General features: G+C 32.8%; 4 protein-coding genes and 1 long non-coding RNA gene across 14 annotated transcripts; 2 read left to right on the top strand and 3 right to left on the bottom strand.

Annotated features, from left to right (window-relative positions):
• Window positions 1-782: 782 nt before the first annotated feature.
• Window positions 783-5,105, bottom strand: LOC110644689 (putative protein FAR1-RELATED SEQUENCE 10). 2 transcript variants are annotated; one of them, XM_058129180.1, is made up of 5 exons: window positions 4,880-5,105; window positions 4,643-4,729; window positions 2,595-3,671; window positions 2,077-2,520; window positions 783-1,986 (listed from the first exon to the last, which is right to left on the bottom strand). In XM_058129180.1, exons 3-5 carry the CDS (start codon window positions 3,615-3,617, stop codon window positions 1,381-1,383), a joined length of 2,073 nt encoding a protein of 690 aa, XP_057985163.1. In that variant the 5' UTR covers window positions 3,618-3,671; window positions 4,643-4,729; window positions 4,880-5,105; the 3' UTR covers window positions 783-1,380. The 2 variants fall into 2 exon arrangements, with proteins under 2 accessions (XP_057985163.1, XP_057985164.1); XM_058129181.1 differs by having other exon boundaries at window positions 818-1,986; window positions 4,950-5,103.
• Window positions 5,106-6,620: 1,515 nt separating this feature from the next.
• LOC110644682 (RNA-dependent RNA polymerase 6) lies at window positions 6,621-15,807 on the bottom strand. 6 transcript variants are annotated; one of them, XR_009140725.1, is made up of 5 exons: window positions 15,471-15,807; window positions 9,510-12,242; window positions 7,897-8,849; window positions 7,304-7,581; window positions 6,621-7,078 (listed from the first exon to the last, which is right to left on the bottom strand). XR_009140725.1 is itself a non-coding variant. In XM_021797585.2 (3 exons), exons 1-3 carry the CDS (start codon window positions 15,561-15,563, stop codon window positions 7,971-7,973), a joined length of 3,705 nt encoding a protein of 1,234 aa, XP_021653277.2. In that variant the 5' UTR covers window positions 15,564-15,807; the 3' UTR covers window positions 7,608-7,970. The 6 variants fall into 6 exon arrangements, 1 of the variants encoding a protein (XP_021653277.2); XR_002492871.2 differs by lacking the exon at window positions 7,304-7,581; XR_009140723.1 differs by lacking the exon at window positions 6,621-7,078 and having other exon boundaries at window positions 7,218-7,581.
• Window positions 15,808-20,240: 4,433 nt separating this feature from the next.
• Window positions 20,241-20,825, top strand: LOC110644690 (uncharacterized). Its single transcript, XM_058128536.1, has one exon. The coding sequence runs from the start codon at window positions 20,241-20,243 to the stop codon at window positions 20,823-20,825; it is 585 nt and encodes a 194-aa protein (XP_057984519.1).
• A 1,934-nt stretch (window positions 20,826-22,759) lies between these two features.
• Window positions 22,760-23,624, top strand: LOC110644688 (uncharacterized). The gene is made up of 3 exons (XR_009140721.1): window positions 22,760-22,960; window positions 23,077-23,146; window positions 23,243-23,624. It is a non-coding gene; the product is annotated as an uncharacterized LOC110644688 (long non-coding RNA).
• A 500-nt stretch (window positions 23,625-24,124) lies between these two features.
• LOC110644678 (SNF1-related protein kinase regulatory subunit beta-2) lies at window positions 24,125-29,442 on the bottom strand. Of its 4 annotated transcripts, XM_058129179.1 has the most exons (6): window positions 29,164-29,442; window positions 28,755-28,963; window positions 28,462-28,489; window positions 27,628-27,733; window positions 27,374-27,536; window positions 24,125-24,684 (listed from the first exon to the last, which is right to left on the bottom strand). In XM_058129179.1, exons 2-6 carry the CDS (start codon window positions 28,959-28,961, stop codon window positions 24,370-24,372), a joined length of 819 nt encoding a protein of 272 aa, XP_057985162.1. In that variant the 5' UTR covers window positions 28,962-28,963; window positions 29,164-29,442; the 3' UTR covers window positions 24,125-24,369. The 4 variants fall into 4 exon arrangements, with proteins under 4 accessions (XP_057985162.1, XP_021653272.2, XP_021653273.2 ...); XM_021797580.2 differs by lacking the exon at window positions 28,462-28,489 and having other exon boundaries at window positions 27,628-27,809; window positions 29,164-29,428; XM_021797581.2 differs by lacking the exons at window positions 28,462-28,489; window positions 29,164-29,442 and adding an exon at window positions 29,115-29,161 and having other exon boundaries at window positions 27,628-27,809.
• Window positions 29,443-60,948: the final 31,506 nt, after the last annotated feature.

The raw sequence follows: 60,948 nt of genomic DNA, 5'->3' as shown, positions 1-60,948 counted from the left end.
CAAGCAAGACACACTTCATTTCATATCTAAGTTGCAGGATCATATATAGCATCTTTTGCTCTAGCCATACACATGCATCTCTACAAAATATTGAAGTTTAAATAAATAAATATCTAGATGAGATTAATAACCAAACATTGGGTAAGCAAAATGACAATGAAACTGACTAAACACTATCTCAGGTCTCTTTGCAAGGTTACATCCAAGCACACGAAAATAATATCAAATTGAAACCTCAGGAAAAGGTGGCAGACATGAATTTAACCGTATTTGACCTGCCCCCAGCAAATGACCCCACAATTAGATTTGCGTACTCTGTTAAATCAAATAGAGACAGCATGAATTCAAATGTTAGTTACCCTGCTCCTCAGAGGGTTTACAGGAAAGAGTGCACTTTCAGAATAGAAATCTTAATACAATTTTGTGACAACAAAAGAATCTAGATTGTTTCATGGCTTAATATGACAAGACCTTGTCATTTTACTCTTAACGAATGATGTAGGTTACTTGCACTGATGAAACAAGAAGTTTAGGTGAAATTTCCCGCTGCATTGTAATCATAGTACATCTTCAAAGCTCGGTCCAAAAATTAAGATCGTTGTCATTTATTTGTAAGGTAATTGTAGTTTTTCACAAAATATCAAACAGCCTATTAATCCTCCATCGATTTCTTCCAGAAACATTTTTTTTCTTAACATAATTATTAACCAAAGTCTTTTTGAAGCTCGTTATCTACATATCATATGAATTATTTGAGTATGAACACAAAAATAAAAGGGAAGTTAATAGCAAACCTGATGATTTTCATACTGATTCAGAACATTGAACGACTGAGACTAAAATAACTCTTTCCAAGTCAAAGAGAAGAACCTATCTTTCCATTTCTATTCCTTTCCCCACCATTCTTGAAAGGTATGTATCCAAAAAATGCATCTTACATCTTACACCAGCAAGTAACAAGGATTTCCCAAATCTTTTTAAACATTGAGCAACTACATCAATTGAGTACAGCAGAAGATGAAAATAAATTTCCAGTTATGGATTATAGGATGGTCTGTGGAGAAAAACCCAAAATTTGTATTTCACCACCCCTATTTTGTCAGCCAATTTTCAAAAGTAATATGCCTTTTTTTTATGTACTTCAATACATGCGTATTTCTTCCTGGTATCCTAAACTTTTTGAATGAGCAGGGTTCCAACTGCATACTAGCTTCCACTTGGTACATCAGCAATGCTAAGATTCACTAATATTGTCATTGGTCATATTCAACGAGAATTCTTCTGTCATAGGCATAGTTCGAACATGATCAAGGAGCCTAAACTTTTTGAATGAGCAGGGTTCCAACTGCATACTAGCTTCCACTTGGCACATCAGCAATGCTAAGATTCACTAATATTGTTATTGGTCATATTCAACGAGAATTCTTCTGTCATAGGCATAGTTCGAACATGATCAAGAAGTCCTGTAAGTTCTCGATGAACATGAGTAAAACGTTCCTTGGATACCAATGACTCTGTCAATAGAGTTGAAGCAAGAGAATGAAAGGTTTGAGCACACTCATCACTGTTGCTTTGAGCATTTTGATCATCCATTGGCAACAAAGAATGCTTCCTTCGCCAACGAAGAGGTAAGTATTTTTCCGGGAGCTGAAAGTAGTTCTTGACTGAAAGTACTCTAAGAGAGTGCCTACATAATATTCCAGACTGGTCAAATTCCTTGCATGAACAATGAATTTGCTCCTCTTCTGGTATCCAAATTACAAGACATTCCCCATCCATTTTCTTGTAGTGCCTCAGAAGGTATGATCCATCTGCCATTTCTTGTGTTCCATACTGCAGGGACAAAATTATTTCATGCTGAAATACATTAAAGGCATAAGGTGTGAGAACACTTCTTGCATGTTCTTCAATAGGCATGCTCGTCTTGATATGCATATACTGCATCCCATCTCTGCTTTGATTTCCAAAGTTGGCAGCAAGAGCAACCTAACAGATTCACAAATGAATTTCAAAATGCAGCTTATCAAATGGTAGAAACTTAATTAGTAACATACAAAATCATGCAAACCAGTATACCTGCTCAAAGAATACTTGCAAACATGTTTGTCCTCTCAATATACTTTTTAAGAATACATCCAGACATTGAGAAAACTCAGCTGTCAAGGAACGAGCCAGAAAGTAACCTCTGATACAGGAAAATGACCAGTATCCTCTATATGAAAAGAGAAGACCCATATGCTTATCTGAAGCAAGTCCAAATCTAGCAACCAAAAGATTCCACTGGTGTTCAAAATCTTCTACACTTTCAAGGCGACACAGCATATCAAACTCAGCTTTAAAATCTTCATACTGTGATCCAAGAGAAAAAGAGAACCAGCTGAATAATTTGGACAGAATGTGCCATATGCATATAATATGTTTAGTGTTTGCCAACTCCCTTGCTATAGCATCCCTCAGACCTGAATCTATATCTGTTATAATTGTCTGTGGATGTCTTCCTCGCATAAAGCGAACAAAACTCTGTTCAAAAGAAGAAATTAATAAAAAGACATGAAGATAGGTAGAAATTGTTCACAAGAAATTTGTCCACAAACCTGTAAAGCCCATGCAAAGGAATCAGAACTTTCATCTTGCAACAAAACACATCCAAATAAAATTGCCTTCCCATTGTTATCCATGCCAAACCACATTCCTAGGAGCAACCCATATGTAATAGAACGATATGAGGTGTCAAATGTAACTACATCACCATAAATTGTACATGCACGGACAGAGTCTCCATATGACCATGCAATATTTTCAACCTTTTCATTTTCATCAGTTGTATAATCATAAGCAAAATCTGCATCCCTCTCTGTCATAGCCTTGCAGGCCTCAAGAAGTTCTAATGTATCATTCTCTCTCTTTTCAGTGAGCAGAGCATCATTTTCTTGGACAGTCTTCTTACAAGTTCGAACAAAATTTCTAACATCCTTCTCTATAAAGGGCAATTGTCCTGGTTGAACACCCTTTTCTAACTCCAACACCTTCACTATCCGATTAACAGGAAACCCTGCTTTGGATAGCAAAAGAATGCGTTCTTGATCAGCCTCCTGTATTTTCCGATATGCAGGTAGCAAGCGCACCTGGTCATCTTCCAATAATTCATGATTATGAACATTGCTAAACTGTGAGACATACCATTGAGTGTCACCATCAACAATTTCCTTAGTAAGATACAATTTTGCATCACATCCACATCGAACTGACTTCCTGTCCCGGGGATGCTCCACGTTGGCCTTTTTTCTTGGTTGATTAAATCCAGATCGATAACAAACAAAATCTCGTCTATAAATCCCTAAATTTTGGCTTTCAGTTGACCGTGCTTTCCTGATTGAAAATCCATTCTTCCGAGCAAAATTGCTGTAATACTCAAAAGCATCATCATCACTTTTGAAAATTTGGCCTACATAAGGTGTAAAGACAACTTCTGCTGATGATGATATTGATGGTGTCTCATTCTTTACAAGATGAGAGCTCATTGATGTCTGATCATCTCCTTCATACTTAATATAGCATTTCCAATCTCCACATGGGCATTGCTGGCGTCGAATCCATATGTTATTTGATGGCTTCATAACCCTTGGTAGCAAAAGTTATTCCAATATCCAGACTTGTGCACTGTATGCTTTCTGTCAAAATACACGACAAGGAAAAGAAATTGAAACTTAAAATCCCAAAGATGATAATATTTCTTTTTAATAAAAAAAAAAGTCCAATTGAGCTGGCAGAGGTAGAAAAAGGAATACAAAAACAAGAATAAAACAATCAACAAATCTTCATATTTAATATTTGACACTTTGGAAGGCATTCCTTACTTGAGCCTTCTCTCTCTCTCTCTCTCTCTCTCTCTCATTTGTTGTAAGCTTGGAAACCAAAAAAATGGAGACCATTTTGAAATTTGTTCCTCGGTTTTCCAAGAACCAAACACAAGTAAAATTCATTGAAAATGGTGTGAGAATGGGAAGAGGGAGAAATCTGCTAGCCATAAAAGTCAGCATATATTCAGTATATTCCACCAACACCACCCCTCCGAACACCGCAACCCCCCCACCCCCCCCCCCACCCCCCAAAACCCCAACCCAAAACACAAAAAAACAGGAGGATAGAGAGGGTAAAACCCATAAACTACATAACATATCAGTAATTCATTCAACAATGCTAATTAAGACATAGCAAAGTAAAAAGGGATTAAAAATGGTAATCGATAAAATATTAAACCTAAAATTGCAAATGGTATAAACTGACTGCAATTAGATAATTGTTAATAGTTAGCAGCCATAGCACAGCCAAATGTAATCAAAACAATAAAAAGACCCAATTAATATCAAAACTTGAAGCGCACACCATACCACACAAAAAGAAAAATGATAAAAATAATTTAGCTAAATTAATCATTTAAATTTGCATAATGAAAGCTAAATCAATAAAGAAAACTTAAATTAGCTAACTACTGACTACACACTGAAATTCCAAAGCAGAAAGCAAAATTCAATTAAAGTATAACAAAACCATTTTTATAACAAAGAGTGAAAACAATAGAATTATACCGCAGGAAAGGGAAACTTCTTTAAAAAAAAAAGCGCTAAACAATGGCACATACCAGCAGAAGAAAATGAAAATTGCTAAGAACCCTCAAAAATGATTCTGAAGTCCAACCCTTTATCAGCACGGTAATGCCAGATAGCGCCTGCAAAGAATGGATATTGGAATTAGACAATATTGAAAGAAGAAATTAGGGAAAACATGAATAATTACTACATAAAGAACCGAAATTAGGAGATAATAAGAAGAATTAACACTTGAAAAGAAGATTACAATGATAAACAAAAAGGCGTACCAGGAATTTAAAAAAAAAAAAGCGAGAAAAAGAGTAAAAGAGGTGAGCTTTTTTAGGAGAAGAAGATCACATCATTCCTGTGTGGTGTGTGACTGATTCTTGGTTTGTGCTTTTGGTTTGCCAGCAGCAGGAGCAGCGTCCTTGCGAGACAGTATCTCGCAGTCACAATCTCGCAGAGTCGAATTGGAGGCCCAATTCGGTAATGCCTAACGTACGTCTGACTTGTTATAGGTCCAGAAACCCTATTTGCCGCGACACCCATGTTGAAGCCTTTTAGATGTGATTCACGGATGACGTGGCATCCATTGGAATTTCGGGTTTCCCAATAAAAGGAGCCTAAGGGCTAAAATGATTCGAGCTGGGTCGTACAAGTTGATAAGAGTTGGGCTTTGTTCAGCTCTTATTCACTTTCTTTATTTCTTTTTCAACTTAAACATAATTTTCTAAATATTTAACTAGTTATAAAAAAAAAATAGTAGAGAAAAAAAATTACATCTTAATGAAAATTAATAAATGTTTAAATTAATTAATTAAAATTAAGGCAAATGCATAAAAATAATAAATTAATTACGTGTATTATGATTTTTATAAAATTTTAGATTTACATTTTGGAAGAGGAAATTAACAAATTTCATGTTTTTTTTTTCTAACTTGCAAGATTTATTTTTTAAAAATAAATAAATCTAAAATTATAATTTTTTGGATAAAAATCCAATTATTTTTATTTTTATTTTTATTTAAAATATTTTTAAATTAAAAACAATTAAAAATTTTTATTCCAAACATAAAAATTGATAAAAAAATTAATTAAATTAAATTATTGTAAAACTCTTTAAATTTAAAATTTTTAATTATTATCCTATTTATATTTAACTTCAATAATAATAATAATAATAATAATAATATGTGACCAAGTTGAAGATGAAGGAATAATATATATATATATATATATATATATATATATATATATATATATATATATATATATATATATATATATATATATATATATATATATAAACACTATGCGAATTTTGAAGTGAAAAATATATCAAATTTTGGCTAATATTTTCCCTAACAATTTTTAATGACAATTTATTTATTATTAAATTTATAAATAATTTCAATTGTTAAATTATTATAATTAATATAAAGTAAAATTTTAAAGTTATTTTAATAATAATTCTACTTATATCAAAAATCATATTATAATTATATTTTTTTAATTTTATAAGTATTATTAAATTATTTATTTTATTTTAATAAAACTAATCATCTTTAAACACCAAAATCACTTTCACTATTTTTTTTAATTATTTTAAATATTTGTAAACTTATAATATTAAATTATAAAATTACTACTAAAAAATTAACTACCTAATCAACATAATTATAAAATTATTACTTGATCATAAAATTAACTATTTAAATATGAACTGTTTCCACTTCTTTAACACTTTGATTGGATAAGTGTTAAAGGGAAGGGAAGGAAAATAATAAGAGAAAAATAAATTTGAAAAAAATATTTTTCCTTGTTTAGATAAAAGAAAGAAAATAAAGAAAGTTCAATTTTTCTCTAGTTAAAGAGAAATAAGAAATCAAAGATTACCATTTTTTATTTTTCATCCTTTATTTTATATTTATTTAAATATAAAAAAGAAAAATAAATAATAAAAAATAAAAAAAAATTCTTTTTTTTTTATTTTCTACCTCCCAATAATTTATCCAAACATAGCTAGCGTGAGTGGGAAACAGCAAGCTTTCAATTACTTGGATCTTCACAAGGAAAATTTGAAGGAGAATATATTAAAAATACATGTGATAAGCCGTACAAAACCCTAGGGAATCAGGGCTTGGACAATGCCTTGAGAATAGAGAACACCAAAAATACCCCAAAGGAGAGAGTATTTTTCTTCCGCCAGGGTAAATTGCTTGGGAAAAAACAAAAACAGGAACAAGAAAAAAGAGAAGGGAGCTGGGCAGCAAAGGTAAGGTAAACAACAAAAACAAGTGAAGCAAGAAAAACGCCTAGAACAGACACAAGCCTATTGATAAGTTAAAAAGAAGGGTATCCTATTGGTTTTCCAAATCTGATCTCAACAATAGTCTGCTCATGAAGGGCGACATAGCCGCAAGTAATCCCTTGGGGCACTCTTCCTCATGTGGAAGATGGCTACATCCGGATATGGCAGCCAATCTCTGCATGAGAAGAGAGAAAAAAAAAAAATAATAAAGAGCAATAATCAATTAAGTGATGTTTTTCCAATTAAAACTTTTCCTAGAATTAATTAAATTTTACCCGTGCCACATTAAAACTAGTTAGTGTCCCAGCAAGATATTTTCAAAGGAAATTGTTGATTTTGATTTCATGTGATTAGCACTAAGAAGCCATGAGATTTTAACTTCTGTGGTCTTAGGAAATACATGATGCTTTGATCCAACACAGACTCCAACAATGCATGAAGCTGTGAAATGGAGGAGAGACTTGCAGAATTTCAAGTTCTGAAGCCGTGATTTGAGAGGACTTGAGAGGGACAAGGGCATCTTCAGCACCCGCACTGACTAACACTGGCAATTCTTCTGCCGCCTTAAGCAATGATTCATGAATCTGTGGTGAAAGGACGGTCTCACATGAAAGTTTAGCAATCTCATGGAATGCTTGAATCGAGTTAATTCTTGAGTTGGGACTCGATGCTGTGCAACTCATGGTTGTAAAAAAAAAAACTAATTCAGGAAGCTATTAGATTATATATCCAGAAAAAACAGTTCTCTATATCACACATATACTGCAGAAACATTTAGGAAAAGCCAGTTCCACCTGTTCAGTTGTGCTTGGCTGAATACCACCATGTGGTCTATGCCAGAGTTTCGTCAAAATCTACGTGCCTAAATCCTTTGCCTAGAGAATGAGGAAACCAAAGTTCTAACCCGAGAGGAATAGCGAGGAAAGCACAAAAATGGCTATGAGCTATGATGCAACTCATAATCCAATGCAACTTTAATACATTTCAACTTACTGTTAACAATGGCAGTGTGGTCTTGCAGCCAAGAAGCATAATGTAGCTGCAATAGATAAGGGCTCAGATATTGGTCAGATCCGATCAGCCAGGTACTTCACCAGTGAGTTGACAGGCTTAGCAGTATCAACACCTTCAATTCCCCTGCACCTAATCTTAATCCGAGCAAGGTAATCAGCTGCGATCCAAGCAAAGCTCAACATTGCTGCATTGGCAGCAGCATCAGGCTCTTGCAACTCCATTGACTTTTTTATCCATTTGGGATGGTAAGCAACCTGGTACCATGCTGATGCCTTTCGCTCATACAGCAAGTTTTTCTCATCATCTTGTAGTTCTTCAAAATCCAAATCCAATTTCTCAAAAACTTGCCTAAATTCTTTCTTGAGCACACTGTAAGATTGCTTGAGCCTCTCTTTCAGTTCCCCTTGCTTCCTGCTGTTGTACTTTGGCATGGACCAAATGTGACCAGTTACCACCTCTTCTTCTCTTCTCACTTTATACTGGCCAAGAAGACCTTTCAGCTGCCCATCATATGAGCACTTTTGATCCCAGGCATCCAAAATGTAATCAGATGATCCAAAAACCTCGAGATCCCTATCATAAGGTATATCTCCAGGAACAACAATGAGCTCTGAAGATGCAGCCTCAACATTATCATCATAAGCATCTTTAATCTGGCGATAAAGTCTTCCCAAAATTTTGGTTGACTTATAGGACTGATAATCTTCCTTCCCCATAAAATCTGGATACATTTTTGGTTTCAAATGAGCTGGCATAGTTACAAGCTTCCCAGTCTTTGGAAAGTCAACGGCTGTGGCTGCTAACTCTGCCAGTTTTATGCAATTCTCATACAAAGCCCCAAATTCACTCAAGTCAGCATGAACAACATGAGCATTACAGATTGCCCCCAAATTCTCATTTACCATATGCCTTGCAAAAAAATCTATAATATCCTGCATATTAAACACACAAATAGTCAGATTTTGTCTTTGGCAAAATTATCTAAATGGTATATCCCTCGACCAAAGGCATAATAAACTGAACTAGGATCTGAATCTTCAGTAAGACTACACAAAATGCAAAATTTATCTTACATCATTTCCTAGGGACACTAAAAAATGATCTTATCCCATCAACTGCTTTGCTGTCATATTGCAGTTAACAACACGATAATATGGCTTAGTAAGGTGGGGACTTTTGAGAACTTCATGAAGTTATTTGTAGATTCCAAAACCATGCAACACATAATTTACTTGGTTCATGCAGTGGCAAATAATAAACAAATAAAATACACTAATATTATAGTGCCAACTAATGCGCAGCAAAGCTGATTCCTCAGAAGATCACATAATATTACACCAAAAGAATATAATAATGTCCTGGATATGATAAAAGATTCTGTTTGTTCAAGAAGCTTAGCACTGGCATCATCCTCCCCTACCAAGAGTTTTTCATCTGCCATTGTCTATTAGAGTCAGGCATCAGTTCACTTAATACTTTTATGGGGAAGAATAACAGGAAAAACAGAACTCAGCAGCACACATTATGTTGTTGCTAAAACAAAATTGTCCATTAAACTTCAAAGATAGCATCCAAATAGAGAAAATAACTACCTGATAACTGACAGCGCGATTTAGGACCTTGGCTTCGGTAGCATCATACTGCATTGGTGCCCAGCTCTTCTTACTTGGTGGAATAAGATTTTCATCCCATGTCACAAAGTACAGATCTCCATCAAGGTCACTTCCAGAAGCTTCATTTGTGTGGGGCCTGTCACCTTTCTGTGGGAAGATAAGGCAATCATGTAAATGGTGTAGTCCAGGAGCATCAACTGCTTCCAGGATCCTTATATCTCCAGGATGAAGACAAGGATTCTTAGCTATCACCACAGTCCCCTTGATTACTTGTAGATGTTTCTTCGTCTCACTAAACCTTGAGCCATGCTTGGAGAAACAGTTTTCCAAAGATGGGTTAGACACTTGGATAAAGCACTGACCTTGCTCAAGCACCCCTAGCTCGTCCAAGCAGCCCATCAACCATCTACCCGAGGGAACAAAGATTCTAGCCTTTTCCCTGAGGCCCCAAAGCTGTGCAGCTCTTATACAAGTTAGCATGCCTCGTAAGTGAGGTTCCTTTTGAGGCTTGAAACCTGCACTCAACATTATTGCTGCAGTATTACCTTGCTCAGTGCATGATGCAGTGATAACATCAAATGCTACATCGGCATCCTTGAGCATCTGATCTAGTTTGGAGACCATAGCAATCTGCATATTCCAAAATATTTCATCTTGAACTTTCAAAGTGGAAAGCAAGGTAATAATCTGCCTATTTAAAAAACCAGGCTGAAACCTGGTCCATGAGCAGATTTCCAAGGTGGTGTGGTTTGACAGGAACTTGTTCATACTGGGCCTCAAAGACAGGCGAATCCCATCACCCTGGGCTGGCCAGCAAGCCACAACCCCTTTACATCCTGCGTACCTAATCTGGTAAGCACATGGTGGATTAGCATCCAATTTCAACTTTTCTGCAACTTCCTTTGCAAGATCTGGCGTTATAATACCAATACCATCAGAAAATGTATAACCGTTCCTTTCAATATCAGGAACGGAAAGATCAGCCTCTGCTAGTGGAACATCAACAGTCGCATATGTAGAGGAGAAACACTGGCCCATCCTAGCAGCACATTTTGCAATGTTCTTATTGGTGAACCTACCCATCCAGTTTCTGATTTGATGAACGCTAATATTCTCATTTTCAGCAAAAAACCATGCAGAACGATCCCTCAATTGATTGGATGAGAAGGCCAAAAATGAGTACCTTCGACCACATAAATAAAATCCATCCGTCAGAATACCCTTCACCCTTTTGAAGACTCTTGTCTTCTGAGAGAAAGAGTTAGAAGTGATATCTTTTACTATAGGAGCAGCATAATAAGTGAGAGTGTTTGCGTTGATTGTCTGCAAGCCCTCATCCATAAAGGTAACTCTTAGAAATCGGTCGGCAATGTCTTTATATTTTCTCAAAACTCTATTGGAGAGTTCTACTTCAGGTGGAAGGCAATATGCTCTGGTAGGAGTAATAGCCAACCGCCTAATTTCTACAATATCATCCAGCTGTTTAGGGCTCTTGAAAAGTTTGGGGTTTTTCAGTAACCATTGTTGGACAGCTTTGAGACATTTATGAGCATCAAACACTGGGCGTTTATAAGAACAAATGTGCTTCAATGCTGCCAGATTAACGTCCAGAGGTCTGTTTCTCAGTAAATCAAAGAAACTGTCAGATAATTGATGTTGATTGAATATTCCTTTATGCATGACAGAATTCACCAAGAACATTACCTCAAAAGCTATCCCTTCCTTGTGATGAATACAAAAGAAAGGATCCGACACAGGCATCCCATACTCTGGTTCATTCAAGTTCTTAAGAGGTAATTTGAGGAATTCCACCTGCACTCTTTGTTCTCTTAGATAGCTCAACGCCCTATTCAACTTCGCACCATGGCGAGGGGGGACTGAAACTCGATATGAATTACACCGACCAATGGCCCCACTAGGTGTAAAATCAGTGGTCCGGATCCAAGGATCATCGTCATCCAACAAATCAAAGGGAACTGACACTTCAATGTCATCGTCAGCAGTTCTATACCAGACAGAAGGTGCAGAAGCCAGCTGCAAAAGGATCCCTAGGGTTGAAGTGCTCCGATCTGTGTATTGTTTCACCTCATTGATGTCTCTCACCAGGAACTCCAATTTAAAGTCACATCTAATCACTGCATACTCAGTTGTGTCTTTCAAGGAGAAGGCAGTATCCCTTGTGAAACAAAACTTGCATGTCCCATCAAAAGGATCCACAAGAAAATCAACCCCAGAAGGTCCTCTCCAACCAACCAAGAATTCATTATGATTAACAGTTCCAATCTCAATACCCACATCAGATAATTTAAAGGGAGTTGTCGTTCTCCTCCTCTGATTCATGTGAAATGGATTTTCAGGCCCCAGACTAACTTTCAAAGGTCTGTCATTCAAGAAAAGCTCACAGCGCCCTGCAGCATCTTTAGCCCAGGTAGTTGATTCAGGTGAGGCAAAATGCACAAATGCATGAGGCTCTATCCTACTATACCTCTCTGTTCTTTGGAAGTCTGCAGTGTTAGATGCCTCAAAATATGGATAGGACTCTGGGGGGGTCCAAGAGGTCTTCAGTCTACACCGCCAAACAAGTCCAATCTTATTTTCCAAATACGCCACAAGATCTTTTGCCTTGACATGAATGTCAAATCCACCAATACTAACTTGAGTTACCACTGTATCCTTCTCACTTTTCTCTGTCTCCATTCCTATGCTGGAGATCTGCCAATTTCAACAGCCAAAGATTACAGATCAAAATATATTTCCAAAACAAACTCTTCCGAAAGAAACCCGGTAAAGCACCAAGCTGGTAGATAGAAATAATTTATTTGAAAAGATTATAACTTCCTCTTTTTTTTAAAAGAAAGGCGGATAAAATTTTTTTTATTAAGTTATAAGAGTATTGGGTGAACAAAGCAGAGGAAAAGGTTAACTCCTAAGAATAAAACAAAATTTAAAAAAAAAAAATCGATACAGAAGAGCTCTCCAATATTGTTGGATACTATTACTTGCTAAAGATACTCCATTCTAAATGTATTTACAACAGGACACTAAGGTGCAACATAAAAGCATAACAACATGTATTTCAATTTGACCCCTTATTTAATAAGTAACAGACAATTAAACACATCCAACATATATTATTAATAATTATAAAATGCGTTTCAACTCTCTCTCTCTCTCTCTCTCTCTCTCTCTCTCTCAATATATTTTCGTTTGCTATGCTCTCGTGAAGATACGCATTACCAGCATGCCACATAGGCATTCCCTTCACACTACCCATAGGCATTCCCTTCACAACGGCTACCCAGATCCCTAGGCTCCCAACACTTCTTCTTCACTACTTGAGATAGGAAAAACACTTACTTTCCTTACATCTATCCCCAATTACTTACTCCTCTCTTATTCAACCTCTATGTTCACTCAACTTACCATCCTCATGTTCCACCAGGAGATTTTAATTACAACCCTATGCATTCGTCACCTACCAGGTGCAGACAAGTGCATTAGGATTGCCTGCTCTTTCCTCTCCATGACTCATCCCCTTCTTATTGTGTATTACTTGTACACAAAGCTAACTCTTCCCTTCCATGGACATTCCTTGTCTACGCATGCCAACAACCCAAAATCACACTAGGCAGACTAACTAATGTAAACTATCCCAATTGATACTATGATATCACAATCAAACCCCATCACTTTCTTTTGTCCCACACTGTGATGGTCGAGAAACGTTCTCCGAAACTGCCATGTCTAGAAAGCATATATAAACTATCTGAGCTTTATTGAAATGACAACGAAACTTTCAAAAATATTTGTGGAGAAAGCATGAATACCCATTAATCATTTATAATGCACAACATCCAATTTCATTTCCGCCAACACTTTTTTTCTAGACAAAACAAAACAATAAAATAACCAAGTGATGCAGGATGAAGTTCAAATAGAATCACACTCCATACACAAAGTGAAAATAGCGAGTTACTCTGCTCGATTTTTATTAATAATAAACTGACCCAGAATTATATGTAAATAAGGGTATTTATAGTGTTTTTGGACTCCTAAACCTAATAGGAATATGAAACTACTAAATAGGAAATTTAGATAAACTAAAATACAATAGGAAATCCTAAGAAAAAAATCTAAATCTTAGATAAAGTAGGAAAATATTAATAAGTCCTAAATAGAATAGGAAACTTCCTAATTAATTCTAATCTAATTTCTACAACTGCTGGAAGTTTTCACAAGATGTCATAGGTGAATTAGGGCTGTTGGAGATGCAAATTAACAAAAAAAAAGTTTTTGCCTTTTGTTCAGAATATCTCACAGCTGGGTGTAGGATATGCTGCCTAAAAAAAAGAGACACATTTATCCAAACTTGCAAGAAATTGCTATTTTGCTACCCTTCTCACAATAGCATGCTTGTATTGTTGCTTGACTTCTTTACCTCAAAAATATTCCACATCACCTAGCACAAGAGTTCAACTTCCCCAACAATGAACCTATATGTATATATGTATATATATATATATAATGGACAAAAATTCAGTGCTACAAAGGTTTTTGCAGTTGCTAGGCGATTCTCAGCGAAGTGGAAAGTGAGGAGTAACCACTTTAAATTAGAGAAAAAATTGAAGAAAACTATTTATTTTGAAAATTTTATAAAAAAATGTTTACCTCTTCTAACCTAGAGATCTAAGGTTCCGCATCCATTTATGTGGAGAGAAGGTTTTAATCACACCAAAATCGTCCCTAAATAGGATAGATAGATTTAATAATGTGCTCGACAAATAAATGTCAACAATCTCAAAAGGAGTTTAAATTATAATATTGTTTGCTCAACAAAAGATAAAATGCATCAATGTAGAAGCACATAAATGTCTCAAAGAATGACTCTCCTTCAAATCCAAAAACAAGGAAAGATTGTGTCTTAAAATTGGAATTTTAGGAAGGATTGAAAGGACTCTCCTTCAAATCCAAAAACAAGGGAAAAAGATTGTATTTTAAAATTGAAATTTTAGAAAGAATTCAAAAGACTATCCTTCAAATCCAAAAAGGAGGAAAAAATTGTATTTTAAAATTGAAATTTTAGGAAGGATTCAAAATATGACTCTCCTTCAAATCCAAAAACAAGTAAAAAAAATTGTATTTTAAAAATTAAAATTTTAGGAAAGGTTCAGAGAAGGACTCGAAATTAATGAAATCATAAACATCATCCATATTACAGAAAACGAAAAAAAAAAAAAAAGTTTTAACCACTAGATCAAATGTGGTTTTCAACCAAAATGCTCCTTAAACATAACAAGCCATCACAGGGTTAACAACAAGAAAACTCATCGTCCTTCCCTTCCCAAAACAAACCAAAGTATCCCACCACAATTCTAACCAAACTTATTTATAAGAAAACAAGAAAACACCAGCATTTTGAATCATATGACCTGCCTAAATCAATCACTCTATTATCTTCCAATATCCCTCAATATCTCACCCAAAACACTAATTTTTAAATTAAACAAGACATCAATATCAATATTACCGCAACATTTATTTATTCAACCACTTTATTGGACTGATCTCAAACCATGGTGCTTGATTATAGAAATGAAACTACAGTTCTGGATTTATCAAAGCAAATAGAAACTCAATATCTAAATAAAATTTATAGAGCTGTTTCCTGAGAAATCGGACAAACATAGCAGGCTGCAAAACATCCTGATGAAAACATGGCAAAGTGAATATTTTTTAAATTGCCTCACTCAACAACCCAAAAGATCATTCTTGAAATAGACAGTTATAAATGCAGGATAGGGATTCTTGTTTTCTAAAGAAATTAACAACATCCAATTAGCTGAAATCCAAAAAAAATCAAAACAATGTTTTGAGTCAACAAACTAAAAATAAGGGAACTCAGTTCAGGATTTAAAGATATAATACAAAAAGCAATTTTACCCACACTAGCAAGCAGCTTGAAGAGGAGGGGTATTGCGTGGGTTCTGCAGGTGTCGAAGAGGAGGAGCGAGCTGGTGGAGATGCTTTCCACATGTGCTTATGCGAGAGAGCTGGAATGTCGACACTTCACAAGACAACGAGAATTAGGCCTTTGTGGGTATGGCATCTGTGTTGAGTGTTGGTATGATCGGAGTGGGTCTATGGCTGTCTGAACAGTGGAGCTTTCAGTGGAATTGAATACTTGCTGATGAAGGGTGAGTAAAAGGAGGAGAGCGAAAGGTAATGGTTTTCTGCTATGTCGTTTTGGGGATAACTTCAAATGATTTTTCTTTTTTTCTTTTTTTTTTTTTTTTCACTCAAACTTTGCTAAGGAGAAAAAACCCTGAAATAAAGGATTGAATTTAAGATGCCAAAATGATATGAGATTTAATTAGGACAATTTTTAATCTAATGGTTAAGATTTGTCCTTACATAAGATTGATTTAGTACCATTTTTCTTTTTATTACTTTAATAGTCTTTAGATTTAATTAAACCCAAAGTAAATGAAAAGCTATAATTCAATTTAAGCTACAATTTTTTTTTTTAAAGATTAACTTTGAATATAATGGTCAAGACTAACTCTAATAAATTCAATGCTCAAGAATAATTTTTTTTTATTTTTTTTAAGTTAAATTAAAATTAAAATTAAAATAAAGTGAAATTAAAATTAAAATTTAATTAAAAATATTAATTAAATTTAAAATTAAAATCAAAATATGAAATATTTAAAATTACATTAAAATTAAAATAAAGTTTGAAAATAATAACTCAATTAATAAGATTAAATTTTTGAATTTATAATTTTTTTTTAACATATATAAAAGAAACCAAAAAACTAACTGGATACTCTTCCACTGAAAGCAACTCCAGTTAGGGATGGTCACGGTTCAGAAATCGTCAGTTTAGATTCAATGAAATCATGAACCTAAACCAAATCGTCAGGGGACGGTTCAAAAGACGGTTACTGAACCGCCGGTTCCGGTTTGAGCTCCGGTTTAAAACGGTTTGAAGGGCGGTTCAAAAAAAAAAAACGGTTCAAAACAGTTTAGAGGACGGTTTGAAAGCGGTTTAGGAATGGTTTAAGAATAGTTTAGAAAAAAAAATTAGAGAAAAATTTTATTGATTCAAAATTTAAGTTATATTTGTAAAAATATTTTAAATTTTCTTAGAAATATTTCAATTAAAATAAAAATAAGAAAAAAAAAGAAAGAAAATAATTTATCTTTAAGAAAAATTTAATAAATAAAGACTTAACCCTGATTAAAAAACTAGAGATGAAATTAATTTTTTTTAAAGAAATTAGCAAAAAGTGTATGAACTTAATTTTGCCTATATATCCCTTCAGGATTTAGAGGAATAAAAATTTATAGTTCTATTACTTGCCTTTTTTTTTAATTATATAATAATTGATAATTAAAAATTATAAAAGAGAAAAAAAAATTAAAATAGAGAGTATTGGAAATTTTATTGAGGATTTAAAGTAATAACAAAGTAATTGAGATAGTATTAAAAATTTTAACAAGTATATAAAATAATAAAGTAGGAAAATTGAGAGAGTATTGGAAATTAAAATGAGTGTAAAAAATAATTATTTAGAGAATTTGAGAAAAATTGAAAAAATATTAAGAATTGAAGAAAATGCAGAGAATAATTGTGTAGAGGATTAATGATATATATAAATGAATTAGGAGTGACGTAACATATTTATTAAATTTTTTTATATTTAAATCACCGGTTTAATCCAGTTCGAAATCGTCGGTTCAATCTGGTTCAAAATAGCCAGTTCACGGTTCTTAAAAAATATGAACCTGAACCAAACCGCAGAAGGACGATTTTAGTCCGATTCAAAATCGATTCCGATTTTAATCAATTTTAATCCAATTTTAACTGAATCAGTTCTAATTCGATTCCCGTTAAAAACCTGACCGTGGCCACTCCTAACTCCAGTAGTATCTCCATGAACCAGCCTAATGAGATTATTGGGAGGATGCTGAAAGAAAAACAAACCTAGAGGAAAACCATGGGCCATGTTAGGTAATCAGTCAGCACACTGAACCAGAAAAGGACCCGCTTCGCTGGTTCACTGCAGTGCTCTCTCTCTCTCTCTCTCTCTCTCTCTCTCTCTCTGTATGTACATGTCAACGGCTGTGATTGAGTTGATGACCAATTAGTAGACCCCACAGTAGAAGGTTCATCTGCAACAAGCTTTAAATCTTGCAGAATCCAGCATGTATTTGGGCCCTTGAGCTAGGGGGCCCAAATTATTTTACCCATAATATAATACATTCTAAAAATTAATTTACGCGAAAAATCTGATGATATTTTCAATTTTTATTTCAATGTATTTAATATTATTGATAAAACATAAATACAAATATTACTTTCAATTTCTTTTACTTATTTTACTTTTTCTTCTTTTTTTTTTCTTAAATTATAATGATTATTTATAATATCATATTAATATATATATATATATATATATATATATATATATATATATATATATATAGTGTTTCGAAATAATATTTAAATTTTTAATATTATTATTGAAAAAATATTCTCTCATAAATATTTATTAAAATATTAAAATTTTAATTTAAATTTGATATAATTTAATCATAACAAATTTCAAAATAATAAAATAATTTTTAAAAATAATTTTTCAATAACATATAAATATTTTATTTTGAGAAACGGTTTCATTTTCGATTCAAACAGACTTTATTTACTCAGTCTGTTATAAATATTAGATACTACAAATATTTAGAGTATTTTTTAATAAATTATATTAAATTTTAAATAATTATTTATATATCAAAATAAAATAAAATTTTTATTTATTAAATAATTATTAATTATTTTTCTCTAGAATGTAATAATATAATATCTTATATTTTTAATATCAATCTATTAATAAATATAATTTGATTTTGATATGTTTAAATTTTAATAAACAAACTTTTTTTATTATTAAATAAGTTTCTAAAATTTCTAAATTAAAAAATAATATAGAATTTTCCATTTTTTCAAGTTTCTATGAAGTTGCAGCACGTGAATAGATTCCAATAAAACACCAAAATAATTTGACCAGGAATGAGTCAACCAGATTCACCAAATCACCAGTACTACACTGCCGATCGTTACCTTCCACATTTCCATTTCATAGGGCTAACCTCGTTGACTGACTTGGTCAATCCCCCTAACCCTACGCAAGCATATGCCAAGTAAGTGCATTGAAGGCACCTCTCAGCTTCATGTTAGTTGTACTCGATGGCTTTGTAAACCCTCTTTTGTGAGTTAATCTTTGAGGTGGAATTAAGCGGGCTTTTATTACTCAGTATCAGATAAGAGTGGATATTATTTAATTTAAATTGAATAAATTAAATTAAATTACTTTAATTTAATAATTTGATTTGATTTTTAATATAATTCAGTTCGATTCAATTTTGTATTATAAAAATTTTAATTATTACGATTTGATTCGATTTTAAAGAGAAAAAACTAATTAAATCAAATCGAACTGAGTAGATTTATTAATTTTTAAATTGATTTATTTTTATGAAAAATTTATGAATTATATGTAATTTTATATATATAAATTGTTTAATTTTATTTATTAATGGTTATTAGGTTCAAACTAAGGTCAAAATCAGACTAAATAACTTAAAAATAAGTCTAAATTAAAAAATCAATCAAAAATCAAAACCGATCGATTTGAACTGAACAGAAATAGAGCAGTTCGGTTCAATTCAATTTTTCATCCATTTTGATTCGGTTTGATTTCTAAAATATGTAATTCATTTTTTATGATTTAATTCGATTTGATTTGGTTCAGTTTGAATCGAATGCTCACCCCTCGTATCAGAGTTTCACTTTGCCCAAGTTAGTCACATATAAAGATTATCTTAAGTTTTTTCGAAAGAGGTCAGGGTAAAAGATTTTGCAGAAACCCTTATGACCCGGTCTTTGAGGTAAAGTTAAATGGGTTCATATCATATAAAATCTCTAATTTATATTTTAATCGAAATAAAATAAAAAAAATTAAGATTTTTGTTTCTATAATTATTTCTAATTAGAATTCGAATTAAAATCTCGTAATGAAAAAGAAAACTTCAATACTCTGAGCTAAAATTCATTGATTAAGATTTCAGCATTTTAATCCTTAATCATTAATACTTGATATTTAACCAATTTTTCATCATGTCAAATTTTCTAGTAATAATTTCTTAGAAGTTCTAGGTTGATTAAAATATTGATTGAACACTAACTAGCCTTCACCTAGCACAGCCAAATTTGAGTCCTCACTCTCATTGAATGCCAAGAAACTACCCAATAAAACAAACTAGATTCAACATTGACCGGTAAAACAGCTAGAAAGTTACCTTCAAATTTTAATTATGTTAAAGTTGAAAGATCCCTAGAAGAAGAATATAGGGTTAGTAGTTGACTGACTTGTTCTACAAATGACTTAAATCTGTATATAAATGTGAGCTCCAAACTCTTACACATTACTGGTAGCACTCACCAATCACCATCTCTCGTTAGCCTATAGTTAACCAGTCCCATAACCCTCACTAGTCCTGATCCTCCCAAAAGCTTCTTTTCATTTTTGAAAAAAGATGGAACCAATCAAGCATCAAAACCTCCAAATTAAATTAAGCAAATCCAGTAATATCACTGAGTTCTCAGACTTGCTGTTTTTCTTTTCTGTCTTGTTTCTTTATTCTTTAATGCCGCCTTTCATATTCAACTTGATGCAATTCTTCAGCTCCAATATTGGCAAGAACTACACCTTCCTTCTTTGCAATGGGATTCTAGTTTTCATTGTGAAGAATTCAGGTCTACTGGGCACTTCTCATCAAGAGATTAATCTCATAAAGAATGGAGAAAGTCCACAGAAAGAACTTGAAACAGTTTCTGCAGAAAAACAAGAACAAGAAATAGCAGATAAGTGTTTGGTTATGGTAAAAGGAGCAGCCTTAATCACACAAGATGTAGTAAATGAAGAGGTGAATGAGATCACAATGGTTGATGAAGAGCATGAAGATGATGAAGAAGCACAAGATCTAGTAAGTGAAGAGGTGAATGAGATCACAATGGTTGATGAAGAGCATGAAGATGATGAAGAAGCACAAGATGTAGTAAGTGAAGAGGTGAATGAGATCATAATGGTTGATGAAGAGCATGAAGATGATGAAGAAGAAATTGGATTGCTGAATGTTGATGAGTTGAACAAGAAATGTGATGATTTTATAAGGAAGATGAAAGAAGAAATCAAATTTGAAGCTCAACAACTCACCCTTGTTCACCATTAATTACTGGCTAGATTTTTCTTTCCAAATTTTTGGTATCTCTAACTTGGACTTTGTGCACAAGTGTCCTACAGAAACATGTTCGTATGAGAACTTCATACCCTCTCTGCTCATTGTTTGTGGTTCAGATTCTAAACATTCAGAAACTGATACCTTTGAATCAGCGAATACACTGATCAGAGTATTCCAGCATACCTGATCAATCTCCAGTAGCAAGATATTTAGACCAGTTTCTAGGTATATTTAGACCAATTTCTAGTTGAAGTATTCAACAGAATTTGACTAGAGGCATTTTGATGGTATTAAATTGAAATTTAAATATTTTTATAATAAAAATTAAAATTGAGGTATAATTATGAAATAATCTCAAAGTTGAAGGACGGTCCATGAAATTAAGCCAAACAATAAACCCTTTTGAGAACTTGAATTCATCATCCATTCTATTACATTATCACATCTTTAAGGAATAACCTTGTTGAGAGTTTAATAAGTTTTTAGCCACCCTCCCTTTGTAAGTCTAGATTTTCAAGGGTGAGTTCTACTCAAATGACTTATCCTCAGATATAGTGTAATCTTAGCAATTTGTGGTACTCAATAATTAGTATCACGTTCGTCCCTGCTGCAAAAATCATGAGTAAATGAAGGCTCAATTTGATCATGGGATCTTGGGAATTCTAGGCCCAATAACCATCAAGACCTTTGTGTGGTAAATTGAAAATTGTTTAATATCTTAATAGATTAATTTACAATGTTTTAAATTTTATATTGAAATAATATTATATAGTTATATATTTCATAATCTTACAAATTTTAATTTGAAGTATATTTTTAAAAAAAATTGTCACTGATAAAATTTCTTCTTTTATTTATCAAAATCTTTCAAAAAAAATTCAACATCCTTAATTATTTATATATTACTCTCTTATTTAATATATATGCATGATTAATTTGGTGAATTCTCCTCTCTTCCGCAAAATAAAGAAATGCATAAAACGCTATTGCATGAAGTTGTTGATTGACATTTTTTTTTGTTTATATTCGGCTTATCATAAGCTTCAAACACACAAAATATATGTTGAGTAAGAGCAGAGCCAGAAAGTTTAGTTAGTGGTAAAAAATTATTTAATTTAATTTAAATTAAATAAAAATTATTATATAAAATAATAAATTATTTAATAAAAAACAGTGCATATAAATTTTTTATGTATAAAAATCAAAATGAAAATAATTTCATAAAATACTAAATTCTTGTAATAATCTCAAATTTAAAATTGTTTATGACAAATTTTTATTTTTTGAAAGTGTTATATAATTGCTTCATTATCAATATTATCAAAAATATTTTTCTCAATAAATGTAATAAAAGAACCATTAAATAATAAAAAGAAAAAAAAGGACAAAGCCAATTAATAGAAAATAAAAAAAAGTGAAAAAGTAACATTAGAGTGAACAATTAAGCCTTTCTGAAAATATAATATTAAGAAGATTTTTATTTTTTTTTATTTTGATTATATAAAATTTCATACAAATGTAGAAAATCTTAATATTTTTAATGTATTTTTTTTATGATACTTCACATTTTATATCATTAAATATATATATAAAGTCAATGGATTAATTGACCCACTATCATAAATGTAGATTCATCTCTAATAATAAAATTTACTTATTAAATATATAAATTTTATATATTTATATCTTATATTTATAGTAAATTGATTTTGAACGGAAATTTCGCTCTTGGGATTATTACCAAATAAATAAAAGAAAGCTATCGGTGACTAGGCACCACGTGTAACAAGAGAGATATTTTTCTTTTATTTTTTAGGTTATTTTGTAAGGGAGAGGTGGGCCACTTGGGCATTTTAGTGGTATGTTGTTTGGATAAGATTAGTGTCCTGAAATGCAGATGTCATTGGCTCTCCATTCGCTACAAATCAAAAGACACATATGGGAAAGTGAAGGAATGGGTAAACATAACTTACAAGCTCTGTAAAAATGGAAGCCAAACTGGCTTTCTCTTCTTCTCTCAGTACCCAAATACCTGCGCTGCCCAATTTATCACCATTATGTCCCTTTAACTTATAGTCTTGGTTCACCAAAGAAAAGGGTTCATCATTTTAGAGTACATGCACTTGGTGACTGTTGCTTCTTTTATAATGCCATTCTCACTTAATTTTTCTGGTTGAATTTTGGTTTAATGTTTTACTATAATGGTTAAAAACTATGACTCCGATGCTTTATGCTTTTCTAGGTGGAGGAGATGGAGAACTCAAGCCAGAAGCGAAGAAGAAATTTATAACCAAAGAAGAAGAACCTAAACAGTTGAGTGTTGTATTCTCACCTATCTAATTTGCTGGAAAATTTTGAGCTTTTAGAGTTTTATCAAAACATGAAATATCTGGTAATGCTAAATGCAGATATTGGCAAACAGCAGGAGAGAGGGAAGGAGAGAATCCCATGAAGACGCCTCTTCCTTACATCATCATATTTGGCATGTCAACTCCATTTGCGATCTTAGCCATTGCTTTGGCTAATGGTTGGATTAAAGTACCAGTTAGATGATTTGTTTAGAGATGCAGCAACAATGGCAGCTAAATGACAGTGTTGGATTTGTTCTGTTTATCCACTCATTTCAGTTCTTAAGATATAAGCATATATTTGTACACTAATTATGAATGCTCATTTTATGCATTCCCCAAGCAAATTACAATTCAATGACAATCAAATCATGAACTTTCTGTAACAAGTCACTAAGTATGCCAAATATGAGCAGATCACTCTGAAATTTGTTTACTTCAAAATATATATATATATATATACTTAACAGTAATTAAAGTGTCTCCATGACATGGTAGGATTGAAGAAGAGTCTGAATGGTAAGCCAGCATAGAGAGATTTATTCAAGCAAGTATTTTTCAATCTCTCTATATATTGATCAAGATTTTTGAGGTAGAAGCCAAAAAGTCTAGATCTCGGACAAGGGAAACCTTTTATTGACATTGCTAAGATGCATTTTGTTAAATGCTCAGATAAAGGAAAAAGCAGCAGCAGATAAACATTGCTCAGTCTACATTTCACACGGTGCTCAAGAGACTCTCCCTTTCTTCCTGAGTTCCTCTTCTCTCCTTACTCGTGGGACTCATTTTTACCAACTCTTCAGTTGAATGGATACAGGATAAAGAGGAAAAAGTCATCCATACCAAAATCACATCTAATCCCACTTGGGTTTCCTAGTTCCTGGATAAGAATACAAAAGCAAAGAGGCATTTATCACTCTATATTACACGTTAATTCCCATCTATGTGAACGTAGTATATTTTCTTCATATATGAAGCCTTTGATGGGAACCAAAGCTTACAGTTGCAAAAAAAGCAGAAAGCATGTCATGTTCACAATAAATATGAATTGAATACAGAAATTTGCAGCAAATACTCCAACTTTTTCCTATGTTTACACATTTTCTACTATTACCACTAACTTTAATATGTCCGTTGTGTCGAATAAATACACCTTTGACATTAAAAGAATATGATAGCACTTTTTATCATCGTGTGGGCTTGTATAGTACTACTGTCACATACTTCTGAAGAAAGCGATGGGTTGAACCAAGTGCAACAGGCTGACCTCGATTATTCTGAATATAAAGATGGTTCAACACTGCATGCCTAGGCTTTGGCAGTGACTGGTGACTTTCTGCAGCAGATTGGACGTTCAACAATGTTAGTTGAAGTTGGGGAGGTATGTCTGGAGGCTGCTTACTGAAATCGTAGTTATCCAAGGACTCATTATTGTAGCTTGTTACTGGGGATGGAGGAGTTTCAAACTCAGATAGGCTTTCAGGAGCTTCGGGAACATCCTCCTGTCCAGAAGATTGTAACAATTAAAACAAATTAATTGAGTACATAATTATCTTAAAGATACAGAAGAACAATTAAATCTGCAGTGGAACTACAACTAAAAGAAGAACTGCAAGAGTGAAGCAGTCAAGGAAGACTCAATTTAGAAATTATTTTAATTTAATTTTTAATTGTAAAATTGAGATCTTTAATTAGATTTTTTAGTATTAGAAGTTTAAAAATTCTATTATTATTTAGGAAGTTTGAATTGGTTTGGGATTCCTACTTAGTGTTTGTTTAGTATTTTCTCGTTTACGGTTCCTAATCCTAGAACTAGTAGGACTAATTGTTATACTATAAATACCTATATCATTTAGGTATTTTATTAGAGATTTTTTATCATTGATAATTGACAATTAATATTGTTCTATTGTATTCTACATCAATTTGGTGTTAGAGCTAGGTATCCTATTGTCCATGGATAATTCCTTTAGCTTTTCTTATACTTTCTCACGTTTTCCATTGGTTTTTCTTGTTGATTTGGGATTCATAATTAGTGTTAGCTTAGTTTTTTCTTGTTTAGGATTCCTAATCCTAGTACTAGTAGGACTAGTTATTATACAATAAATACATACGTTATCTAGATATTCTACTAGAGACTATTGACAATTTGACAACTAACATTGAGGATTAATACAAATTTTGAGAATTGTTTCTCAACCCCTTTTGAGTGTTCTATTGTATTCTACATCAAAGAGCTTCTTTTGAGTACATGCAAAATTCATAATGAATAAGTTGATTCTAAGAAATTCCTAACTTGCAGTACCTTTGAAATAAATAGAATTGCCAGTGATATTACAGATGTTTGGTTGCATATTTTTTTAATATAGAAACATACCAAGTATGAGACAATGTTATCAAGAGGAATGAATTTATACACTCCACTACTACACTTCATTAGCATCCCTCTCTCTCTCTCTCTCTCTCTCTCTCTCTCTCTCTCTCTCGGCACTGCCCCCACCCCAACACCCCCCACCCCGCAAATAGACACCGATGAAGCTCCAAATGGGAGTAGGAATTACAATAATAGACATCTTCAGTTCCTCATGTACTGAGCATATAATTCATTTTCACAGAAATTGGTGTCCCATGACCACAGGCCAAGATCAAAATCTAGTGGTGGATGAAAACAGTTCAAAACACAATGAGTCAGATATGATGAAGACATTTTCAATATTTATCTCCTCAGCAATGCTAAATCACAAGCAAATGTCCATCACCATAAAAAATAAAAAAAATAAAAAAAAAAACACAGGCAATTAATGTAGCCAAAGCAACTGTATCTAATATGAGATGAATGAAAGACAAATCGCATATTTTTTTTACCATTACTACAGTTGGGCATCTTACGGAGTTCTGATTGATGATGCAACTGAAGAAAGTAGAAAACAAGAATGCAAAAAGTTGAATATTCATGATCCCTACTCCCAATAAATAAATATAAGAAAGGTCACTCGTAACAGGCTATTTCAGTGCAATATAAGCCAATATACGGCACCTGCAGTAACTCAAAAGATATCTTGTCTAATACAACTAAATCATTTGCAAATCCAGCAAGAGCATACAGATGATGATGAAGCCTAGGACTTAATCCATTTGTTCAATTAGTAAGGAAAACTGAGTTGCATAACTAATTGCATGGAGACAAGAGAATCAGAATACAATGGAAGGTGGCTACTCTACTACTTAATTCAGTTCATTTTTCTATTTGTTCTCACAAGGCTTGAGAGTTGAGATCTAGCTCTAGCTCAAACCTAATCCGATTCCCCAGCAGTGCCATAAAAAATGTAGAAATTCACCTTCAACACCCTTTTACATTCTAAATATTTAGAAAAATAAGGAAATTAGTAATAAGAGGCAAATTAATGTCTGGTTACCATTTGGATTAGTGAAAAATTTTTGGGTTTCATTTATTCAACCTGCTTAAAAATTTCTGGAGTGTGCAAATCACCTACATGGATTGGCCTACCGCAGGTTTGTGGTCCAAAGGTTTTTAAAGTTTCATATCCCAGTTACTTTAGAAACTTCTGAGAGAAAAACGAAAAAGTCAGATAAACAATGTTCAACAAGAGTAGTCCCAACTAGTTATCATCTCATGATTTATAATTGCAAGTTAAATGCACAGTGGCTTTTTATCTGAAAAACATAGGCATCCTGGGTATTTCTTGTGAATTTTTTCTGTCTTTACATCTTTACCTTCGAAAAGCTAAATGCATATTTGGGCATTCCGTTTATATTCATTCTGTCCGTACATCTTGAGCTATGTTAGAATTATTTTTTCAAGAAAAGTTCACTTTATTTGACATAGTACGCTATGTACAGAAAACATCAAATGGATTTACAGAGATAATCCTGCAAAGCCATGTCATTTGACGCATTATCATGTCTGAGTTCAAGTTCAGACCAAAATACATTTCCAATTTGCAATGCAATTACAACAGTGAGATAAAATAGCCAAATGAATATGTGCATTTCTTTTTCTTTCCAGAGCTCCCTAATTCCTTTCCCTTTTTTACTTTATATGTATTTATGCAGAAGACTAAGCAAAAAGAATAATCTATTATTCTTTTTTTTTTTTTAAATAATAATCTATTATTCATTATGTCATTTAGGGGGAAAAGATTAACTATTAATTAGAAGAAGCAAAATTACCTGTACATCCAATATATTGTATACAGTCCCTGAATCATCACATTCCCAGGGCAAGTCTGAAGCATAACTCAATTGGTCATCAACAATAAAGCGGTAGTGAAAAACACCTGATGGGAGCATCTTTAAAATAACAAAATCTTTGCCCACCTTATGCAAGTGCTCTCTGAGAAAAATAGATACTAGTTAGGACTGCAGTAAAAAAAAGTATAACCTGAAGACCAGACCAAAATGAAAACACAACAATAATTTCATACCTTTTGTTCCACTTATCCCATGATCCAGTGACAGCTATTTGCCTGCCACCATAACTCCATGTTATTATCACAGCATTCAGTTTCTCACTGAATGCATCCCTGGAATCTGTTACATTATGTGCCAAAGCATTATTGTGGACATGCATCATTTCAGAAGGTCCTGGTAAAGGAACCATGGGAACCTGGATACAGAAATTTTGGCAAATTCGTATCTTCTTAGTGGAAATAAAAAAAGGAAAATAAAAAGTAAGAAGAAAAAGCTAGTGTATTTTCTTCAACATTTATACATGCCAAATTATGCAAATCAAAGGCCCCTTGTAGGAAACAAATTCAACTATAATTACTCAATTCAACTCATTAAGCCTCAGTCTCAAATTAGGTAGAGTCAGTTCATGAAGTCTTTATTGGAGTCCATTACATGAATTGATTTCTGCTTTTCTGATTTACTTATGAATAAACTTTCAATGACAATGCACATTCAAACAAAAAGCAACTCCAACTTTCTCAGTTTTTCTTTAAGCGTAATCAAATGGAACGCCATTTCGAATTTAAATGTGGAATTTAATATATTTCATAGCAACTTTCACCTCTACTTTGTTATATCTCCCAAATCTAGGATACATTATCTTTTGGTGTTCTCATCTCCAAAGACAAAAACATATGTATTTCAAACCTTGCACATATGACTAGATAATCACATTAGAAGAAGTATTAACCACAGATAGCTCTGGATGCAGTAATTTTAAAACCAAAATATATGCAGAGAGCAAAATATGTATCTAAGACGGATAACGAAGACATTCACCTGATAAAAACAATTTCAAAGTGACTTGCCTAGTGCTTTTGCAAAAAATCTTGAGAACTACAAAATTGAAACACGCTGAAAATATCAACAAATTAACAATCGACTCTATTTTGATAGTAGAAAGATTCAACATACAGCCACAAAAATTAAGGAAAGATAAAAAGGGCAGTGCATAGAAATGTTGAGAAGAAAATTTCATTCGATTAGAGCAAATTTAAGTATAGAGCCCCACAGTCCCAAGGTCAAGCCACTGACAGAAATACATACGCGTGTGTATAACTATAAATACACATACACATCTAAGTATATAGAAAAATCATGCCTGTGGATTGAAAGTGGTAGGAGGCTGCAGGTATCTCCTAGGACTACTGAGAGGGGAGTGCGCCATGGGCTCTGCCTCTGCATCCATCCCCGAGACATGATAGCCAACGTGTGAAGCCCTACCATGTGCGGCACACTCTATAGCCTCCTCCTCATAACCCTCTCCTGAAGTGCCTTCTTCATCACTTTTGCCACTAGCATTGCCCATCCCTGATAAAATTACAACAAAATAATCAAAACCCAGATAGAATCTTAGCCTTAATTATGCAAAATATATATATCAAAACAAATTGCACATGACAAGAAAAAATAATAAAAACGCATGACAAAACAAGAAAAGAAAGCAGACCAAGAAACACACCCAAGTGAAGTGAGAGTAAAAGTTTGCCGTGTGGGGTTAGGTGACTTACCTATCACTGCAAATAAATTGCATAAGCAAAAGAAAGCACGCAACACATAATTAACTCGAGAGAAAGAGCCAACATTATTTATTGGCAGCTTCAATTTATAGAGTTTTTGATTGATTGGTTGATTGGTGCGTTTTTTTTTATTTTTAATGGAAAGTGCAATTTGTCCTTCTTTCTTGAGTCTCAAGAGAAATCTCCCCCTCTCTCTCTCTCTCTCTCTCTCTCTCTCTCTCTCTCTCTCTGTGTGTAAAATGATTTTTATTCTCCGATGAACTTGGAAGATCGTCTGATGGACAGATATTGGTCGGTTTAAAAGCGAATGTTGCTAGCTTCCCGTACTACAGTATCAGTGTTTCAACAGCTCTTCTCTTTCTCGTTGTTTATGTTGAATTTAGTTTATTTTTAAATTTTTATCTAAGTTAATTTAAAATTTTAATTTAAATTTAATTTAATCTGAAAATTATTAAGAAATTTAATTTTTTGATTTTTAAGTTATATAAAAAAATTTAAAATATTTAATTCAAAAATTAAACCTCTTAATTTGTAATCTAAATCAAGAAATAAAAAATTTAATCTAAAAATTTTAATTTTTATTAAATTGAATTTAAATTAAAATTTTTTAAAGTACTTTAAATAAAAATTTTAAAATAAATTAAATTGAATATATCCAATAAAATTAAACATTTAGCTTTATATTTTTTACCTTTGTATCTTTCAAATATTTTATTACAAAAAAATTGAAAAATATTAAAATAAATTACTACAATTTAAATAAAATTTATATTTTAATATATTTTTAATGTTTTTATATTTATATTTTCATATCAAAATATATTATTTTTATTAATTTATATAAAAATATAATATATTAATTTATACTTCTCTTTTATACTCTATTTCTTAATTAATAAAATATTTTTCTATATATATATATATATATATAAAGAAAGAAAGTGATTTATCATCTTCTTTTAATTTGGTCATCCAATCTTTGAATATTGAAAAGTCATTAAACTAATGATGGTATTATAGGAAAAATTATTTACACTATATTTGATTCAAATCTATAATAAAATTTATTTAATTTGTAAATGAATTGTATAATAAAACTTATTTGCGAATGAATTTATTTATTTAATATATTTTATATCAAATATAAAATTCATTTCAAATGAAATAAATTTTATTTTTGAAATAAATAAAATAAAATAAAATGATATATGATAAGAGAATAATTTAATCTCTTGAAATATATATGATTTTAAATTTGAAATTCATTTATTAATTTTATCAATTTTTATGAAATTTAATTTTGTTATAATAAATCCCATTGAATTGATTATTAAGAATCTCAAATAAATTTTTATTTAAATTAAATACTAAAATCTTACATTTATAAATGAATCCCACAAGATTTTATGAAATTCATTTATACTAAATGCTACCTTATTTTATCATAATCAACAATCACAATAAGATTTATATAAAATTCATCATAATAAATTCATCCTGAAATTCAGAAGTTAGCCAATTAATTTATTCCTTCCTGGTTTCATGTGGCCTTTAAATCAAATGGGTATGAGAATCTAATGATAGTGATTTCCCTATGCTTAATATATATTTATTTAATAAACAAAACGTACATCAAATTAAAGCACGTAAAAGTCATATCAAATATGTCTATTAACATATATATGATTTATAGTTAGATGTTTATATCACGAAGGTCATAGAAAAATATCTGACACTCCAAAAGAATCTGCACCATTGGGTTTCACAGGTCATTTTCTGATAGTAACCTGTATGAATTGACAATTGTTCTTCCATTATTATTAGGAAATTACAGGATAATAAAAATAAAGATATTACATTGAGTGCAAAATTTCAAGTCAAAATACTAAGCTTACAATATTAAATGTCATAAATTTTGAATTAACGCTAAAATTATAAACTCTGTACAAAATTTAAAATATTCAACTGATACAAATTTAATTAAATTTGAATTTAATAACTTATATGATATGTAACACCCCTGATTTTTTTATATATTATTATTGGGCTTCGTGTAGGTATCCTCAATTCGCGGAAATTTAACAGTTGTCCGGATCTGTGAATTTCCGGCCAGACAGACCAGCTACCGGAAAGGTCTCCGAATTGGATCGAGATTTTGGCTACCCCACCATTGTCAGGCATCCCGAGCGCGTTCCCGAAGTCGGAATCGGCAAAGGTAAACCCGAACCTTGCTTTTTCGTAAATTTCTAGTGCTTAAATAAGATTAAAAATCCATAAAATATTCGTGGTAGCTTAGAAAATTACGATTCTTTTTGCAATAGCTTAGTAATATTTCTAAGGACCGAAGCGTAGTTTTATAATTTTTAGAGCTTATTTGAGCGCTTTTGCCAAAATGATCAATTATAAGTACTAAATTCAAAATTTACATATTTTGATGAATGATTGATTTGATGGGCGGGAGGGCTGTGTGATGTGATTGAGTTGTGAATATAAGGATAGTGGATATAGACGTGTGTTTTGAGCCATTTTGCAAGTATGTTAGGTCTTAGGTATAGGGAAACTCACGATTTTCCATCGACTTAGGACGTATTGGGTCTTTTCTTGATTTGTATTGGGTCATTTGTATTAAATAATTGTAATATAATTGTCAGGTGAGCCGGGACAGCCTTCTTCCTCCGCCCAGCCGCCACAGTGATTGCCGTCAAGTCTGTGAGTAAAATATTAATTTTAATTGTAATTTCGATATTATTATATGTTCAAGCATGCCCATGCATCACTTATATGCATATATTTATGTAGTTAAACTCTAGGCACGATTTATGTTGCATTCATAATCATTAGCGTGCCATGGATATTGTTGTGGTAATTTGGAGGCGGTGTCGTGCGTTTGCGTGCGTGTGATGTGGTGTGGACTATGGATAGGACGGGTAGACACGGCTTGAGATCTTCATTTGGGACCGGTCCTTCGGGTAGACACGGCTTGAGTTCTTCATTTGGGACCCTCGATTTGGTTATTAAGTGGAAGTCCGAGCTGAGTTCTTCGCTGGCACCAGGTTGGATTTAAGAGAGCTGTATAGGGGATCAGCTCCCATATATTATGATTGATGTTACAGGGTGCGTGAGTGCTCCAAATTTACCTTTTTGATGTTATGATGTGAAAATGTTATTGATGTTGCATTTCACTCTACAGGGTGCATTAGTTTTAGATAGTTATAGAGATTATGGTTAAAATTGATATTTTACTCTCTGAGTCGAACACTCACTCCTGTTCAATATTTTTCCAGGCCACAGGAGGATATTTTTGAGGTTAACCTGCTTCCTTTCCTCGCAGGTTGTTTATCAATGTTTGTGTAATTTTATTAACTCTTAGAATTTCCGCATGTGTTAAAAATGTTTATTTGATTTGGGTCTGTAAACTAAATTATTATTGTGGACCTGTAAAATTATTATATGCATGTTTGATGGACTGGATGAGGGAGCTGAGCTCCCATTTATCATTATGATGATATGAGTATGTGGAGGGTGAGCTGAGCTCCCCAATGGATTGTTTATTGTGTTTACAGGTCGGGTGAGTCAAAAACTCCCCGTTGGTAGGTTCATTTTATGGCTGGACTCTGTCCGGTTGGTTTCTTGAAATTGGGCCCAAATGGGCCTTAGAGTTGGGTAAATGAATAGTTAAGGCTTACTACGGGCCTCGGGGACTTTAGGCTGGCCCAGGTCTTAGTACCGGTCTGGCCCATAGGTTGGGTCGTGACATGATATAACGCGAAATTTATCTATTTTGATTGATAAATCAATTTGAATTTTGACTCAAAATTGCATTTATATAAACTAAATTTTTAAATATTTTAATATTTAATTCAAAACTACTGGTAACCTATAAATTAATAATTTGAAATATCTTTTATAAAGTGATTTGATGAGTAGTTTGAATTAATTCATAATTTAAAATGACTTGTGACAATGGGTGATATCGTGGACATTTGGACACGTAGATGGAATATTGTTTGTGGAAATATGGAAATACATGTGCTTTTGGTATGTATGCGACCACTTTCGAGTGCTTTGGAGATGGCAGGGGTAATCTATGACTGCTTCCGAGTGCTTTTGGTAAGGTTAAAGGCTGGGTGCAGCTACTCTCCCTAGAAGACAATATGGGTGCTTTGGGTATGTATGCGAACACTTTCAAGTATTTTGGTGATGCCAGGGGTAATCTATGATTGCTTCCGGGTGCTTGTGATAAGGTTGAAGGCTGGGTGCGACTACTCTGCCTACAAGACAATAAAGGGTTAGATAGTCAAAATGATATTTTCATTTGGTACTTCAATGACTAAGTTAGTATGAGATAGAAAGAAAAGAGACAGAAGAAAGAAAGAATTTAGAGTAAAGGGTTTAAGAAATATTTTATCTGGGGTAATAAATGTTTATATATATATATATATATATATATATATATATATATATATATATATGATAAGAAATTTAATTATAACTTAATATGTGAGTGCCTATGTCAAATGAAGGTATTTTACTCAATTAAATCTCTAATCAAAATCAGATATATTGCCTAGTAAGATAATTATGGCTTTGATAGGTCTGAAATGGCGGTAATTGGAAGTCTAGTAAATGTAGGCTTTGGCAGGTTATCTGGGTAATAAGGTACCAGAACACTAATGGTGTGATTGACTTGAGGCTTAAGCTAGATGAGTTCTTCGTCTGATCTAGGACTAAATTCTCGATAGACATGTTACTTTGACATATATCTTGGTGAGTTAAGTTGTTACTAGGGCCCATAATGATAGATGTTGCAGGTTAGGAGTCCTTCTAAGTGGCAGTAGTCTGCTTCTTTTGTTAATTATTGGTGAGACGACTAATTGACTCAAAGAGCCATCCAACTGGTCTGTCAGAACCCTTTTCTCACCTGTTACGAGTCAACGTGAGGATATTAGATGACTAAATACTCAGGCAATCAGTTGGTGTTGTGTATACTATACCTTTTTGCATAGTGTCCGAGCGGTGTTTATGGATGTAACCCCTTCAGGGACACTTGACATTGATATTAATCTAAGTAGTTGAATAATTTATGTTGTATCAATTTGATTTATAATTACTTAAAATTAAATACAAAATAAATTATTATTTAATATTGATAAAAGTAAGAATTTTGTATATATGAATCTGTGTATTACAAGATTTAGAGGGTTATATATATACAAGTATAATTATAAGAAGGGAGAGGGTGTAGTAAGGCGTGAGGTAAAATATCATCTACTAGAATTATATAAAATACACAAGGTAATACTCAGAAAAGATGGTGGAGTCATAATGGTCTCACTTAAGTACCACCTCCTTAGACAACATTTCCTAAATATGCACTTCATGTAATCCTAATAGAATCGAACCACTGATAAGTACCATTTTTCCATAACACTACCACAGTACTAAGGATTTATGCTACGAAGGCATAGATAGACAGCAGTCGTCACTCAAGTAATAACCGGGACATATTCAGTGTTTCTTCTAAAGGTCATGGATGACAACTTACTCCTTGCAGAGTTTTCACAACCGTTATTACCATAGCCCAATGTCTAGGTTTGGGATAGTAGGTACGTAAGGGGAATGTGTTAGGCACCCCTTATGCCTGGTCTAACCTAATTAATTCGAGTGTCAGTCCTCTACTAATGTTTCTAGAAGTCTTATTTATTATTCCTCTATTAAACTTTATCTTAAAAATGTAATTCTAATCTTACACACGCAAGCAATTCACAAAAGGGTTGTTGTTTACAAATAATTTTTATGCACAAGTAATTCCTATCTATGGGATTGCTAATTATTTAAATGTTATTTACCAAATGACTAAAATTAATTTATTATTAAAAATTTAATTTACAAATAAATTTAATTTCAAACAACCTAAAGTTTCTATTTAACCTAATTAATTAATTTTTACAAACATTTACATACATTTTACCTAATTAATTAATTATTTAAAAGATATTTACCATTTTCTATATTTACATACATTACATACATCAAAATAAGTTTTACAATCAGGATATAAAGTATACCTGATAAACTTCAGGGAATGTGGCTCTACAATCCTCAGCAGCTCAATCTGCTGCTCCTCTAGTCTCTATATCTGCAACAACAATAACAGCCATCGCTGAGTACTAGGACTCAGTGGTGCACAACATACTAAAATAATCTATTCAAAACATGATTTACAAGATTTTAATTCAAACAATTTCATTTCAAAAGTCTCAAAATAAATTCCATAAAAACACACAGTTATATTATGCCATTCGAAATATATTAATCTCAATAGCCGGAGGCTTATGAGAAGTCACATCACAAGGCTAGCTAGCTCATATATATGAGAACCCATTCTTTTTCTTCTTCTACTGGCACATACCTTAACACTTCAGCTAAAGAAGGAATCAAAATTCGAAACTAATTTCTCTCACTAGTCATGCTAGTGAGGTATTCAAATATATGGTCATGACACTGTGGTTTCAAAACTATCTTAACAATTTACTAAACATTTATTTCCATTTCAAACACAAACAATTAATCTCAACAATTTAAATCAGAAGCATAGTAAACATTTCAAGACAATGGTGTCACAATTCAATATTTCAATTTATTCAAAACAATGTGCAGAAGAAAATTTACAGAAATTCTATGTTGTGCACAAACCTTATACGAGTCGCCTCTTGGCATTGACTCGATCCCTCGGGTTCTTTCCCGGTATTCTTTTCCACTGAAACACACAGTTTCACAGTGTTTCAGTATCATAACTTATCATAAATCCAAAAATAAATACAAATTTACTTTTACCTAATTTTAATATGCTAAACTTGATATTCTTTAAAATTTGTATTTCGGAGTTACTATTCACGATAGTATTCAAGTCAATTTGTTGACTTTCTAAGGCTTAATAGGTATGGGAATTCCAATTTTACCCACATATCACATTTTGGTTACCTAATTTGTTAGTTTTGATTGTTTACTTAAATTTTAAGCCTTTTAGGCAAATTTATAAATTTTCAGTTTTGGTGTCCTGTTTTACACTGTTCCATTGGTCATGTTGCTGTTAGAATTTGTCTAAGTTTTCCTCATAGAAATTGTTTCTTATTATCTTAACTTTATTTCTCTTTTTGAATCACTCCATTTAGAGTTTTGTAGCTCAAGTTATAGCCATTTGAACATGGCTGCCGAATTGGACTTACCCAGATTTTCTGGGCACCAAACTTGGTTCTGGCAGTTTTAGGTCACTAAATTTGGGTGGCCAAATAGCTTGGTTAAGGGCATAATTTGGATTTGTGTTCTTCATGAAAGTTGTTGTACTATGTCATATCTTTCTAATGCCACAAAAATCAGGTCATTTGGACATGCCTAGCCCAAGTTATGGATTTTGTACAGGGCAGAACACTCAATTCCGGATTTGGTCAATTTGTTCACTAGGTTTTGCTCACTTTCTTAGCATGATCCCTAAATGCAAAATGTGTCATTTTGTATCTAGTTTCATTCCCAATTGGCCTCACACCAATTGGGTCGTTAAATTTTCAGTTTTGATCCCTGTAAGGGACCTTGGTCATACTGCCTGCATAATGACCATATCCAATCTGAATCTCCATTTGATTCCAACACTTCCAACATACCACAATTGGTCATACATGACCATTTTTTTAGCTCAAACTAGGTCAAATACACCATTTGACCAATTCTCCAAGTTTTGTCTCCCAAATCCTAGGTCCAAAATCCTAACTCACTTGATTTGTTACATTTAATTAGTTCTAAGCATACAAACACCATTTCTCAACTAATTTAAGCTTTCTAACATATTTAATTCAATCAAACTCATGCATTCTCAACTTAAACCCTAGCTGGCCGAATTCACGCTTAGTCCTCCATAGTTATTTTCATTTCATTTTAAGTATATTTCTAGGTTTATTCAACTATAAACACAATTAATTCAACTAGAAATTCAAGTTTAGCTTACTAACCTTGATATAGCTTTTCAATCTTCACTTCCTACAACTATTTCTTCTTTCTTTCTCCTTTAATCTTCTTCTCTAGCTGCCCAAACAAAGTTTAATCATGGTAAGTGAATTTTCTATGGTGGGATTTTGGTTTCTTCAAGCTCACAAATGAGCTTTCATAGAGGTTTTGGAGAGGGAGAGAAGAGAGAGATGGGAGACGGCAAGAATATGAAGACAATCCTTTTTTTTTTCTTTTATAAATTTTTAACATTTAGTAAGACCAAAAATTACCCTAAAATTTAAAATTTTAATTGTAAGATTTATTGCATCATGCATGATGTCATGCATGATGTAATCACTTTTTCTTTTCTCTCTTTTTTTTTTCATCTATTTTTCTTTAGTTCTTTAATTTAATTCCCGACCCTAAAATTTTCTTTTCTCCGATTTTATTTGACAGTCAGGTCACGAGTCAGCTCCAGGGGCCAATTGATCAAATTGCCCCTTGCCGGTTTGACCCGGTTTGCAAATAATTCAATATTTCTTCCAGATCCCTAACCTAATTATTTGACCGACTTAACAATTCTTTTTTGTGGTTTTCTCTTTTTCACTGTATTCGCAATAGTTCTAATGACTGCGGCGTCATATTTTACTGTTCGAAATTTGAGTTTAAATCGACTTCGCAGTCCTTCCCGAGAAGGTCACCCATCACTGTGACTTTCGGCTCATTTAACTTCTTATGTTCTATTTTTCTTATTTATACTTAACTAATTGACAATTACTATATATTTGTGTTTAGGTCTTATCTAGTTGTCTCAAGTGTGGTTCTAATCCTCTTACTTGTCTGGACCGACACCGATCATCGGAATAGTAAAATATACCAGGCTATGCAAATAGGAGTGTTAAAATTAATTTTTTGAAAATTGTTTTCAAGGTATTAAATTTAGAAAATGTTTCTAAATTTAAAATTATTTGAATGAGATTCGAATTTAATTTTGGTTGAATATGTGATATTCAATTAATTTTTAGTATGTATATTTTATTTAATTATTAAATTTTAATATGCATGATGGATGATTATGGACAATAAAATACCAATGTGATTGGATTTATTTCTTTTATTTTTCTTTGGGATGTAAAATAATTAATTTTATTTTAGTGGCATGTATTATAAATGTTGTAATAATTTGGGTTGTAATTTCATTTATTTGAGGATTTTAAAGTTCATATTCTTGTAAACTCACCTTGGTATCCCAAGGATTACAATGTAATTGGATTGCAAGAAGAACAAGGAGGTCAAGAGTATTGGTGGGAGCAGTGGGAGGAGATCAAGATCAAGGGTTGATTATGTACTCCTTTAGCAACTCTTATAAAATAAATGAATAAAATACACCTAGGAATGCCTTAATTCAATTCTTGGAGGCTCAAAATTGAATCCTTTAGAAAGTCCATGATCATACCATATTATTTGTTTATCCATGTATGCATGAGATGTGTATGAATGTATGCAAGTATATGATATATGCATGCCAATTGGATAATGTGCAAAGTGAGACCATAATAGTAATTAAGTCGACCACAAAATCTTCTAAATAAATGATTAAGTTGGAAATGGTATAATTAAAGTAATTATATCATGGCCCTCCATTGAGGCAATTATTTTAAGAAATTTTAAAAACTTACATGTGATGCATTTATTTAAGAGATTTTCTTAAGAATAATTATTAAGTATAAGATGTTGTAAATATATAAATAGTTGGTAGCCAATAATGGATATGCCTGAGGACATTAAAATTATTTGCATATTTACTGGCTCAATAGGATCAACTTAACTAATGCAAGATAAATCAATAATGGATGTGCCTGAGATTTTGAGCATTAGGGGCTAAATAAATGATTAAGCCTCACATAAGATGTGATGGGAAAGGAGTTGCTCACTTATAGTTTATTATAATTCCAATAATGGATGTGCCTGAGGATGATCAATAAGATTATAAGAATTCAATAACCCACTAGAAATCAATCCAACTAGGATTTTTGCTTCCTACTTTGGAAGTATAGGATTCACCAAGTTAGTGGGAGGACCAATTTGATTAAAAGACCATAATCATTTTGGTTAATTATTTGATACATTTACTAATTAATCTAGTTATTTTTTGTAGTTAATTTTTGTGATAATAATGAGCACACAACAACCACCACCATCCAATATCCTTGCGAGCATACTTGATCATAATAGGTTGACGGGACCTAATCTTTTTAATTGGCTTAGAAATTTAGAACTTGTCCTAAACCTAGAACGTATTGGATATGTTTTAGACTCAAAGGTTCCTGGTCCCTTACCTCCAAAGGCTGCTCAAGAGGAATTAGACACTTTGGACAAGTGGAAGGAGCATGATATGAAAGCAAAATGTTACATACTTGCTTCTATGACTAATGAGTTACAAAAGCAGCATGAAAATATACAGAATGCAAGTGAAATCCTCCTTCACCTGCAAGAGTTGTATGGTGAGCACAACAGGAATACTAGGTATGAGATATCTAGACAACTATTCTGTATGAGGATGTCTGAGGGACAGAATGTAAGAGATCATGTTCACAAGATGATTCGGCTTATTGAGCAGCTGGAACATCTTGATTTTCACATGGATTTCCAACTGCAGACGGATCTGATCCTTCAGTCCCTATTTGAGTCAATTGGAAATTTTATAATAAATTTCCATATGACAAAGCAAGAGTGTACTCTGGCTGGGTTGCTTAACATGCTGGTTATTGCCTAAAAGAATATACCGAGCAATAAAGGAAAAGAGGTGGCTTTGATTGCATCTTCTTCTTCTGCTGGAAAGTTCAAAAAGAAGAAGGGTAATAAGAATAAGAAACCTCAAATTCCTAGACCTTCCAAGAAGATAGCCAAACAGAAAAAGGCAAGGGAAAGTGTTTCCACTGCCAGAAGGATGGGCACTGGAAAAGAAACTGCTCAAAGTATCTTGCTTCTCTGAAGGACAAGAAAGATAGACCTTCAGAAGGTATGTCTGTGTCTTGTTATTTAGATTCTGATGATACTCATAGTTCATCTACAGCTTGGGTTTTAGATACTGGTGCTAGTTCTCACATTACTTTAGATATGCAGGAACTAGTAAGTAGCAGTAGCTTGCAGTCACTAGATATTAGACTCTGGGTTGGTAATGGCTCAACTGTTAAAGCTTTAGCCATAGGATCTAAATCTTTATACATGAATGGATATTTTTTGTATTTAAATAATATTTTGCATGTACCTGATTCTTTTAAGAATATTATTTCTATATCTAGTTTGACTAGAAATGGCTATGAATTTCAGTTCACAAATGATGTTTGCAATATTTATTTTGAAAATAAATATATTGGCTCGGGTTATATGCATGATGGACTTTATTATTTAGATAATAATGTTAAATACAAATCTAATGCAAGCAATCTAAATGAATGCAATGCCATGATAAAAATCAATACAAGTTCAAAATATATTTGGCACTTAAGATTAGGTCATGTTGCAGAAGATAGGATTGCAAAGCTGGAGAAAATGGGAATTTTATCCTCATTGAGTTCTGAACCTACTCTAACTTGTGAATCCTGCCTTGAAGGTAAAATGACTAGATCACCTTTTGTTGGACAATGGTTAAGAGCTGAAAATATTTTAGAATTGATACATAGTGATGTATGTGGTCCATTTAAGGAAATGGCTAGAGGCGATTTTCATTATTTTATTACCTTTACTGATGGTAAATCAAGGTTTGGGTATTTATATTTGATGAAATACAAACATGAATCCTTTGAAAAGTTTAAAGAATTTAAATGTGAAGTAGAAAATCAAACAGGAAAAAGTATTAAAACTCTTCGATTAGATCGTGGAGGTGAATACTTAAGTACTAAATTTTATGAATACTTGAACGAGTATGGCATTGTCTTCCAACTAACTCCTCCAGGAATGCCACAACTGCATGGTGTATCTGAAAGGAGAAATTGTACCCTATTAGATATGATACGCAGTATGATGAGCTATACTGATATGCCAGTCTCCTTTTGGGGATTTGCATTAGAATCAGCTTTGCATATTCTGAATAGGATTCCATCAAAATCAGTTTCTTCCATACCTTATGAGATATGGCATGGAAGAAAACCGAGTCTTAAGCATGTTAAGATTTGAGGTTGTCCAGCTTATATTAAAAAGCTAAACACTGATAAATTGAAAACCAAATCAAAAAAATGTCGATTTGTTAGATATCTAAAAGAAAGTTTTAGATATTATTTTTATTTGCCTATATCACAAAAGGTTGTGGTAAGTAGAGATGCCATATTTCTTGAATAACAGTTTATTCAAGAAGGTGGCAAAGGAAGGCAAATAGAGTTAGAATTAGAGAATTCTGACCAAGCAACAGATCAAATGGATATAGATCCATTTAGTCAACCTACACCTATTGATGAAACATCTACAGTAATTCCTCACAGATCGACCAGGATATCTCACCCACCAGAGAGATATGGTTTTCTTCATGAAAATGAACAAGAGTTGTTTACTCATGAAGAAATAGATCACGGAGATGATCCTCTTACCTATGAAGAAGCTATATCAGATATAGACTCTTTAAAATGGATTGAAGCTATGAAATCCGAAATTGATTCCATGCATAAGAACCAAGTTTGGGACCTTGTTGACCCACCTGAAGGTATTGTACCTATAGGGAATAAATAAGTTTTCAAGATTAAAATTAGTTTTGATGAAAAGGTAGAGATCTATAAAGCAAGGCTAGTTGCAAAAGGGTTTTGCCAAAGGTAAGGAATCGACTATGAGGAGACTTTCTCGCCTATTGCCATGCTTAAATCAGTTAGGATTTTATTAGCAATAGCTGCATACTATGGTTATGAGATTTGGAAAATGGATGTCAAAATAGCTTTTCTCAATGGAAACATTGATGAAAACATTTTCATGGAACAACCTAGGGATTTTGAATCCCAAAATGGTTCCAAGGTATGCAAGCTGAAACGGTCTATTTATGGGTTGAAACAAGCTTCGAGGAGTTGGAACATCCATTTTGATGAAGTCATTAAATCATTTGGTTTTATCAAAAATATGGATGAGTCATGTGTATATAAGAAGGTTAGTGAGAGTGCTGTCACTTTCCTTATTTTATATGTAGATGACATTTTATTGATAGGCAATGACATAGGTATGTTGACAACTGTCAAGGTATGGTTGTCAAATACACTCTCCATGAAAGACTCAGAGGAGGCAACATATATTCTTGGAAATTGCATCTATAGAGATAGAGTGAAAAGAATAATTAATTTATCCCAAAGTCTACACTTAGAAAAGGTATTAAAGAGGTTTAACATGCTTGATTCCAAGAGAGGATTGTTACTAGTAAGACATGGTATCCACCATTCTAAAGAGATGTCTCCAAAAACATTAGAAGAAAGAGATAAAATGGCCAAGATTCCATATGCTTCGGCTATTAGAAGTTTAATGTATGCAATATTGTATACTAAGCCGGATATCGCATATGCTGTTAGTTTAACTAACAGGTTTCAATCCAATCCAAGTTTGGAACATTGGATAGCTGTCAAGAATATTCTTAAGTACTTGAGAAGAACTAAGGATTTATTCTTGATTTATGGAGGTGGTGACTTACAATTGGATAGTTATACTGATTCTGATTTTCAATCAGATATCGATGATAGAAAGTCTACCTCTGGGTTTGTGCTCATATGTAATGGTGGTGCAGTCAGTTGGAAGAGTTCCAAACAGAGTACGACTGCTGATTCCACTATAGAGGCCGAGTACATTGCTACATCAGATGCTGCAAAAGAGACTATTTGGATAAAGAAGTTCGTGACAGAACTTGTAGTAGTTTGTTCCATTGAGTCAACAGTTCCTCTCTACTGTGACAACAATGGAGCGGTCATACCAGCTAAGGAATCCCGGTCTCACTAGAAATCCAAACACATAGAAAGGCGCTACCACATTATCAGAGAGATTATTGGGCGAGATGATGTAGCCATGCAGAAAATAGCATCAGCCAAAAATCCAGCTGATCCATTCACAAAGCCTATGTCACAAACTCAGTTAGACCGACATCTTGAGAAGATGGGTCTAAGATATTATAATGAATGACTCTAGTGCTAGTGGGAGATTGTTAGTAGTATGCCCTAGAGCATATCATTTTATATGTATCTTGTACATATCTTATTAATAAAAGGCAATTTCACTTTTCCATTTACATAATATATTTATGTGTAATAGAAAAGGTCCATTGATGTTTTGTTAGAAATTCTATTCTTAAGTTATTAAGAATATGAGTGACAGTATTTCTAGCACAAAGTATCATAAATTGATTCACAATCGAGGATACTTCACAAAGGACACGACTTATCCAGAAAGATTGTAATCATGTTTGTTCCCAAGGTATTTATATGAGATATAAATAAGATGAAGTGGTGAGTCTCATGCGACATAACAAACATGATAGGCACTTATACATGATAAGTAAGCCGAACCAGTGACTCTTATGACAAGCACATGGAGTTTACTCTTGTCAATGCATTGTCATATATCATATCAGTGCATATAATCTTTATACCTGAGATAACACAGTTATCTTGTATATAGGTGGTTTGAGTTTGATACTACTTTCATACTTGTACTATGTACGGGTATATGGGGATGTGTTGGCTCCTACTAGTTATATATGGAGATAAGTATTGATCAAGATGGAATCCGTTACCCTAAGTAAATAGGGATAAAATTCTATGTTCATTTAATTGTTCTTGATGTTTCAAGTTTCTGGCTAGGACAGACAGATTTAGTCAGAAAAGAGTTTCTAATAAGAAAATCTAATTAATCAAGAACTGGAATTAAAAGAGAACATAATGTTCATATCAAATGGGGTTTGACATTAACCATGACTCCAACTCGAATTGGGATTTTGTAACGGAAAGATTCTAGTACATGGTAACATATGATTAAAAGTTCATTTAAGGTATTCGTTATTACTGATTGGGTGGCCATGGCATACTATGCTAGGTGTCAACCATGGTCTAAGAGATGCCTGAAATGATTTAGAGAAATCATTTATGGTAAGAAAGAGTTCTAATGATATTAAGAGTTATTATCATCTCTCATTGCCAATAAGTAATGAGCCTACTAAGTCACACATCTACACAAGCGAATCACCATTTAAAATGTGATTTAATTGATTAATTAAAGAGTTTAATTAATTAATTAATTAAAGAGGTTTGGTTTGCAATAATATCACAAAGTTCCTAGTATGACTTGAAACCAAATCTAGGTTATTGGATGTATAGTATAAATTAAATTTATATTTAATTTGATTAAATATGAATTTAATTATGAGAAATTAATTAATAGAGATTAATTAATTAATTAATTTACATTTGATATAAATTGATTTAAAGAGGAGAAATTGTAATTTTGGATTGAGAACTCAAATTAAAAAGTAAGGGCAAATTGGTTTTTTCATATGGTGACATGTGGCACCATGAGATGGTGACACATGACACCATATGATCTTGTCACTTGTCTTCCTATGATGGAAGACCACATAAATGGAGCTTGACACTTGGCTTTATAGGATTAAATTAAATAATAATAAGATGGGATATTGTGATGACATATGGCAAGAGAGTTAGGGTTTGACCTAAGTATATAAAGAAAAGTTATAAAGAAAAATTAGCCACCTCTCTCTTTTCTCTTATGTTGGACGGCAACATGCTCTCTTCCTCTCCTCTTCAATTTCTCAATTGATTCAAGGAAAAAACTTTGATTTCCTCTTGAATTAAAATTATTAGAAAGTGTTTCTAACTCTCAATACATTAGTGTCGAAAGCCCGACTGTACCAGCCCCACCTGTATAAATTACTGCACAAATGGCCTAGTAAATGGCCATTTTTTTTCAATAGATGGTTGATAACCTGTCAGCCCAAGCCCAAGCACAAACCCAACCCCCACAAGGAAAGCATGAAATAGAGAAGAGTGAGAAACCTATGGGTCAGAGTTTAAGTAGTGGTTTAGGAAAGAGAAAAGAGTTTGAAGGACCCCGAACCTTTAAGCATGATAGAGGCGGATCTTCAAGGCAGAAGCAATTGAGAACCAGTCGTCAAAGAACCAGAAGTTCCTACCCTATCCGTGTCTGTAATGTATGTGGCAAGTTACATGGGGGCATTTGTCGTAAGGCCATTGGAGCCTGCTATAATTGTGGAAGAATCAGGCATTTCGCCAGGGATTATACTACAGCACGTTGACCTATGCCACATACTACCCTAGAAGGATCAGTCCAAGGTTTTGATTTTAGAGATTCACAGATAGTTAGTGGAGGCAGTAGTGGAGGCAGAGGTAAAGGTAGAGGAAGTATTACTGACAGCCAGGGCATAAGGCATCAATATGAATGGAGTAGTACCCGACACAAGTGTACCTCACGCATCAAGAGAGAAAGGCGGAGACTTCCGACATAGTTGCTGGTATGTTCTTAATTTTTAAAAGGAATAATTATGCACTATTGATTTCTGGCTCTACTTACTTATATGATAATGTTAGAATTATGTATTTTGCTGTTATTCCCTTGCATAGAAATAAATTTTGTTCTTTAGTGACTACTCCTTTAGGATAAGGACTATGACAATAAGTATGATAGAAATAAGTCTTGGAGCAGTTGTTAGGGAGAGACGTCCCCTAGAATACAATGAATTATAGAATTAATTGGTGTGCCTATTTAGTGCAAGGTAAAAAGACCTAAAAGTGAACTATAATAATATAGCTATCCTAGATGAGGACAAAGATATTACCGCCGACAGATATTAGTGAGTACCATAATCATAATAAGATATGAATTCTAAAAGGAAGAGATATAAGAAAGTTTGATCTATTGGAATGTATCATAGTAATTATGCAAAGTTCTTGATGTTTGTACTGTAAGCTGCAGATTATAGTACTGACTTGGGATTATTGTGTAGAGCTACATACTATTCGATTATGCACTAAGATAAGGATATTTGTAAACGGCATTTGTTTTGGTATAGTTATGCCAGGACATAATTTTATTATTGGAAATGAGTTTGAAAATCCTAATCTGGGATTTAAAACTCCAAAGTTAGAATATTGAAAGGGTATAGTTATAAGATAGCTAGAGTCAATGACTCAGTTATCTAACCTAAACTACGATACATCAAGAATTGCTATAAGACTAGAGATTTCAGTATAGTCATAAATTAAGATAACATTGATAGGGCAAGGTCATCCAATCTCGGATATGGGTTTATAATTATTTTGGTATTGTTATGGATTCTTCACCTAAAGTGTAGTGAAAAACAGTATTATAATAGTATAACAGCAAAGCACAAAGAAAAATTTTATTCCCTGAATGAGATAAGATGTGATGGATGATAATCATAACTTGTAAAATGATGTTCTATTGAGAACAGGAGAGTGAAAAAAAAAATATAATAAGCTATAGAACATCGATAAATAAAAGAAAGGTGGAAATAAAAATTTGAATAGTTGATTTAAATGAAACAAGAAATGTTATGAATATTAGTAAGAGTGTTGATTAGAATGGTTACAGGACCAAATCAGAGTAATATCGAAGTATAACAGATTTCTTAGGGATGATAAGAGGTGCTAAATTTTAACTCGACAGTCGAGTAAAGGAAGAAGATAAGACTGAGGATGGAAATAATTAAAGTTAAGTTGTGGAATGAAAAATAAAAAAGTAAATAGAAAAGTAAGGATGAGGATTATATTAAGGAAAAATAATTATTGTAGAGAAGCGCGAACTTTGAAGTAAGCTAACTTGGGACAATGTTAAGAGCCCAGTCATGGAGCCCAAAATTGTAAAATATGGAACGACCTCTGTTATCCCTATTTCAAGTTAAAATAGGTAGTGTGGGGATAATATCTAATTAAGTTATGACAATAAGAAACACACTAGTTGAGGATTGCCACCAGAGCAAACAACCTACTTAAGACGCGTAACGATATTCCGAACTATCCTATTAAGTAAGAAATAAGTCAAATAAAAGCAAACAAGATGGTGTAAAATGGCACATAGGCATAGATTCGAAATAAAGTTGGTGAGATAACAGTTATGAATCTATGGCCAATGATTGGATAAGTAATTCTAATACGACCACAATGGTCATTCAATAAGGAAACATGAATCGAAATATTAAATAGAACAATAGTAAGAGAAGATTAGTGTTATACAAATAAACTATACATTGTATTAGATTGTTAGAAGTCTTACATAGACTCAAAGAAAATAAGATTATAAGATTATGTAAAAATGAGAAAACCTAAGTTCTCACTTCATAAAATTATATGAGGTCCTAGAAAGAGTGGATCCGTTAGCACACAGATTTGCTTACCTCTAGAATTGAAATGAATTCAAATTTAACTTATGACAGAAGCTTATAAGGAACTTGGCACATTAGGTGAGCAATTAATATGTAAATATTATTGGCTAAAGTGCTACGGACCATCATTCAGACTATGAGGCTACATGAAAATGTGAGAGAGACATGAAAAAAAAAACAACACATATGGATGATTAAGGACAGATAGTGGGAAAAATTTCGAGATTGAAATTTTTTTTAAGGGGGGGGGGGCGGGGGAAGAATTGTAACACCCCTACATGCATAGTCCTGTGCAAATCACTATTCTGGTGACCGGTGTCAGTCCGGACAATTAAGAGGATTAGGACCATGTTTAAATCATTTAGAAAAGCCTTGCATGAAAATTAATAGCCACTATATGATGATGAAATAGTCCTGTGCAAATCACTATTCTGGTGACCGGTGTCAGTCCGGACAATTAAGAGGATTAGGACCATGTTTAAATCATTTAGAAAAGCCTTGCATGAAAATAAATAGCCACTATATGATGATGAAATGAAAATTTAGAAAACAAAGCATAATGGGTTAAATGAGTCGGGGGTCACAGCGATGAGTGACCGTACCGAGAAGTGACTGCGAGATTAGTTATAACCCTATTTTTGTACGGGGCATTGTGACACCGCAAGCCTAAGAAAAATTACAAAGCTGGGGGAAATGTTAAAATCTCAGAAAAAGGTAGAGAACTAGATCAAATAATTAGGCCAGGATTCCAGAAGAAATACAAGATTATTGGCAAACTGGATCAGACCGGCAAGGGGCAAATTGGTCAATTCACCCTTAAAGATGACTCATGACCTAACTGTCCACTAAAATATGAGAAATTAAAATTATGAAATATATAATTAAATTGAAGAAGTGAGGAAAAAGAAAGGAAAAGAAAAGAAAATAAGGATTATGACATCATCATGGTGACATCTTGCATGACTTCATATTTAATTTTAATTTAATTACTTAATTTGACTAAGTCAAATTGAGAGATAAATACACATAAAAAGGAAAAAAATTTGTCATCTTCCATTCCGAACTTGCCCTCCCTTTCTCACACACTCTCTCTCACCATTTTCTCTCAACAATCCTCCATTGTTACTCAAACTTCAAGCTTTAACTCTCATCTTTTCTTCATAAACTCTTCCCTAAATTAGTAGAAAACTCTAATTTAAGCATTTATTTGGAGAATTGAAGGAAGAAATACAAGAAAGAGAGGAAGAATATAAAGTTTGGAAGAACTCAAATTGAGGTAAATCTCTCTCCTAACTTAAATTGATTTACGCTTATAGATTTAACATTAAACAAGTGAAAATTACTTAGAAAAGTGCAGAATTCATACTTGTATGGAAATAAAGAAATTTTGGTAGCCTTGGTGCCCTAGGGTTTTGATGGTGTTTAGTTAGATTAAACATGAAATCTTGGTGAATTGATGTTGTATAGGTGATTTGGATGTTTAAATTGCATGAATTGAGAAATTTAGAAAATTAAGGTTCTTGACTTAGGGAAAATTGGGAGAAAAAAATTAAGGGTTTTTGAAATTGAACTAGAGTGACCAAATTGAGACTCAAAATGGTCAATTGGGACCAATTAGGGTGTGTTTGAATGGTGAGAAGTGAAGTCAAATTCGGATTGGTAGGGGTCCAAATCTGGACAGTCAGACCTTGGTCCACTCCAAGGACCAAAACTATAATTCTGCCACTCCAATTGGTGCAAGGCCAATTGGAGATAAAAGTAGACACATAATGCCATAATTTTCATGCAGAAACCCTGCCTTGAAAATGACTCTAAATTAGTGAACAATTAGGTCAAACCTGAAATTGGCACACTACCACTGTACAAAAATGACTAAATGAACAATTTGTTCATTTTGCCATAACTTAGTGTAGGAAGGTCCAAATGACCTGAATTTTATACCAATGGAAATCTGAGACATAGAACTATAAATTTTATGAAGAACACAAATCCAAATTATGACCATAACCCATACAAAAAGTAAGCTACAGTTGGCACACCAAAACTGCCAGAACCAGAATTGTGCCCAGAATTCTGGGTTGTTACCAATCTGACTAGCCTTAGAAAAATGGCCATAACTTGAGCTACAAAACTCTAAATGGAGTGATTCAAAAAGGGAATTAAAGCTAAAACATTAAGGAACAACTTTATGAGGGACATTTAGCCAAATTCCTACAATAACCAGACCAATGGAATAGTAGAAAATAGTGATCCAAAACTAAAAATTTACAATGTCTCTTAGGAAGTTTAGAAATTGAAATGGCAATCAATGCCAACCAATTTGACACTCAAAATGTTGTATGTGGTGTCATTAGAATTAACATACCCCTTAAGTATGAAAAAGTCAATATTTTGACTTAAATAGTGCCATGAATAGTATTACTATATATAAAAATATAAAGGATCGAATTTAAGAATCGTATTGGGTAGGATAAGACTGCAAAAGTAAAATTATTGGAATTAGTTATTAGAAATGGATTGAATGGATGCTGAAACACTTTAAATTTATGTTTTTCAGTTGGAAAGGGATCTTCGAAGGGAAAACAAAAATTGGAGTAAATTGAATCAACAAAAGAGGTTTGTGCATAACTAGTTTTCCATTTATAATGTTTTGCATATTTCCTTTGATTAAATAAGTTTATTTCTTTATGCATTATGTTTCTCAAGCATTGAACTTATTTCAACAATTATGAAAATGTGTTATATTATGAATGAGTTTAGTTTTGAGAAATGGTTAAATTATGACTTCATTGTTATTATGGATTGAAAAGAATTTTGCTTTGGAAAATTATGATTGGAATATGGTTACATGGGAAATGGATAAAATATGTTTTGAATTGTGATGGGCATAAAAACAAAATATTGGATATTGGAATTGACATTGAATTGAATTGTATTGTGAACTTTATGCTCACAAAAATAATAATGAAATTTTATGATGTTATTTTGATATCTCACTATAAATGCTCGACATAGTTATTACCCATCCCTCATTTATTGAGGAGACACTGGAGTTAGCTTTGTTTTGATTACCATGGTATGTGCACATGCTTAGATCCTCCTCTTATCAGAGGTTAGATCTCAGTTTAACATGGCCCTTTTCGGAAGTAATTTGTTGTGTGGATGTAATGCACACGACGATTTGATCTCCCCGACCATAGGGAGTGAGAATCACTTTGAAGATGACCCTTACGGATTAGTCTTGCATAGAGTTAGTGAGATTAAGAATGGTTTTTGAAAAATGAGAAATGGTAATTTTTAAAATGAGAATTGTACATAATTGATTTTAGTGAAATTTTCTCTTTATTTCCATAAATTGATAGAATTATTTTAAATGTTCAGTTATGATTGCTAAATTGAATTTATTGTTCAATGTCATTTAAATACTTGATTTGTATCATTGAAAATATTGACTTTGATTTGATGAATTTCAAGATGTCCAAATTCTTTGCTATAATTCTGTCAAAGTATAGTGTATTATGTTTTAAATTATGCACCACTGAGTTCACCGCTCAGCGATAGCTTTGTATACTGTCACAGGTTAAAGGAATATAGAGCAGCTGAGTAAGATTCCTTGAAGACACATTGGGACTAGCTCCGGGTATATCATAGGTATACCCTTGTATCTTAGATTTTGATGTATTTATGTAATAATATGTATATAAATTATTTGAGCAGTTATACAAAAACTCTTGTAAAATATTTTGGTATGTAATTAAATGCAAATTATTGTAATGTAAATTTGAGACTTTTATTTGCCTGTATAGTTTTGTAATATTAATTTTATTACCTTAATGAATAGAATATTCAAAATTCTTTCTGAATTTGGTAATGAATGAATTGTTTCCTTTATGATGAGTTTGACTTGAAAATTGAATTGAGCTGCTTGTATTGAATTGGGAGATGAAATTGAGTTTATTGGAGTTGTGGTGAAGAAAACATATTGGAAGTGTTTTTCTTTTCAGGTTTTGAAGAACTATTTTTTCAAAATACAGCCGGCACTCTGCTGAAATTTTGAAAAAAAATTTCTTAACACTAGATTTTAATCGAGGATTTGATCCATGACCAAAATTTCAATTAAAGGCTTTTTAATAAATATTCAACGTTCCCACCACTATAAAAATGATTGGAAATTGTTTTAAAATCCCTTGTAGTATATTTAATGGGTTACCGGTAGGCGAAGTATGGTAATTTATTAGGTGTACTACAGGAGCATGTTATGCCTTACGGAGGAGTAAGGTGTGACACATACAACCTTCACAAAGCATAAACCCCATCTCAAAATTGGTTGACAAGGCTTGAGAAGCCAATCTAAGGGCTGCCATTGCAACTTTGGTGTGTGCTTGTGGTGGACAAACTAGAGGGACAACATTTGGGGTCCTAAGAACATCCTGAATTTGCATCAATTTTGCATCAAAAGGTTAGTACCTAAAAATCCCTCATTTATTGAGGAGACACTGGAGTTAGCTTTGTTTTGATTACCATGGTATGTGCACATGCTTAGATCCTCCTCTTATCAGAGGTTAGATTTAAGTTTAACATGGCCCTTTTCGGAAGTAATTTGTTGTGTGGATGTAATGCACACGACGATTCGATCTCCCCGACCATAGGGAGTGAGAATCACTTTGAAGATGACCCTTACGGATTAGTCTTGCATAGAGTTAGTGAGATTAAGAATGGTTTTTGAAAAATGAGAAATGGTAATTTTTAAAATGAGAATTGTACATAATTGATTTTAGTGAAATTTTCTCTTTATTTCCATAAATTGATAGAATTATTTTAAATGTTCAGTTATGATTGCTAAATTGAATTTATTGTTCAATGTCATTTAAATACTTGATTTGTATCATTGAAAATATTGACTTTGATTTGATGAATTTCAAGATGTCCAAATTCTTTGCTATAATTCTGTCAAAGTATAGTGTATTATGTTTTAAATTATGCACCACTGAGTTCACCGCTCAGCGATAGCTTTGTATGCTGTCACAGGTTAAAGGAATATAGAGCAGCTGAGTAAGATTCCTTGAAGACACATTGGGACTAGCTCCGGGTATATCATAGGTATACCCTTGTATCTTAGATTTTGATGTATTTATGTAATAATATGTATATAAATTATTTGAGCAGTTATACAAAAACTCTTGTAAAATATTTTGGTATGTAATTAAATGCAAATTATTGTAATGTAAATTTGAGACTTTTATTTGCCTGTATAGTTTTGTAATATTAATTTTATTACCTTAATGAATATAATATTCAAAATTCTTTCTGAATTTGGTAATGAATGAATTGTTTCCTTTATGATGAGTTTGACTTGAAAATTGAATTGAGTTGCTTGTATTGAATTGGGAGATGAAATTGAGTTTATTGGAGTTGTGGTGAAGAAAACATATTGGAAGTGTTTTTCTTTTCAGGTTTTGAAGAACTATTTTTTCAAAATACAGCCGGCACTCTGCTGAAATTTTGAAAAAAAATTTCTTAACACTAGATTTTAATTGAGGATTTGATCCATGACCAAAATTTCAATTAAAGGCTTTTTAATAAATATTCAACGTTCCCACCACTTTAAAAATGATTGGAAATTGTTTTAAAATCCCTTGTAGTATATTTAATGGGTTATCGGTAGGCGAAGTATGGTAATTTATTAGGTGTACTACAGGAGCATGTTATGCCTTACGGAGGAGTAAGGTGTGACACATACAACCTTCACAAAGCATAAACCCCATCTCAAAATTGGTTGACAAGGCTTGAGAAGCCAATCTAAGGGCTGCCATTGCAACTTTGGTGTGTGCTTGTGGTGGACAAACTAGAGGGACAACATTTGGGGTCCTAAGAACATCCTGAATTTGCATCAATTTTGCATCAAAAGGTTAGTACCTAAAAATCCCTCTTTTAGTTAGGGTTTAATTGAATTAAATGTTAATTCACAATCTTTAATGGAAAATGAAATTTTAATGCATGCTAAAATGTGTTTTGGTATGTAATTGGGTATTAAAAATTGATTAGGATCATAAGACACTTGGTATGGTGCATGTAACCTTAGAAATAATTTTTGAAATTCAAGGTTCTAATGCCCTTTATTCACGCTTCCACTCCTTCATTGGATGGGTTAGATAAAGTTAATAATTATGTTAGGATTATTTGGAGTGGTGGAGATCATGTAGAGACCTGGTGGAGCTGGAGAATTTGGTTAGGCATATGGTTGGTGCAGGTGTTTGGTTGATTTTTTGAGTCGGTTATCTTTTTGGCATCAATTAAGTCTTAAATATCATGCTTAAGTTGGAAGCATCAGTCAGTGTCATGACTATGGGTTTGGTAAAACTAGCAATATTTGTTGATATCATAGCTAGGTGGGAGTGGATGTGGTGGTCTGGTTGCTAATAGCTACAAGAGGTCTTGAGCTTTGGGATGCTCAAAATATTTGGATAAGGGTTGGTTGAATGGGAAAAATCTCCTTGGGGTGTGAGACACAATTTGAACCTCAATAACTTTAATGCCACTTAATTGGCCTACCTCGAGGCCTTTTTCCATGCTTGATAACAATTTTCTCTTCCAGCTCAAATATCTTAGCATTCAAGCTTTCATCAAGCATAGCCATAGATTCTTCCATCTTAAGTAGTGCAGGTGAAATCCTTGCTAGTTTCTTCCCTTCCCTAACCCAAATGACCTAATCGAAAGTCTCTTTGGCGAATTTCGAGGCTATGTTTGCTAAAAAAAAAATAAGATTTAAGGGTTAACCTGAGCATGCTATGTACATAAATGCAATGTATGAATGGACCTTTTTTTTTTTTTTTTTGTCTTTACCTTTACAAAACCAAAACTGAACCATACTAATAGAACCAAAACTAAACCAAAACTAACCATATAAACTGAACTAAAGTCAAACTAAAGACTGAATTGAAATAGAAAAGAACATCTCCAAAACTAAATTTTAGCCCCCTTATACCTCCAACTCTCACTTGTAGGGTGGGAAAAAAAAAATTCTATCCTAGGCTATGGTACACTGAACACACCAATAGGGGGTGGTCCAGGATGATCCTCCCCTCACAAACAAGGGATTTATATCCTTAAAATTTAACCATAAGTAAGCATCCTCTTGCTTAACATGGGTTTTGAAATGGACTTGGGCCTATACACATATTGGGATTATGCATAAGCCTAGGTTCATCTCAACTACTACTAGAACTTATGGTTTGAATAGTAAGGCTATAAATTCGGCACAACAAAAATCTAGGAGGTACCTAAGGCTGAAATTTATGGCTCATGGGCTTCATCAGGTAGGAAAAGGGTCACCCATGCGAGAGCTTGTCCATTAAGTGCAACGGCCAAAGCTGTGGCTATTTTATATACTAAAAGGTATGGGCATGGGGTGCTAGCATTCACTAATTTGTCATAACTCGAGTGGAACTATGGTATCCTTGGCTAGTACTAGTAGGGCTAAAAGGGTAAGAGTGATCTGTGTCATAGTGTAGTGGAATGCAAAAAGTTTAACAAGGGAATAATATTATATTAATAGAAACATGTTGGAGTAACTATCCATTTAGTCCCCAGTGAAGTCACCAAACTGTAAAAGGTGGGGCGTGAGGCAAAATATCATCTACTAGAATGATATAAAATACACCAGGTAATACCCAAGAAAGATGGTGGAGTCACAATGATCTCACTTAAGTACCACCTCCTTAGACAGCATTTCCTAGACATGCACTTCATACAATCCTAATAGAATCGAACCACTAGTAAGTACCGTCTTCCCATAACACTACCACGGTACTAAGGATTTATGCCACAAAGGCATAGATAGATAGGAGTCGCCACCCGAGTAATAACTGGGACATATTCAGTGTTTCTTCCAAGGGTCATATATGGTAACTTACTCCTTGCAGAGTTTCCACAACCATCATTACCATAGCCCAATGTCTACGTTCGGGATAGTGGGTACGTAAAGGGAAGGGGTTAGGCACCCTTTACGCCTGGTTTAACCTTGTTAATTCAAGTGTTAGTCCTCTACTAATATTTCTAGAAGTCTTATTTATTATTCCTCTATTAAACTTTATCATAAAAATGCAATTCTAATCCTATACACACAAGTAATCCATAAAAGGGTTGTTGTTTACAAATAATTTTCATGTACAAGTAATTCCTATCTATGGGATTGCTAATTATTTAAATTATATTTACCAGATGACTAAAATTAATTTATTATTGAGAATTTAATTTACAAACAAATTCAATTTTAAACAACCCTAAGTTTCTATTTAATCTAATTAATTAATTTTTCATCAAGTTATCCTATGAATAATTAAATTAAATTAAATTAATTATGTATATGTGCAATTTATTCTAATATCACATAAGGCCCAAACAATCACAACATAATAAAGATTTCTAACATGTAAATTTATTTTACAATTACCAAGGATTAAATTAAATTTTTTTTATATGCCAAGATTAGTTTAATTTATAAACAAGATTAATTTTGATTTACCAAGTATTTATTTAAATTAATTATATGTAAAAGTTAGTTAAATTAAAAACAAAGGTAATTTTAATTTACCAAATAAAAATCTTATTATTACTACAATTTCATGCTAATGGTTATTCTAGGAATTTAGCATTACTTACTTGTTAGTAATTATAGTTACCGTTGAGGCAAGCTACCCTTAAAAAAGGGCATTCTCTTCTAGTATGGCAATGATATCTCTGGCTTACTGTCGTTTAGCTCCATGTAAGCTCCACACAAATGCCCTCTTTGATACTTACCTTAGAGCTCCTTACCAATTTTGTTTATAATAAAAAAATAAAGAAACTAAAGAAAATAAAGGAAATAAAAAAAATAAGAAAATACTAATAATAGTTCATATTTGGTTCTAACTCTAGTTTCCTAAAGGAGTTAAAATTCCTAATCAGTTACAACTACCTAATGATCTAAGTCTTCTAACATGATCCAAACACTTCATAACACCTCTTGAATTAAAAGAACATAGAAAAATAGATCAAATATCAATTAGAACCCAAGAACACACAAGAACATGCATAAACATGCAATTCTCAGATTTTGACAGATTGATAGTAGTAAGAAATTTAATTTTTAAAAAATAGTTAGACATGCCTAAAAATCATGAAAAACTTACAGAAGATAGCTAACACATCATACAAGATCATAAAATTTATAAACCAAAACAAAACCCTAGCCGAATAGTCTACACAAATCGTAACTTTTTTAAGTGACAGAATTGCACTACTTTTTTGTAAAATTCATAACTCATCAACCTCAATAGATATGAATGTAAAACCAATTGAAAAAGATTCACAAGATTTTGAACTTAATTTTAGACACTAGATTCATACAAAAATATTAAGAAACAAGGGAGATATGGGCTTCACAATTCGGGTATGCTGCAAATCGGATTTTGCAGGAACACTAACTTTAGATAGCCACAACTCATAAAACAAAAAAGCTTTTTCAGTGATTCTTGATTCTAAAATTAATAAAATTTCATGTAGAATATCAATATAATTTTTCTAAAATTTTTACATATTCAAAAAATAACAAAAAATAATAAAAACATGAGAAATAGAAAACTGAGTATGTGCAGAGTTGTGTATCCCCTCAAATTAAATATGATTACATAATCTACATGAACATGTAAGATAAATTAGAAAATAAGGAGCATGGAATTAAATATTACAGGGCATAGATCTTGAAAAGAAAATAATAAAAACCAACCTTCAAGAAAAATCTTGCAAGAAAATCTTCTTGAAGAAAAGAAAAGAACCAAAAGAGTTTTGAATATCTCTCTAAATCTCCTATAGCTCTAAAATATCTCTAAATATCTCTGAATTTTCTGAATCTTTCACCTTTTTTTTTCCCTCCCTAGTATGGTATTTATAGGCTTTTGGGAGAGAGGTGTGATAGGGTTTGGAGTCCTAAGGTGATAAGATTCAGATAACTTAAACAACTGAGGTTACAGAATTTGGGTAAGACTGAAATATGGGTGTGGTATTCCAACAAATAGAAAGAAAGACAAAGGGGACAGCACCAATAGGGAGTGAGGAAGAGGTGTGGTAGGATTTGGAGTCCTAGTGTGATAAGGTTCAGATAACTTAAACAACTGGGATTAAGGAATTTGGACGAGACTGGGATATAAGTGAGGTGTTCCAACCAATAGAAAGAGAGGGAAAGGGGGCAGCACTAATAGAGAGTGAGGAAGAGTGTGGGGCCAAGGGGGAGAGAGAGTTTTTATGGGAGAGGGATAGAGAAAAAAATATTTTTTTTATTTTAATTTTTAAAAAATAAATTAAATAGATCATATTTAAAATTCCTAATTAGGCTTTCTTAGGTCCATGGGGCCCAATTAAACTTAATTAGGTCAATTTAAGAACTACCCATATTAAATTTAAATAAAACAAAATTTTATTTAAATTTAATTAAATTAATTTTCCAAAAAAACATATTATTTTTTTTTCCAAGATCATGCTACGAAATTAATAATTGAGCTCCATGTGTCTAATTACATCTTATAGTCATATAATTTTTCATCATTAGGTTTCCCACGGCCTTAATACACATACTCATAATAAATCACAAAATAAGGGTCTACAATAATTGAGCTAAGAAAAGAAAAAAAGTTGGTAAAAAAAATAAAGCCTAGATTAAAGCCTAAATTTAAGCCCGTAATATTAGGTCAATGACAGCTTAATACAAATATGACTGTCGTATTCTAACATCCCCCCTCAAACTCAAGTAGGCAAAGTATTTGCTAACTTGAGTTTGCAAGATAAGTCGTGAAATCGCCCAAGTGGATGAGCTTTGGTGAAGATATCTGGCATCTGATTAGCAGAATGAACCGAAATGAGATAAAGCTTGCCACTCACAAGGTGATGACGAACAAAATGGCAATCAATCTCAATGTGTTTGGTTCATTCATGAAAAACAACATTGTTGGTAGTCGGGATGGCACTTTGATTATCATAATAGATGTTTGTAGTAGCATTAGATTGAGAGATACCCATATCCTGTAATAACCATCTTAACTAGATATAAGAGAATCTCCTAGAAAGAAACAATATCTAATTGTAGATCTTCTATCGGTAGGATCTCCAGCTCAGTCAGCATCAGAATATGCTTTTAGTTCAAGTGATGATTGAGCAGAAAAATGAAGACCATGGAACAATGTACCTTTGATGTATTGAAGGATACAAAGAGCAGCAGTAAAGTAAGAAGTGTGAGGGGAAGCCATAAATTGTCTAACAATATGAACTACATATGCTATATCTAGTCGAGTGGCAGTGTGATAGATAAGAGTCCCAACCAACTGCCCATAGCAGGTTAGATCCTCCAAAATTGTTCCATTTGTAGGATAAAGTTTCACATTTCTCTTAAGTGGAGTATTAGCAATTTTATTATCTATCAATCCTAGTTAACGTAGAAGATCAATGGCATATTTGGCCTGAGATAAATAGTAGCGTGTACTATCAGAAGAGACTTTTAACCCAAGAAAATAACTCAAATAACTAAGGTCTTTCATTTTAAACTTAGTATCAAGAAACTTTTTCACCTCTTTAATACCCTATAAATCATTACCCGTGATAATCATATCATCCACATACAACAACAAGAGTGTATATCCCTTATTAGTCTTGCGAATAAAAAGAGCACTATCAAAAGAGCTAGAAGAGAAACCCAATTTGCTTATTGTGGAGCTGAATTTTGCAAACCATGCTCTGGGAGCTTGTTTAACTCCATATAAAGCCTTTTAAAGATGGCAAACTTTACCAGGTGGATGATCATAACCAGGTGGAGGTTGCAACTTCCTCAGAAGATCTCGATTGAGAAAGGCATTTTTCATGTCCATCTAAAAGAGTGTCCATTTTATGCACTGCTGCAATAGCTATGAGGCTACAAACAGATGCGAGATGAGCTACCAGAGCAAAAGTCTCTTTGTAATCAATACCATACTCTTGAGTGAAGTCTTTTGCTACTAATTAAGCTTTGCAACATTCTACTGAACTATCTGCTTAGTTTTTTATTTTATAAATCCATTTTCATCCTATAGTAGTTTTACCAGGCAGTAATTCAACTAAGTTCCAAGTGGAAGTCTTAGTTAAGGCCTACAATTCTTCTTGCATTGTTTGCTAATAAAGAGGATTAGTACTGGCTTCCTTATAAGAAGAAGGTTCATGCAAAGAAACTATAGTAGAATAGCAGTGATAATCATGAAGATAAGATGTTGGGTGACATACTCTAGAAGGTCCAACATCAGAAGGAGTAGAAGCAGTGGGTGGGGAGACAGAATCTGCAGACGTACTAGATCTCTCAGACGTCACCATAGGTTGATCATCTATTTATCCTGCATTAAAGATGTTAGGAGAAGGATTCGCATCATCATTAAGAGGAGAAGATGTATCAAAGTCGCATCGTCATTAAGAGGAGAAGATGTATTAAGAAATAACTCCACAGACAGATTAGTGAAGAAAGGGGAACTATTGTCTAGACACTGAAACTCAGACAATGTGGAAGAAATTTTATATTCCCAAAAGGTAACATGACGAGAGATACAAAGACATTTAGAGATAGGATCCCAACATCGACAACCTTTATGCTCAATGAGATGACCCAAAAAACAACATAACCATGAATGAGGTTCTAATTTTGGCATTCATGTGGCTAAAGAAAAACAAAACAAGCACACCCAAAAACACAAAAAGATTGTAATTAGAAGAGATACCATACAAACATTAATAAGGTGTTTGATTACCAATTATTGCAGAAGGAACGCCGTTGATGGTGTAGACAGCTGTAAGAACAGCTTCTTCCCAAAAACATTCAAGACAAGAGGAAGAAATTAAAAGGGCACATATAGTGTCAAGAATGTGTCTGCTTTTACGTTCTGCATGACCTTTTTATTGAAAGGCACCTGGACAAAATCGATGAACAGTAGTGCCATATTGAGAGGGAAGATTGAGAAAGCCAGTATCTTTATATTCCGCGACATTATCTGCTCGAAGAGTTTTAATGGAACAAGAGAATTGAATTTGAACATGAGCATTAAAATTAGAATAAATTTGAGATAATTGAGAACGATTTTTCATAAAGTAAATCCAAGTAAATCTAAAGTAATCATCCATAAATATCACAAAGTAGGTGGCACCACCCATGGTGGTAATTGGAGATGGACCCCAAATATCAGTATGCATAAGATCAAAGATTGAAGAGGAAATAGAATCACTATTATTAAAGGGTAAAGCATGATCCTTCCCAAGTTCACATGAAGAGCAATCAAAATTCTCATATTTAATATTTCCTAAAATACCACTAGAACATAAAGATTTTAGTCTAGAAGAAGAAACATACCCAA

Source organism: Hevea brasiliensis, chromosome 10 (genome assembly GCF_030052815.1).
Source record: "Hevea brasiliensis isolate MT/VB/25A 57/8 chromosome 10, ASM3005281v1, whole genome shotgun sequence".
In the NCBI taxonomy this organism is placed as follows: domain Eukaryota; kingdom Viridiplantae; phylum Streptophyta; class Magnoliopsida; order Malpighiales; family Euphorbiaceae; genus Hevea; species Hevea brasiliensis.
This window is presented reverse-complemented; position numbering and strand designations above follow the sequence as displayed.

Excerpts from the sequence above, each read along its gene's own strand:
- LOC110644689 (XM_058129180.1), bottom strand. The coding sequence starts at position 3,617 with ATGAAGCCATCAAATAACATATGGATTCGACGCCAGCAATGCCCATGT. Across the intron at positions 2,521-2,594 it reads CCTTTGCATGGGCTTTACAG|AGTTTTGTTCGCTTTATGCG; the intron begins GTTTGTGGACAA and ends TCTTTTGAACAG. Across the intron at positions 1,987-2,076 it reads TGCAAGTATTCTTTGAGCAG|GTTGCTCTTGCTGCCAACTT; the intron begins GTATACTGGTTT and ends TGAATCTGTTAG.
- LOC110644682 (XM_021797585.2), bottom strand. The coding sequence starts at position 15,563 with ATGTGGAAAGCATCTCCACCAGCTCGCTCCTCCTCTTCGACACCTGCA. Across the intron at positions 12,243-15,470 it reads CAAGCTGCTTGCTAGTGTGG|ATCTCCAGCATAGGAATGGA; the intron begins GTAAAATTGCTT and ends TGAAATTGGCAG. Across the intron at positions 8,850-9,509 it reads ATCGCGCTGTCAGTTATCAG|GATATTATAGATTTTTTTGC; the intron begins GTAGTTATTTTC and ends TTTAATATGCAG.
- LOC110644690 (XM_058128536.1), top strand. The coding sequence starts at position 20,241 with ATGCCGCCTTTCATATTCAACTTGATGCAATTCTTCAGCTCCAATATT.
- LOC110644678 (XM_021797580.2), bottom strand. The coding sequence starts at position 28,961 with ATGGGCAATGCTAGTGGCAAAAGTGATGAAGAAGGCACTTCAGGAGAG. Across the intron at positions 27,810-28,754 it reads CTACCACTTTCAATCCACAG|GTTCCCATGGTTCCTTTACC; the intron begins GCATGATTTTTC and ends TTCTGTATCCAG. Across the intron at positions 27,537-27,627 it reads TGGGATAAGTGGAACAAAAG|AGAGCACTTGCATAAGGTGG; the intron begins GTATGAAATTAT and ends TATTTTTCTCAG.